Raw genomic sequence first — 72,089 nt, forward strand, 5'->3', positions numbered from 1 at the left:
ATAAATCCAAAGGATTTTCCTGTTAAGCTTGCTAGATAGTTTATGTCCATTCTTGATGCAATCGACCCAGCCTCGATATCATCAAAATTTGAATATTGATTCTATCGAGTGACTCTTAATCCCATATATAAACCACCTGAAAATATTACTGGTTAACTATGTGTCCAAGACCGATATCATCGAAGGCCTTCCGATATCATCGGTATTTGAATTCTGAGGATCTCAAGGAAAACTTAGATATATTGAAGATTTTATGATTTTCCATAGAAAAATAAGGACACAATATCTCTGCTGTCAATTTTATCGAGTCAACTTTGATAGACTCGAGATATAAATTTCGATGATATCGATACAGCTATCGATATATCGATAATTCCGTCCAGAAGTATATGCGGTTGCTGGACAACTTATGTCCTCATTCGATACTATCAAGTGAGCTTCAAGGACATCCATAGCACTTGTCGATTACATTGATCAGTTTATCGATAAATTGATAGAGGTAGAAAACTTATAGATTTTCTAAAGTTTTGAAAAAGTTTTCTAACCAACAAACCCTATGATATTCTAATCAATTTTAAGAGTTTTAATTACTTGGTCTTTTGGGACATGGGATGTGAGGGTAAGATTTACCTATGGCGATTTCGGGCCCACATCCGATTGAGGCAAATAGTTGATTGATCTTCCTATTGAGCTTCTTTATCTAGCCAACTCAATACTCACGCTAATTGACAAACCAAGGCACTTTCAAGCCGTTTGTCCATTCTTCCAACTGAAATTTGGGTGGTTCCTCCAGCTGGAGTTGTATGTATCTGAGGTGAGCCCTCTAAAAGGTCTTTGGTAATTATTTACGGCATTTGATTACTCATTCAATATCTCTTAAAAAGTAGGAATTGTTGGGCAATTCTCAGTTGTATATATGTTACAAGCACAAATACCACAAACAACCTCCACAGCTTTTTTGGGTTCCACCTTCTTAAGTTCCATGGCCTCAACTTTTCTTATGAGTTTGGCCATTCTTACATTTATATCATCTTCCTCTTTTAAAACATAAATTCCTCCCATTTCATTTGATCGAGTAGGCTTAGAAGTGGTAGTTCTTGAGGAGGTATCCCATGATTACGTGTTTTCAGCAAGTTTATCAAAATAATCCCATGCCTTATCGGCTTCCTTGTTCATGAATTCCCCATTACACATCATCTCCACAAATTGGCGCATAGGTGAGGTCAATCCCTCATAGAAAAAGCTTGTTATAAGTCATGTTTCGTAGCCATGTTGTGGACATGAATTTACGGGATCCTTAAATCTCTTCCAACATTGGAAGAAGGTCTCATCCCCTTTTTTCACAAAATTTATTATTGGTTTCCTTAAGGTATTTGTTTTATGATTGGGGAAAATTTTTTTAAGGAACTCCCTGGTCATCTCAGCCCATGTGCTAATGGACCTTGGTCTTAAGGAATGTAACCATGACTTAGCCTTTTCTTTCAAAGAGAAAGGAAACAATTTCAGTCTAACTGTGTCCTCAGACACATTTAGGAAGTGTAATGTAAATATTATCTCATTGAAATCTTTCATATGCAAGTATGGACTTTCAATATCTAGTCCATGAAACTTAGGGAGGAGTTGAATTGCCCCTGGTTTAATATCCATAGTTCCTGCATTCAATGGAAATATCATGCAGGAAGGTGTACTCACCCTCCCCCCCCCCCGGTTGTAAATAATCTCGTAGAGTACGAGGCGGGTGTACATAATGCACCTCGTTTTCATCTAGAACTTCCTCAACTGGTGGTTGAGGTTGAGGTTGATTTGCAACCATCACTTCAATTAACTAAGAGGATCTCAAGTGGTGTCTAATCCTGTGATGGATAGGTAACCCTTCTACTAATCCTCCTTCACTCAAAAGATGGAGGGTGTAATAACGAACCCACTTGGGAATGAAACACTCTCAGCCCTCAAGTAACTAAACAATTAAACCTATAAAAAAAAACTAAAAAAAGCTTCTTTTTTTTTTAAAAGAGATCTAAAAAAATTTAAGAGAGAGGGTTAGAACAAAATTACTAAATAAGAGTTGCTATGTTAGGATCCTACAAAACAAAAAACAATGTTAGTTTCTAAAAATAATTTCAGAAAAAATCCTAACCTAAAAACATAGCAGAAAAATAAATCATAATATTAACTTAATTCTAAAACCAATTAATTCCAGAAAAATGTAGCCGTAGTCCCCGGCAACAGCGCCAAAAACTTGTTCACAACCCCAAGTGTAGGGTCGTGATGAAGTAATAACTCGATAAGACCGAGGCCGAATCCATAATAACTAAACTTGTACGTATTTTGAAAATAACTAGAACTAGAACTAGAACAAGAAAAAGATCTAAATTGAAATCTAAATAATTGAGAGTAATGGTGAATAATGTTGATTAAAACTTATGAATCTAAAGATAGAAACTAGGGTGCCAAGGATCCACTTGTAGTTATCAAGATGCTATCTTACTTAATTCAAGGAACGCAATTGGAATTGGAGTCCTATCCTATCTAAATAGAAGATAATGCAATTTAAATCAAATTTAAACTTTTCATTGACCTAATTCTCAATGGAGGAGAATTGTGATGATTGGAAGGGATTCCATCACCCTACCATGCCTAAGAGATGATGGTGAACAATAAGATTTACTAATCTCATTATCTCAAAACAGGAAAAGAAAATATCCAAAGTTATCACAACATCTATTGTAATTTGAGTCATAATAAATCATAGAAAACTAAAAATATTCCTTTAATATCAAACTATAAATTAACGAGGTTCAATAAGAATAAGAATCAAAGCAAGATAATCATCTAAACAAGCTACAAGCTTCACCTCTTAGCCCTAGCTAAGAGGTTTAGCCAACCATAGACATGATTGAAACTAAATCTCTTAAACGAAGCATGAAAAATAAACTAGGGAAGAAGAAAAACTCTTTGGCGGCTACTCCACCCTTGTGTTATACTCCTTGAGACCTTTCTAAACCCTAGAAGATGCTTTGGAGCATCTTATGGAGTCATATTTATAGTTATGAAACTCCAACTTTCACACCAAGTTGGAAAAATCTAGAAACCACCTCAAATTTATCCACTCTGTACAGTTTCCCAATATAGACTTCCATAACTTTCATTCTTTAAACTCAAAGTTTCAAAATATGTTTTTTCAGGACAATTTTCAGGAATATGTTTTTTAGGATAATTTTCAGGATTCCTTTTCTTCTTCTTAACTTCAATTCTTTTCATTCCTCACTTGGTTTCCTTTAATCTTTGGCATATGAATTCTTCATTAATGACGTTCAAATCTCCAAATCTTCATTTACTAATCTTTTGAGCATAAATCTTCCTTTTGACATCAATTTGACCTTAAGCTCTCGAAATCACCTCGCAAATGAAAACGTGCATAATTATATCGATTAAGCACTATCATGTTTATAAAACCAAGGTATAAATAGGGGGAAATATGCAATATTTCACACTTTTTTGAAAGAAGATCGATGTCATCGAGATTTGAACTCCGATGTCATCGAAATATAGTTCGATTCCTCGATATTATATGTGATATTACACAAGAGCATGCTGGACACTTTTAAGCCTGTCTTCGAGGTCATCGAGAATGATTCAATGTCATCAAAGTTTGAATTTTGATGTCATCGAATCCCAGTTCGATTTATCGATCATTTCAAAAAATATTCCTTGAAGGCTCACTGAACACTTCTTTGTCCAATTTCGATGTCATCGAGGTTTCTTCGATGTCATCAAAGTTTGAATTTCGATGTCATCGAGGCTAGCTCGATCCTCGAACATCTCAGTTGATTTTCCTTTGAAGCTGGCTGGACACAGACTTGTCCAGATTCGATGTCATCAAACATTCCTCGATGTCATCGAATTTTGAATTTCGATGACATTGAAGTTCGTTTGATTCCCCGAGCAAAGTCAGAATACTTTTCAAGAAGTTTTGCTGGACAATGCTCTAAGTTTTTCGATGTCATTGACCTGCATTCGATGTCATTGATTACTAATGTTTGATGTCATCGAACGTATGTTTGATTCATCAAATATTTTATCCTAATATTATGTGGTTGTTGGACATAAAAGGTCTCATTTCGATGTCATTGAATCTTGTTTGATGTCATCGAACATGAGTGTTCGATGTCATCGATGTAGGCTCGATGTCATCGAACTAAGCAAAAAACTTAGAAAATTTTCCTGTTAAAAACAAATTTTTAGACTTTTAACTCTTATGTTGTTCTAAGGCTTTTAAGGATTTATTTACCTAGGTGTTTTGAGACATGGGATGTGAGGCTTAATTTACCTATGACGATCTCAAAACACACATCCATTTGAGGCAATAGCTTGTATGATCTTCATATGAGGCTCACTTGACTCATCGACTCAACCTTCACGCGAATTGACAAACTAGGGCACTTTCAAAATTCTCCCGCCCGCAATATACAAATGGACAACGTCCGTTTGGGACACGTTGTGGCCCACCATGATCATCCATCATGTGCGCAATGTGGGGATGACCAAAACCATGTCACTCATGCGAGTTTATGCACACGTGCATGCACACGATCGCTAGCACAAGAAGGGTTGTGCGTGCGAAAATTTCCAAAAATGAAAACTTGTTGCTTGTTGTGCTGGCAATCCAAGTCAGGATTCCTGCCATCATCTCAACCATTGGAATGGGTCCATCCCAACCATCCATTCTCTTCGTGCAGTTTAGGGATTTTGGGCAAAACCACGGCCGGTTTTGTTGCACCAGTTGTTTTCATCTGCCTCCCTACCGTAGAATAAATTTAGGCCATCCATCCTTCATCTAGTGGCTCTGAAGAGCTAGGAAGATCCTTAAAAGAGGGAGGATCCAGCATCACTCCATTGCCTCCTCCATTCCTTTTGAAAACCCTAAAAAAGAACCATTTACCTCCTTCGTTCGAACCCATCGAGCAAACCTCAATGGAGCTATGATTGCTCACTTCCTCAAGCTTCATCACATCAATCTGAGTCATCCAATGCTCTCGTTTCAAAGAAACAGACATAGATCATATATCCGCCATTATCATCCTCATTGAAGAGAAGCTACACCACGTCGAGATGGCGCAAGTTCGAGCGTGTCCGGATGAATCCATCTGAGTCCAGAAGTCGCTGGACTTCTAACTAAAGGAAGAAAGAAACAGGAGAGACAGAGGTGCCTCTACTGCTGCCGCACCAAGTCGGGCTGGGGGGAGTTTCTTCCTAGTTTGAGTCAAGCTCAGTCTCTACTAGAAACGACAGAGGAAGAGGAAGGAGAAGGAAGAAGGGAAAGAGAGGAAAAGAAAATGAGAGGGAGAGAGGGATAGTGAGAGGTTGTTGTTGTTGCTACTGTTGCTGACTCAGTGTCTGAGTTCTGGCCTGGACTAAGTCTAGACCGAGTTAGGTGCAGTCTGGTCGAGCCCAGACACTGTCTAGTCTAGCAGGAAAAGAAAACGAGAAAAAAAGGGAGAGAGAGGATGCTGTCCTCTTTTTTTTTCTTGCCGCCACTGCTGCTGGTGCACCGAGTTGGGCTAACTCAGCAACTGAGTTCTAGGTTGTATGTGTCTCAGTTCAGCTCATCTGAGATTGTTGCCTAGTCGTGGAATTCTGCTACCCAGAGAATGATAGCTGATCTCAATGGACGAATTCATTCTAGCTTGGATACAAGGTTTGGACCGAGTTGTGTTCAAGTTGAGGCCGAATTGGGACTGAGTTGAGTCAAGTGGGTCACATCAAAAAATATGGAATTCAAAGCCTCTAAGTTAGATCTTCCTTGTTCAAATTGATTTAAAATCAAGATGAGTTCAAGTTGGAGCCAAAGTGAGTCAAATTGATCGTACAAGGCGAGTTGATCTCTTCATTATTTTGCTGGAATGTTATTTAGAGCTTGATTTAGGTTAATTAACATTATTTTCTTATTTTAATTTAGGGAATTGGAGCTCCCCAATTTCCACCATTGAGTTGCATTTGAGTGAGTGGTATTGATTCGAATTGAGTTCGAGCAAATTCTAGTTGATAGGACTTAATCTTAAGATTTGTTTTGGCGTTGCTAACAACTTGTGTAGTGAACCCCCACTCTAAGGTGAGGACTCACCCTTTGAGCTTCCCACTTAAATTCATCAATCTAGACATAGATGATGCCTTGATTTCTCTCATTGAGTTACTTACCTCACTATTGAATATGCTAATTTGTAAATTCCTGGATTTTCACTGTTTTGGATTTCCAAAAAACCCATGAAAACCTTCGATGTGACTAGCTTACGTTGTCGATTATAGACCCTTAATGCTCGAAGTGAGCCTATACATAGGTGATACTGGTAAAGAACCGTAAAATTTAATTAATCCATCGTAGAAAGCCAACGAATCCGTCCAATCACTTATGCACCAAGTATAACCTCCTGATTTGTTCACATAGGGCCCAAATCTAGCCGACCTATCACTAACTAATCAAAACGACCACAACTAAATTAAAGATTTATCCAAAGCTGAGACAACTTGGGGTCGGATCGTAATTAACAAATCAAAGTGACTCAATTATCCATATAACTTACGAACCAACAGTTCAGAGTGATTATGACTAAATCTCCATTTTCACTAATTGCGAATAGGCCACACTATGAACATAGTTAATCTAAACCATAATCATTGCGCACAAGAAATCTTGCTACCTAATTCATTCCAGAAATGCCTTGATTTTTCAAACGAACTCTAAACCACTCATTAGTGGGCCACTAGTTCCAAAATTATAGAATAATGTCTGTCTTACTGGGCTTGATGTCCATCGTGAGACATCCAGTCAAGATCATGACTTAAATTGCTCAACTTGGACTTACAAGGTCGGTGCATGAGTTGTGTGAATATTCTTAAAATTAACCAAGAACTTAAGTCACTTATATGCATTCGGTCTCTGCCCAAGTTGTAGTTTTCAGACCGTTAGATCACGACTAAATTTGGGGCAACAACCTAGATTAATGTCCTACACAAATCCGTATAGTTGCGGGCCCGATCGATAGTCGGTAACCGTTGAACTGAATTCTGATCTTACCCATCGATCAATGTATACAAATGTCAAGCCGATTGTGTCTATGCATAGATCATCACTAGGGCCAACTATCCTATGGTGACTGTCGACCCCTACGCCTCGTAATGGCCCCCAAAGGGTAAAAACACACTCCCCTAGGGCTAGTATAGTGAAAACCCAACCCTTAAGGCCATTTGCACCAAATCTAATGCTATAAATAGGTCATTTGGGGGCCTCATTTGCTCCCATACGAATTGGCAAGCCTTAAGAGAGAAAGAAGAAGAAAGTGAGAGGGAGAGGGAGGGAAGGATCTTGGTGCTTGGGGATTTGTATCTCATCAATCAAACCCCGGAACTTATCGAATCTTTCACCAAATCCACCGTCACTTGCAACCAGAGGTAAGACTTGCATTCAACCCTTCGATTTCGTAACTTATACCTATTTTATATGCAATTAACGATACTCCCTTCCTTTACATTAGGAATTGGTGATTTTTTCCAAAATCCCAACCCTATGAGCTAAATATTGGAAATCCCCTCTTAAGGTGCAGAACATAAATGTTTAGGTTGTCGTTTATTAATTTCACTGTTCAGTGAATGATTTATGATTGCCAACTTAGAATTTGCATGATAACCTATGTGTATTTCGATTTCAGTCCATGATTTACAAATCTTAAGATAGTGACACCTACATGTTCGATGAAATGCCTAAACGAGTAGATTATTTATTTTAATAATTGAATGTGAATCCAATCATCTTTAATGTTTGTTAACTTGATTAAATTAAGAAGTAGGACTACAAGATAGTCTGGCTAGTTAGTAAATTCCCAGATATGAGTTGACCAAATTAGTTTGACCACCCTGGGCATGTTCGATCATTTCAAGTCGAACACGAACAATCGACAGCGGCTTGGTCACGCGGAGTGCTTACACACTCCATGCCGGTTACGCCGATGTTCGCACGTATCAACCGAAACTATCTAAACAACTAGCTAACCCTTTACATGTTCACCATGTATGATCACAACTATTTGAATCTGAGAGACCCCCCTTGCCAATTGCAAAGGTTTACTATTAACCATTACTATCGAGATCCTCAAGACTTGTGATCTGGGCATGGTGGTATGGGACACCGTGTCCATGCTGTCGGCCTACGCTGTGGTGACGAGCCTCCCTGTAGTGACCGCGAGTATTACTTTTACAACTGGCCTTTCATATGTATTCAGCTGAGAGTGATAAACCCAAACAGATTAGGGATTACAAGCGTAAGACCGTTGTGGTTGTCCCGCGTCTAGTAATTCAGTTGAGACCAATGACTAAACGGGAGGTATCCTGGCTTCCACAAACTACTGAATGAATAGGTATAATTAATCACTCACTAACATAATCATTCACCGCATTGCATTAGCTTAGAATGTGGTGAAATAGGCGTGGTTGTTGAGTGATGAGGAAGTGTTGTCATTTGCGAAACAAGTGGTCGGAGCCGCGTGTTAAGGGAGTCTTGTATGGTGAGGGCATGCATCATTTCATAAACTCCATTATTTGCATTAAGAATAGTAATTAGAAAATGTTTGTTTTACGTTGTTTTATCATTCTTGTACTGATAGACTTGATAACATGTGTAACCCATGCTTTATAGAACCACTGAATTGATCACTCACTCCCACTTTGGGATGGTGTTTTAAAATACCAACTAGACGCTGATATAGATGCAGGGACCACTGAGGCTGATGCATTGGACTAGGCGGGCATGGATGAGGAGGAGTTCTCTTACTTTCAGCTTTCTGATGGGTCGATGTAAGCTGCGCACTTCTCGACAGGGAAAGTCAAGCAATCGGGCTTAGTTAGATGCCACGTTTTTACATTTTTTTTATTTTAGAATTGTATATTGGACTCAGCTGGACCCATACTTTGGATTGTCATACTGCATGTGTTTAAATTTAATCTTCTGCTTTAATCGTGTTTATTCTGGAGTATGCTACACTGTTTAGTATAATCGTATACATGCTTAATTGTATAATGTAGAAGTAATCGAGAAACTAGCTCTACAAAGCATAAGTGATGTTTAGAATCTCAGGAGTCGAGCTTTGTTTGACCCTCAAAATTCGGGGCGTTACATAATTTGTTGTGCAATTATTTCCTATATTAAATGATAGACATATCTATTTAATTATAGAAAGCATAAATGATTTTATAATAACATGTTATCTTTAGTTGTACAATTGTTAATTAACTGTATGTTTGCCACTGTACTTAAGTGATGAAATGAATGGAACCTATCTTGGATTTACCATCTTGTGGAGTTCATATGATTTTTGAATGACGTCGGAGTTCCTATGTTGATTCTCTCTTCATCTTGTGGTGTTCAATCATATGGTGATTTCCGGGTGGAGCTGAAGTTCGCTTGTTGATTTTCTGGCCATTTTATGGTGTTCACATACGATATGATTTTCGGGTAAAGTAGAGTTTTGTATGTTGGTTTTCTAGCCATCTTGCGGTGTTCAGTCATACTATGATTTTCGGGTAAAGCAGGAGTTCACTTATCGATTTTCTAGCCATCTTACAGTTTCACATATGATATGATTTTTAGGTGGTCTAGAGTTTGTATGTTATTCTCTCTTCATCTTATGGTGTTCAGTCGTACTATGATTTTCAGATGGAGCGGGAGTTCGCTTATCGATTTTCTAATCATCTTGTGGTGTTCACGTATAATATGATTTTCAGGTAAAGTAAATGTTTGTATGTTAATTCTCTCTTCATCTTGCGGTGTTTAGCCATATTGTGATTTTCCGGTGGAGCTGAAGTTCGCTTATCAATTTTCTAACCATCTTGTGGTGTTCGCATACAATATGATTTTCAGATGAAGTAGAGATTTAACGCTTGATTTTCTATTCATTTTGCATAGTTCGTGTACAATGTGATTTTTGAGTGAAATAGAAAGTTGTTTGATTGATTATTTGACTATCTAGACACGTTCACTTGCATTACGATTGCTATTACATTTCCTTAATGTTGAAATTATATTGACTGACTTATTTTTTGAATATATGATCATGATTTTAAATTGTGTTGTTTAATATGTCCCTTCTCATATCTTGTGATTTATGCTGGATTATGAATGATGAGTGTGTAGCCTAATATAGTACTCCACTACGATAACCACTGACGTTATCAAACCATATCAGTTGATGTAGGTGTAGAGCGAGCCGATGTTGTTCACTGGGTTGCTAGAGCAGATCGGGTGGCTGAGGAGCTAGACGGGGTCCCTGCGGCCCATATTGAGCTCCACCATTAGATGATAGATTTTTATTTTTATTTAATGAACTTAACTATTTGGGGATTGTATAAGTCTTATATGGGCGCTACATTTAGAATTTTGTAATGATTAGCGTTATGGCAGAATTTGAGCTAACCCTAATTAAAGTAAGCACAACTTAGCCAGTTGAGCGACTGCATTAGGGAAAAGGGATGGCCGAGCAAGACAAGTCAACTCGTAATCTGGAACGAGCCAATTACTCTGTCTAAGCTCTTTTGTAAAGCTTTCACGTCAGCCTGAATCCCAGAAGAAGTCATTACACACCTCATCCACCGACCCCGAATAGGTGCTCATCAACAGTTTGGTTAAACCGTCACAAGGACTCAGATAATAAGGTCGGCTTGGATGGAGATATGCCCGACAATCACGCTCGAGGCTCAACTGCAGTAACGCATGTATGGAGCAATACACGGCGCACGAGCTCAGGGTAATTGCCAACTTCAACACATGCGTCGTTCCCGCTAAATGGCATAAGTTGTGCCAAGAATGACGGGCACGGTCACTCGATCCGAAAGTTATAAATAGGGGACTCATTTGCATAGATAGGTATGCAAAATCTCTCACCCAAAACCCCTGTCGACCCAGATTCCTGGCTTGACTTTAGCATCGGAGGGTCCCCTGCTCTAGCCAGGGTCTCCTTTGTCTTCCTCCTATGCAGGCATACAGCGTTCAACGAGAGTGCTCAGAGTTTGGAGGGGGTGAGCCAGATTTCTGCATCAACATTTTGGCGTTGTCTAAGGGAAATTGAACAAAAAATCGCTTTTACTACACTAAGAAAGAATGGCATGAGGAAAGAAGAAAATGTATACGCCAATTGTCCCTGTTGATCCCGAGCCATCCAGGGCGCGAAACTCAACTTCTGGACTACAGATAGAATCTGCACCAACGGATCCTACTTAGCGATCCACGAACCGAGGAGGCAAATACCAAGTATTACAGAACCAGGTGAAGAGGCTAGTTAATGAGGTCAGCCAAATAAGGCAGCAGATGAACAGGCAACATCCACCTCTAGACTATGAGGTAAATGCTCCGACAATTCCAGAGCATCAGGCCCCTGTAGTGTCTCGAGATGCCTCGCGAGGAGCGTCTACTTGGGTCCCGATGCGGCTGTGAGAGCCATTAAATCGCGCCCCAACACATGTCTCAGAGACATCAACACTGGCTCCGACTAACCTTCGCCACAAATTGGAACGAAGAATACGAGAAAGAACTCCCGTGCCTGACCAAGTTCAAGAAGCAGTGGCTAAGAACAAAGATCCTTGGGAGACTCAGCTCGAAGAACTACGGGGATAGATCGACACGATGCATCGGACATATCAAACTCAAGTTCTGACCGCCGTAGACACAATGATGGAGGAAACAGAACCCCCATTCACTAGTGAGATAATGAACGCAGTGATGCCTCCAAGGTTACGAATGCCTCCTATCACGCCCTACTCGGGCTCCGGGGATCCTACTGAGCACATGGAATCCTACCGTTTGTGAATGGAGCTCCAGTCAGCCTACGGACCAATTACGTGCCAAGCATTCTCAATAATGCTTACTAGAGCCATGTGAGGCTGGTATCGACAATTGAATCCGAGGTCTATCGGCTCATTTGCTAAGCTAAGTAAAGCATTCCTCACTCAGTTCATCATAGGCAAACAACGCAGGAAACCCTCCGCACACCTGCTCACCATCAAGCAGAAAGATGGGGAGGCTCTGAAGGACTATATTCTCCAATTCAATGGAGAAGTGATGCAAGTTAAAGATTACTCAGACAAGATAGCTCTGGCTGTGATAATCACTGGACTCAAAGAAGGAAAGTTCATATTCTCAATAGGGAAAAACCCTCTGATTACGATGGGAGAGTTTATAAACCGAGCAGAAAAATACTCAAATGTCAAGTACTTCTTCAGCCCCCGAAAAGGAACCCATCATGCAGGAACCTCCTCTGGAGACATAAAGTGCAAGGATGCTCCTTTTCAACTAAGTGCGAGCAAAAAGAGGTCAGATGAGGATGGATCCCGTAGCTAAAGACCGAGTAGGAAACCTGAGAGTCGATTGAGCTCGTACACTCCTCTCAACACATCTCCAAAGTAGATCCTCTTGGATATCTAAGACAAGAGGCTATTGCATTGGCCGAGTTGTATGAAGATAGAAGTGAGCCAATGAGATAAGTGCAGATATTATCGCTTTCATTGTGATCATGGGCATAATACCAGTGATTGCATCGACTTGAAGGAGGAGATCGAGACCCTTATTTGCAAGGGCCACTTACGTCAGTACATAAAAGAAGAGAAACAGGCTCAGAAGGATGAGCAACCGAGCAGAGCAACAGATGATGGTACCGAGATCCAGACGATATACAGAAGTCCGTTCAGAGGAGGAGACTCAAACCAAGCCTGAAAAGCTCATGCTCGGAGCACTGACCCCGAGCACTACATCCACTTGGCAGATAGGCCAAGAAAAGAACTCCGAGTGAGCTCGTGCGGTCTTACGTTTACGGAAGATGATGCACACGGAATTCAACATCCTCATGATGATGCCCTGGTGGTCGCGATGACGGTAGCCAATCTAAAGGTGTACAACATCCTGGTCGATACTGGAAGCTCGGCCGACATCTTGTACTCCGAGGCGTTCGACAAGATGGACATTAACAGGTCACGCCTCCAACCTATTCAGACCTCGTTGCATAGCTTTGCAGGTAATAAGTTTATCTCAGAAGGGACAATCTCTCTCCCGGTCATGGCATGAGAAGGACAGAATCAAGTCACCCTGTTGGTGGACTTTCTGGTGGTGAACACACCGTCGACGTACAATGTCATCCTCGGACGACCATCCCTTAACGCCATGAGGGCGGTGGTATCCACATACCATTTAATGATGAAGTTTCATGCGAGCAGAGGGATCGACTACCTCCGAGGAGATCAAAGGGAGGCTCGACGCTGTTATGCCTTAGCAGGTAGAAAGGGCTCGGCAAAACAATCCCTCACAGTCAACATGCTCAACCCCAGAGAAGATTCTTTGGAGGTGAGTTCCCCCATGGAGGATCTCTTAACCGTCCCGCTCGATGATATCGACCAGACCTGAATGGTCCAGCTTGGATCGTCATTAACCGCTGATCAACAAAAATGAATGCCGGAGTTTCTACGGCAGCATCAAAACATTTTTGTCTAGTCTCATCATGACATGTCAGGAATCACCCCTGATGTAATGGTCCACAGGCTAAACGTGGACTTAGGACACAAGCTGGTGAAACAGAAGAGAAGAGCCTTCGAGCCCGAGAGGTATTCCGCAATCACCGACGAAGTTACTAAACTTCTCAACGCAGGGTTCATCGAAGAAGTTCATTACCTAGACTGGATTGTGAATGTTGTGCTCATAAAGAAGGCCAAAGGAAAATGGAGAGTCTGCGTAGACAACTCGGATCTGAACAAAGCTTGTCCTAAGGATAGCTTTCCCCTTCCCAGGATCGATCAACTGATCGACAACACTACCGGGCACGAGCTCCTCACTTTCATAGATGCGTACTCTGGTTTCAATCAGATCGTGATGCATCCTCTAGAAAAGCAGAAGACAACGTTCGTCATAGACAAGGGACTTTACAATTATCGAGTAATGCCCTTTAGTCTGAAGAATACAGGTGCTACATATCAGAGGTTAGTAAACAAGATGTTTGCCCAACAGATTAGTCGAACCATGGAGGTCTATGTCGACGACATGCTTGTAAAAAGTATCAGGGCAGCCAACCACATATCAGACCTCGGGGAAACCTTCTCTATCCCATGAAAGTACCGGATAAGATTAAATCGGACCAAGTGTGCATTTCGCGTGGGCTTTAGTAAATTCCTTTATTTTTAAGTTAGCCAGAGAGGCATCGAAGCAAATCCAGACAAGATCAAAGCCCTCCTTAACATGAGCTCACCTCGGACAATGAAGGAAATCCAGTGCCTCACCAGTGAGCCGATTCATCTCCAGGGCCATGAATAAATGCTTCCCCTTCTTTCAGCAGTTGAAGGGTCATAAGAAGGCGGAATGGACTTTGGACTGTGAGCAGGCTTTCTAGCAATTGAAACAATATTTAGGGTCACCACCGTTGCTATCTAAGCCAAAAAAAAAAAGGGAAACCTCTATTTCTCTACTTGGCGATTTCAACATCAGCCATCAGCTCGGCTCTCATTAGAGAATCTGAAGGGAAGCAGTACCCGGTGTATTAAATCAAAAAAGCACCGATCCCGACAAAGATAAGATATTCGAGCATGGAGAGGCTTGCCCCAGCTCTGGCCGTATTAGCACAACGGCTACACCCGTACTTCCAAGAACATTCAATAATCGTCCTCACTGACCAACCTCTTCGGCAAGTGCTTTAGAAGCCCGAAGTATCTGAGTGTCTGACCAAGTGGGCCATAGAGCTCGGCGAATTCGACTTCGAATATCGATCGATAACAGCCATCAAGAGCCAAGCAGTGGCCGACTTCATAGCGGAGTTCATCGTTCAAAATAGTGAAGCCGAGGCATTTGACTCGGATGGACTACCCCATGCAGTATCAAACCTCATGACCCTTTAGATATCTCCACCCGCCGAGGATATCAAAATGGAATCAGAAGCCACGAACAGATGGACCTTGTTTGTGGATGGGTCATCGAATTCGAAGCGAGGCAGACCAGGAGTTGTCCTAGTCGCGCCCGATTCGACAACGGTCCAATATGCTATAAGGCTCGACTTCCAAGCATCAAATAACGAAGCAGAGTACGAGGCATTGCTAGATGAGCTTAGATTAGCAGTCTTCTTGGGAGTCCGGTTTCTCGACATTCGATGTGATTCCCAACTCATCGTAAACCAGGTATCGGAGGAGTATGATGCCAAGGAGACCAGGATGACAGCCTACTTGGGCGAGGTACGAAAGCTCATGGATAAATTGTAGAAATGCATCATCAATCAAATGGCAAGGGCTGAAAATTTTTAGGCCGACACCCTCGCAAAGTTAGCCTCAGCAACTGAAGGGAGTATCCCGAGAATCGTCCCGGTGGAATTCCTAGATAAGCCGAGCATCGATCGCACCGAACAGGGGTCCGTCCATCCTATACAGCTATCTACAAGTTGGATGGATCCTATAGTCGGATACCTAATGGACGACAAGGTTCCTGAGGATAAACTGGAAGCTCGGTGCCAGAGAGTTAGAGCGGCACGGTACATGATCATAGAAGATACTTTGTATAAGAAAGGGTACTCTCATCTGTATCTGAGATGTCTACGGCCCAATGAAGTAGAGTATGTGGTCCATGAAATACATGAAGGAATTTACGGGATCACTCCGGCAGCCTAGCACTGGCACAGAAGATTATCTATCAAGGATACTTTTGGCCGATAATCCAAGAGGACCCCAGAAATTTCATCCGAAGATGTGATAAATGTTAGGGGTTTGCCATTGCCCGAGGCAGCTAGCGGAAGAGCTGACCCCCATGAGCGGACCTTAGTCGTTTGCTCAGTGGGGAATCGACATCATTCAGCCTTTACGCCAATTCAAGGGACAAACCAAGTATGTTATTGTAGCGGTTGATTATTTCACCAAATGAACGGATTTCGTTTGGAAGAACATTATCTGCCGGTTCGGCATCCCACACACCATTGTGTCAGATAATGGGATGTAGTTCGACAATGATAGGTTCAGGACCATGTGTTAAAGGTTCAACATCATCAATGCTTACTCGTCACCTCGGCACCCCCAATCCAACGGTCAAGTGGAGGTTGTGAAAAAAATCATTAAGAATCACCTCAAAACTAAGTTAGAGAAGGCCAAGGGTAATTGGGCCGAGGAACTCCCGTTCATTTTGTGGGCGTACAAAACTACGTCTCGATCAGCTATAGGAGAGACCTCGTTCTCCCTCTCTTACGGTGCAAAGGTCGTCGTCCCCGTTGAGATAGGACTTCCCACAGCCTGGGTGCGGACCTACCAAGACGAGCAGAACATTGAGCATATTACGACAGGACTCGACCTGCTTGAAGAGTTAAGGGTCACCGCAAGACTGCGGATCACAGCTCGGCATCAACAAGTCGCTCGCTTCTACAATTCCAGAGTCAAAATGAGATGTTTTTGACGGGGAGACCTAGTCCTTCGCCGTGTGTTCTAGAACACAATGGAACCCAGAGTAGGGTCCTTGGGCCCTAACTGGAGGGACCCTATCGAGTAGTCAGCTCAGCTAAACCCAGATCCTATCGCCTTGAGGACCTAGACGGATGAACTCCACCACATCCCTAGAATGCCAAGTATCTGAAAATTTACTATTCTTAGGGAAATCAATATAAGAGCCTAGACTACTTGTTATAATGGCATTTTGAATAAAAGATGCAATCTTCTACATAATGCTGAGTTGGTCTACATGGGACTTCCCCTGCAAGGGAGAAGATACCGATGATGGGCAACCACTTACAAAAGTGATCATCCCGTCAACTGAGCAACCTACAAAGGACCATTTCTCATGTGCAGAGATGGAACCCTTCGACAAGCTGACTCTTAAAGAAGAGGTCAGCTCATCACTCGACAATTCACATAAGTATAATCCACACAATCAATGACAACCATGACCACAAAAAAATCTACAAGTATAACATCCAAAATAGCACTGAGCCGCAATAATATTCAATTACAAAAAGATTAAAAGAAACAGAATTAAAGGCGGCTTAGCCGGCCTATGCAGGATCGGCACTGGGGGGCTAGTCATCTGGAGGAGGATCTTCGGTGCTTAGGTCCTCAAGGTTGAGGTCTAGGTAGAATCCCATAACATCCTCTACCTAGGCATTATAGCCATAATAGTAGACCTTCTCAGCCTTGGCCTCCCTTTTTCTGAAGTATTCAAGGCCTCGACAGCAGCAGCAACCATCGAAGCAGCCGAGGCCTCAAGCTCGGCACGCTGAACTGTAAGAGCTTCTCAACGACTGCCTCTGCATTAGCGATAGCATCGTCCACCGTACCTAAGAAGGCTCTCACCTTCGTCAACTCGACATCAGTAGAGTCCAGACGAGACTAGAGCTGTTGACTTCCCTGTGGAACACCAGTTTCTTCACCTAACCCTCGGCAATAAGGCCCCTGAGCTCCTCTCGCTCCTCGGCTGCCGCCTTTAGGAGCGAATTCGCCTCGACCTTCTCTCCTCAGAGGCCCTCTATCTCCCCTCGAAGAACCTCGATCTCCTCATCTTTCCTGCTTATCTCCTGCAGCCTTTCACGGGTCAACAGGAACATGGGCAGCGCAGAAAAAATGATAGATATGTTAAAAAACAGAGAAAGATAAATGTGACTAAGGGGGGAAGGTTACCTTATAGCAGACCAAGGCGATGTCGTTGACGAAGGATTCATGGTGTTGTGTGAGAAGCTCAGCTATCTCCACCTCGGGAGGATGCTTCACCGCCCAACTGACTAGCTAAGACATGTGAAAGCTAGGGGGAAACGGCCCAACCTCAAGGAGAGGCGCAGACCCCACAGCCTTGCCGATGCCGCTGGCAGCCAAAGCTTGATGCTCCGTCATAGGCTCGCCCCCATCTCTGGGCGGAGAATGAGCTCCCCCGACCGAATGTTCAACCTCGGCGGGAACAAGGACGTTGTCCTCGTCACCCGTCGGAGCCCCACTTCTGGGCTTAGAAGAGGAGGGGATGGCGATGGCATCTTCCCCGATTGCCTCCCTCTCCACTTCGAGTTGGACCGGGGGGGGGTCGGGGGCAATTCAAGGGCGGGGGTAAGGGCGACTGCTATCCTAACCTCGGTAGTAACGGCTGGATCAACTTTGACCCGAGGAGTCTCCTTCCTCCGGACAGTGACCTTCACTTGAGGCTTGGAGCGCAACATCTCCTGGATACGAGAAGGTTTCCTCTTCGTTGACCACGACGCCTCACCCATACATGCACAAAACATCTCAGTTAAAGGAGGTGGCTTCCGTGAAAACTCACGAACCATGCATTAATACTGACCTAAAGCGAATAGGGTGGGTTTGAATCTGAAAAATCTGAACTGAAAGAGATCGTCCAGATCGATGACGTGGTGCCAGACGCGTTGCTCGGTGAACTATTTATGGCACTGGATTATCACAATATAATAACATAAAATCCTGTTTAATTCCATAATCACTTAGCATACGTTTCATCCAAACAAGTTGTGTACACGCATTACCAGCTACGATATATTCAGCTTCAGCTGTTAAAAGTGATATAGAACTTTATTTCTTGCTAAACCAAGAAACTAAACAGTTTCCAATATAAAAGCAACCACCACTGGTTGATTTTCTATCATCAAGATTACCAGCCCAGTCAGCATCCGAGTACCCAGCTAATTGAACACTAGTCTCATGTGGATACCAGAGACCGAGATTAACAGTACTTGCGACATATCGCATAATCCGCTTGACAGCAGTCAAGTGCGACTCTTTAGGATCAGACTGATATCTAGTGCAAATACCAACACTTAGAGCGATATCGGGTCTACTAGCAGTTAAATACAGTAAACTACCAATCATATTCCGATATAATTTCAGATCCACATTTTTACCTGTAGAATATTTTGAGAGTTTCAAAGTTGTACTCATAGGAATATCAAAATTCTTACCATTCTCAAATGCAAATCTCTTAATCAAATTCATAGCATATTTAGATTGAGAAATGAACATTCCATCAGGTTTTTGTTTTACTTGCAACCCAAGGAAATAATTAAATTTCCCAACCATGCTCATTTCAAACTGAGATTTCATCAAATCTGCAAACTCAATAGTCATGTAAGTACAGGTAGATCTATAAATGATATTATCAACATTCCATCAGATTTTTGTTTTACTTGCAACCCAAGGAAATAATTCAATTCCCCAACCATGCTCATTTCAGACTGAGATTTCATCAAATCTGCAAACTCAATAGTCATGTAAGTACAGGTAGATCCATAAATGATATTATCAACATAAATTTGTACTATTAAAATGTGATCATTATGTTTTTTAATAAACAGAGTCTTATTAACACATCCCATTTGAAAATTATGGCTTAATAAAAACTTTGTTAGTTTCTCGTACCATGCCCTAGGAGCTTGTTTTAAACCGTAAAGTACATTTTTAAGGCGATGCACATTATCAGCATTTTTTGGAACGATCTCGTAAAATATAGCACTTGCTACCAAAAACTCAAAAGTATTTGACAGTGGACTTTTTATCGAACCACATTTCGTAAGCTGTTTTATTATTACCTTTATAGTGTAAACCCGGTTAATGATATAGCAAGCTATATTGACTGTTTTAGCCTAAAGATTCTTAGAGAGCTTCATACTATTCAACATGATATTAACCATTTCTTGAAGCACTCTATTTTTCCTTTCAACTATACCATTTTGTTGTGGAGTTTTGGGTGCTGAGAATTCATGTAATATTCCCTGGTTGCTACAGAACTTCTCAAAACCACTATTCTCAAATTTAGATCCATGATCACTACAAATCTTACTGACTTGAGAACCCTTTTCAATTTGAATCCTTTTGAGAACTTTTTTCACTTCTTCAAGGGTTTCTGATTTGTCCCTTAAGAAGACAACCCATGTATATCTGGTAAAGTCATCTACTATTATCAAGATATATCTTTTGCCACCTCGACTTTCCGTCCTGGTAGGTCCTACAAGATCCATATGGAGAAGCTCGAGTGGTCTTGATGTGGTATTGGAATTCACCTTTTTGTGTGAGTTCCTCGTTTGTTTGCCAATCTGGCATTCACCACATATTTTATCTAATTTTTGTAGTTTGGGTAGACCTCTTATAAGTTCTCGTTTACTTAATCTATATAGATTTCGGTAGTGTACATGTCCAAGACATTTTTGCCACAAATCAATCTCGTCTGTATGGACCATGTAACACGATTGATTAGATGAGCTGGATTCGCTAACAATGTAGCAGTTTTCAGATGTTCTACGTCCAGTTAGTATTACTGAACCCTTGTTGTTTAGAATCTCACAGCTTTGATTAGAAAACCGTACACTATGGTTATTATCAAAATTTTGAGATATGCTTAGAAGATTATGTTTCAGTCCTTCAAAATACAAAATATTTTTAAACAAAGGAAGGTTATAAAGTTGAACCATACCTTGGCCCATAATCTTGCAATTGTTGCCATCACCAAATGTGACTGAACCATTAGTCATGTCTTTGAAATCGGTGAATAAACCTTTATCACTAGTCATATGCCTTGAGCATCCGCTGTCTAAGTACCACTTAGAAAGGCTTGTTGCTTTAAAAGCAATGTGAGCAACCAAACAAGTGACCTTTGGAACCCATTTCATAACCATTTTGGATTTAGGTGGATAGTTGGTCTTGTTTTGTTTGTAAAAATTATAAGTATGACCTATTGAGTTAGACTTTAGAAGCTCCTTAAGTAAATCAACTATCTTTTCAGCTAAAAGATTTTGATTTTGCTTTTTATAGTTGATATGATTACTTTTAAGTTTTTGAAAAGATTTAGAGATTTTAGAAAACATTTGATCTTTCCCTATTGAGTTTAAGGTCTCTCCCTTTACAAACTTGGGAAGAGTATTCTTTGGTTTAGGAGAAACATTCTTATCATAACCCAGACCAGATCGATCGCCACATTTTCTCAATCCTGATAAGAGTTTTTCTAATTTAGGATCACCTTGAGCATATTTCCAAGTTTTCTTTAAACTCAAGAGAGAGGAGACTTCATGTTTTAGTTGTTCGTTTTCAGATTTAAGATTTTCAATCTGGGAGGTTTTAAAATTCAAATAGCATTTTGTCTTTTCAAAACAGTCTGAAATGTGGGACTTTTCTAAAACAAGATATTCATAAATTTCTTTGAGTTTAGAAAATTTCTCTTTTTGAAGTTTCAATTTCACAGCAATTTTACCACTTTCCTTGTATAGGGCATTGTATGTACCTTGAAGATCATCTTCATTTTCACATTCACTATTTAGATTTTCTTCTCTAGTCGAGTCATCATTATCTGAAAAAGTGAATTTGGCTAGAGTCATAAGGGTCTTAACATCACAACCTGACTCAGTTTCAGAATCTTCTTATTTAGACGAGGCTTTAGAATCAGAGGACTCATCCCAAGTAGCCATCATACTTTTCTTTTTTGATTTGCCCTTATTGGGACATTTGTTAGCCAAATGCCCATACTCATGGCAGTTGTAACATTGACTATCTTTTAATGATTTTCTTGATTTAGGTTTAGGTTTCTTTTTATCAAATGCCTTTTAAAGATCAATCCTCTTTTTACTTTTAAAAATTTTATAAAACCTTTTTGCCAAAAGAGTCATATCATCTTCAGAGTTTTCTAAATCAGAGTTTAAATCATTTTCTTCAAAACCATTTTTAGAAGTTTTTAAGGCAATAGGTTTACCTTTTGGAGCTTTAAAGGTTAACTCATAAGTCTGGAATGAGCCAACTAATTCCTCAACCTTCATATTGTCCGTATCACGAAGTTCCTAGATTACGGTTACTTTAGAATTGAACTGTTTAGGAAGTGAGCGTTGTATTTTATCACAAATCTTGCTTTCAAGGATTTTATCACCTAGACCCCACATAGAGTTTACAATGTCATTCAATCTGGTATAGAAGTCCATTAACATTTCATTTTCTTCCATACGTATTTCCTCAAATTTAGTTGTGAGGATTTGTATCTTAGATTTCTTGACAATTGAAGTACCCTCGTGTGTCATTTCCAATATATCCCAAGCTTGTTTTGCAGAATCACAGGATATAATTCTTTTGAATTCATCCGGTGATAGTGCACAAATAATTACATTTAGTGCTTTAGCATGTGCACTACTTTCATTTTTCTGAAGTGTGGTCCAAGAGAAATATGGTGTAACTTTCATAGATTTTAAACCATCAATCCCGGTTACTTCAGTGGTAGGGGGATCTATTCATTCACTGTGGATAGCCACACACTTTCATCCATGGATTTGAGAAAGATCCTCATCCTGGCTTTTCAATAGGCATAATTGGTGCCATCGAAAGGTGGAGGCCTAGTGACTGAAAAGCTATAAAAATTTGACATCTTATATAAAGCTTAGATCGTTAGCTCAGGAATTAAATCCAAATAAGAAAGAGAGCTATTAGGCTCTGATACCACTTGAAATGGCCAAGCTATATGTCCTAGAGAGGGGGGTGAATAGGACTATACCAAATTTAAAATAAATACAGCGGAAATAGAGAAAGAGATATAGCTAACTAAATAAATCAATACACAATGCTGAATGCAATTTCAAAATATTGATTATTCTAAGGACAATCATGCACCATTAAAAAAATGGCAGGTCAACCTTACTAGAACAAATAGAGAAACTGAAGCTCAATCTAATAAAGAGATAGCAAGAGATAAATTGCAGAAATCTAAATCTAAACTATTACAACATTCCCCACTGAGCTTGAAATAAAATGATTACAACATTCTCATCCACATATACATCCCACAAATGAATAATTAAAGATATGAAATATAAACCACACAACCACAAAACACAAGGGATTATAGTGATTTGCCTGTTTGTACACCAACTGTTAATAAACAGACACACAACTACTCCACTCCTAATATCCTCACACAGGGGATATCAGCGTTCACTATTAAAGATAGGTTTTCCAGGTTCACTCAAAACCTTCACAATTGTGTCTTTCTTTGTGGACTTACACAATTACAAAAAACCCCTCTTCTGAGTTTTCCTGGCTCTCCTCAGATAACCAATACAATGAGATTTTTCTGGCAAATTCCAAAAGAAAACTAAATGAACGTAAATTACATAAACGTAAAATACCTGAATTTCTCCTTCGTTGTAGCAGCCCAGAAGAACCAAGTCGGAATAGAGATTTGAATGTCAAAGTTCAATGTCCAATACTCACTTTATAATGGTTCTAGGTTCTAATAGATTTTAAATTAAACCAAATGGGGCTAGCTCTAATTGATTTTGATTACAGAAAAAGGAAAAATGAAACTTCCTCTTTTTCAGATCAGATTGGAATACAAGAAACAAAATCAATTTTAAAAGCTAAAGAAAGAGAATATTAAACACGCACACTTAGCTTAAATGGAGCACAAACTTATCTCTCAGAAGGCTGAATTAAATTAGCTTGAACTTCATCTTTTATTCTGAGATTCGTGCTCTATTTATAGGTGAGCAAATCACGTCTTCGACTGGTCTAAAGATCTCTACGACTGGTCGTAGAACCAACAGATATTTGAAATTTTAGGCCGATAAGATCTAGCGGTTTTACGACTGGTCGTAGGTGATCTACGACTGATCGTAGGTCTCCTTCGACTGGTCGTAGGTTGCTCACTACTAGTCGAAGCTAGCCGAATTTCAACACTATACTTTGAGTCGTAGGACTACAACTGGTCGAAGAAATAGTCGACACTATTCATACGACTAGTCGAACAGTCCATAAGACTAGTCGAAGCCTAACAAAAAATATTCAAATTTTATAACAAACTTACGGCTGATCTAGAAAATTCTTAGATAGGTCGAAGCAGTGCTAGGACTAGTCTTAGAACAGACTAAACTTACTTATATAAAACATATAAATTATGTATCTAAAATAGCCTACTCTAAAGGTCAACCTAAGGTCAGTCATACCTCAATAGTGAAGTAAGGACATTGAAACTTAGAGACGAGTGACCTTTGAAAGTAATGAAGCTTGAAGTCTTGATGTAGCTCAACCTTGAAAGCTTCTTGAGATCTTGAGGTTGAACTTGAAAGCTTCTTGAGATCTTGGATTATCCTTGTCTTGAATTAAGTCAAACAATCTCACTTTCTCGAGTCTTAACTTGTGAACAATGCTTGTCAATCAAAGCTGATCTTGAGTAAAGCTCTACTCTTCACATATGCAAGCTTCATAACAGTGTCTTTGGCACCACAAATTTGACAACAAAAAGGGGCTACAAACTATAGCACTTACACATCTCCCCATGCAATTACTCCCTGAGTCCGAGCTCGAACTTAGAGAGTAGGGGGCTTCTGTTATAGGAAAATTTGAGCCGAACTTAATTGGGGTAAGCACAACTCAGCTAGTTGAGCGACCGTGTCAGGGAAAAGGGATGGTCGAGCAAGACAAGCCAACCCGTAATCTGGAACGAGCCATATTACTCTATCCAAGCTCTTTTGTAGAACTTTCACGTCAGCCTGGAACCCAGAAGAAGTCATTACACACCTTGTCCGCCAACCTCGAATAGGTACTCATCAACAGCGCGGCAAAACCGTCACAAGAAGGACTCGGATAATAAGGTCGGCTCGGATGAAGATATTCCCTACAATCACGCTCAAGGTTTAACTGCAGTAACGCACGTATGGAGCAATACCCGGCGCACGATCTCAAGGTAACTGCTAACTTCAACACATGCGTCGTTCCCGCTAAATGGCATAAGTTGTGTCAAGAATGACGGGCACGGTCACTCTAACCAAAAGGTTTAAATAGGGGACTCATTTGCATAGATAGGTACGTAAAATCTCTCACCCAAAACCCCCGTCTACACTACTTAAACCTAGATTTATGGCCTGACTTTGGCATCGAAGGGTCCCCTGCTTTAGCCAGGGTCTCCCTTGTCTTCTTCCTGTGCAGGCATACAACGCTCGGCAAGAGTGCTCGGAGTTCGGAGGGGGTGAGCCAGATTTCTGTATCAACAATCAGAATATTTTTATACAATGTATGGTTTATTCCGCCAACATTTGTTGCTAACTCTGATTAATGATAAACAGTTCAAATTTAGATTGAATTTTAAAGGCTAACACTCGGGTTTTTGAAAAACGAGTCATATACTCGGGTTTCCAAAATCGGGGCGTTACAAGAACTGAATCTAGTATATGAGCCTAGACTCAAATTATAGCTAAGATCATTAGTCACTTGATTACACTATGGAATGTAACCAACAAACGAAAAAGTAAAGGATTACACTAGGAAATGTAATTGACTTGTAGAAAAAGGTAAAGTGATTACACTAGGAAATGTAATTGACTTGTAGAAAAAGGTAAAGTGATTACATTAAGGAATGTAAATGACAAAAAATTTAAAGGAAAATTGAAAGATATTTTTTAGTTTAATTAGGTTGGTATGAGATAAATTTTCCTGCTAATTCCTTTACAATTTATAGCTTAATTTAGCCATCTCGATACTTCTTATGTTCTGACGGTTGCTATTGGTATTTTTGATACTTCCCACGTTCTAATAATTGTGGTAACCATTTCAGTACTACATGACCTTCAGAATTTATTTTTTCTAAACTTACTACCTGTCCTAATAATGGCTTCAGGACTCCTTGCTGATTCGACCGCATTTTAATCGGTCGCCCGATCAATATCTTGAATAACACTTGGCTGCTTGATCGACCTCATAAATGACACTCGGCTGCTTAATTTGACTCATGTATGATTATCGACTGCTTGTTCAACTTCTTAAATGATTATTGGCGGCTTAGTCTGCCTTCGAATTTATCTGAATCGCTCCCAGTCTTATTAATCTGTCAGCTATGATTTGATAAGATTTTTGGCACACAGTGTCTTTTTCTTATCATAAAACGTGTACTTTTCATATCAATTTCTCAGACGGTACAACACAATGGCATCAACAACCCGTGATGCGCCATACAAATATACAATCGGGATGTGGTTGAGATCCGCTGAGATCTACCACACACGTGCAACGATAGCGCCGTGTTCCCATGGGTCCACATCAAACGTGTACCGCTAATCACCCATTCAATCCCGCATTACTTTGGCAAACGTGTGCAACGACGGCACGTCTGTGATATCTTTGGGTTTTTCCTCGATATTTACAGCCGTCCTTGTGAAGGCATATGATTCCGTAGCGGTGGAACGGAAAATTAGACGGACAAAGCTAACATGCTTAAAATCATTAATGATCCAAGGTGGGGTCTACTGTTATGAGTATCTAGGTGGGCCGGACATCTAGATAGTTGCCTTGATTAGGCCGCGGCTAGGTCCAGACCACCCGGACCATTCATTAATAGGTGCATCTAGAAAAAATGCACTGGCCTAAATTCCATCGGAAACGGATTGGCTACTCCCCCCTGCCACCAGCCCTGTCGCTGATGGTCGGTGCTCTGTGGGCCCTACCATGATGTATGTGTTTCATCCGTTCCATTCATCCATTTTTAAAGATCATTTTTGAGCTCTATCCCAAAAATTAGAGGTATATAAATCTCAGTTAGTCCACACCACATGAAAACAATAGTGATTGGATATCCACCATTAAAATCCTCCTAAGGTCCACTGTACTGTTTATTTGACATCCAATCTGTTGATTTGGTCACACAGGCCCAGATGAAGGGAAAAAAAACAAAAATCAGCTTGATCCAAAACTTTTATGGCCACCAAATTTTTTTTAATGATTGACGCTCATTCAACACTCTTTCCTGTAATGTGGTACACTTGAGATTGGGATATATCTCATTTTTGGTCTCATGCAGTAAAATATTCTGTAAAAATAGAAGGACGGCATGGATGAAACACATACATCATGGTGGGGCCCACAGAGCACCGACCACCTACCATTGGCTGTTGTCAGGGGGAGTAGCCAATCCTTTCCCAATTCCATCTGCCCTGTCATCAGATGGCCCGTGAATAATAAAATGGACGACTTCGTGTCCACCCGGACCATCGACGTGGGGGCATTATGAAAATGCCCTGGCCTAATTTCAAGGCATGTCTCGTCGTCAGGTGGCCAGTGCAGGACCTATGAGATTTTTGGGACGTGGCATGTTCCGATTGGTCGCAACCTGACGAGGGTAAGGATGTCGTGACTCAGATTTGGTAGTGGACCCTTCATTACCAAGTTCGGTACTGATCCAGGGTATGGGCCGTTTACGTTGAATGCATGCTGTACATCATTTTTACCGGCTGTTTTTTTTAGGGATTAATCTAAAAATAAGGCAGCTCCGATTCGAAGGTGAATCACACCACATGAAATGGTGCTGATTGAACGGTCACTGTTAAAAACTTATCATGAGCAACAAAAGTCTTGGATTAAAATGATGATCGTTTTTTTATTTTTTTATTTTTTCCTTTTATCCATATGTGTGATCTAATCGAGAGGTTGGATGGTTGGTAAGCATTATAGGACCTTAGAAAGTTTTATTTTATTTTATGGTGGGTATTCAATCACCACTGTTCATGCAGTGTTGTCAACCTGAGATTTCTATCAGCCGGTCCATAACTTAAAAAATGAAGTTCAATAAATGGATCGATAACACGGATAAAACACACGGATCACAGATCCGACCAGTATCGGAAGGTACCGTGCAAGGTCACGGCGGAATCTCTAGCTGAGAACGGACCGCCGCTTTGAGTGGCCACCCCAATGTATGGGTCTTATCAAGATTGTCCATCCATTTTCTCGTAGCATTTTACTGGATAAACCAAAAAATAAGGCAGTTGAAATTTTCGTAAGGCCCACTGAGATATTTATTCGCCATCTAACATATCCATAAAGTTAAATATATCTGTACGGAAAGAAAACACAGATATCGGCTCCAGCTAAAACTTGTCCCCTCAAGAAATTTTCAACGGTAACAGTTTAATCACTATTGCGTAGTTCACTTCAGCCTTGAATATGCTTCGTTTTTGGTTTTATATCTTAAAATGATTTTTAAAAATAGACGGTATGGATGGTACCCATACATCACGGAGGCCACTCAAAGCTGCTGTCCGTTCCAGCAGGAGACGGGCGGAGGTAGGACACAATCCGCGTCCGGTCGAAGCCGTGTCCGGCTTTTCAATCTCACACTTGTCGCTTCAGCTTTTATGTTCCCAATATACCGTCGCAGATAAATCATAACGTGAACTGATGTGCCACGTTGAAATCTGGGACACATAGTTTTTGATCCAGACCGTTGCATGGGTTTGCCAATAAACGCTTAGGGGTGTTTGGAGCATGGATTTAATTGGGATCCGGTGGGAATGGGTTTTAAGATCCTGTGTATATCATTGAAACGACCGCTACTCACATAAGATAAGATATGGCTTGTGAAGCCCCTTCTTATGATAAGAGTTGACATCAGGATTTTTCCTATCTTACTTTGGGCTGTGTAGCTAGTGGATCCTACCACGAGGTAATTCATACTGTCTATATATTTTGAAATATAATTTTAGAGTTTGATCCCATAAATGAGGTAGATATAAATCTCAAGCAGACCACATCATGGGAAAGTAATAGTGATTGAATTATACTATTAAAAAGCTTCTAGGGCCAACTTTACGGTCCACCTGAGATTTGGATCAAACTCATTTTTGGGCTCATACCATAAAATGGCATGAAAGAATGGGTAGACGGCATGAATGAAACAAATAAATAACAGTAAGGCTCATAGAGCACAGGTGAGTATAGCCAATCCTATTCCTAGACATGAAGTGTGGGATGGCCTCCAAGCCATGGGATTAGACGACAATCCTATGTAATCATTACATTTTGGTAATTTCATTCCACTTAAACCCATCTAATCCCATGCTTTAAACACCCCCTTACAACTTAGAGGATCTTGTCCATCAAATATTCCACCATTTTGCTGTTTTTTTTTTTTTTGGTTAAGTACACTGAGCAACGGACAGGGAACTGTAATTGGAATGGTAAGGACAATAAGATCAATGGTTTGGATGAGCGAACCACGTCCCCATCTCCTTCACTTAAAAAAACGAGTCATCACATCAATGACTTGTCCCTGAGCCGACTCAGCACGTGCATCTCTAAAACGGGCGAGGAGGCGCAAGCGCAATTTCCGCCGACGAAGGGGTAATTCGGGTAGATAAAAACTCATAATTAGTGCGATGCCTTTCCTAACCGGCGGAGAAAAGGAGCCTCTGGACCCCACACGTTAAACGACAAGCGCGGGAGACGAAATTTGCATTTCTACCGTCGATCCCGGAATGACCCTCCTGCACTAAGGGAGAATCTCAACCGTTCGTTTGGACGGTGTGACCGAGTTTTTTACCTAGCAACCGTCGGTTACCAATGCTCTCTAACCCTGGTTAGACATACCCCTCCTCAGAGAGAGAGAGGGAGAGAGGAGGGGAGAGAGGGGGAGAGGATAAATGATTCCTCACACGGCTGAAGCTCTGGAAATCTCGGGGTTTTAAAGCAGAGAGACATGCTCTGAAATCCTCTGAGCTCTTTGCCTCTCTCTCTCTCTCTCTCTTTCTCTCTCTCTGTAAAAAAGAGCTATTGGAAGAAAGATAAAAAGGGTAGGAAGGGAGGTTGCTCGTGTTTTTATTGTCGAGGAGCGAGTTTTCTGTGGCAGCGGAATTGCAGGACGATGATGTGACGAAAGAGCGAGCATATGAAGGAAAAGGAAAGGAGAGAGTAGGTGGTCGAAGGGCGTTTTGGAGCTTTACGTCAGAGAAACGGAGGAAGGAAACAGGAGGCTTTTGGGCCTTCCCGATCTTGATAACGCTTGGAGACGGATTTGAAGCTAAAATCTGCTGGAGTTCGTCAAGGAATCGAAATTTGAAGGAAGATCTGCTCGAATTTCAACCGAATCTGCTGAAATCGCAGAAGAAAGAGGAATTCGGAGCTCAAATCTGTTGAAATTCGAAGGGTGAGGTTTTGAAGTTTTTTTTTTTAATATAATCTACCAGAAGCATATGAAGGAGAGAGCAGATCGAGTAAGAGCTCTGTTCTAAAAAGCTATTGGAAATGGCGTGTAATCCGTCTGAGATGCAAGAGCCGAGCATCGATACGGACAAGCTCAGCTACGAGATCTTCTCAATCCTCGAAAGCAAGTTCCTCTTCGGTTACGACGATCAGAAGCTCTGGATCCCCAAACAGATCGCCACCGCCGCTGGTAACGAAGCACTGCCGCCGGCAGCCGCACCAGCTGCAGCTGCTGAAACTGGCAGCGTCGCCTCGATCAAGAACCAGAGGGGAAAGGTCTGCATCCTCAGCATCGACGGAGGGGGAATGCGAGGGATTGTCGCTGGAAAAGCCCTAGCCTACCTCGAGCAAGCTCTCAAGACGAAATCCGGGGATCCGGAGGCGAGAATCGCCGATTACTTCGACGTCGCGGCCGGGACCGGCGTTGGAGGGATTTTCACGGCGATGCTGTTCTCGACGAAAGGCGGAGGTAGCCGACCGATTTTCCGCGCGGAGGACACCTGGAAGTTCTTGGCGGAGCAGGGGAAGCGGTTCTACCGGTCGCCGTCCGGGAGCAGCGGCGGTCGCTTTCTCCGGCGATTCCACAAGGGCAGTGGCGGTGGAGGAACTGCAGGAATGGAGCGTGCGATGAAAGAGGCGTTTACGGACAACGACCGGAATCTGACGCTGAAAGACACGTTGAAGCCGGTTCTGATACCATGCTATGATCTTTCGAGCGCAGCACCGTTCCTGTTCTCGAGAGCGGACGCTCTGGAGACGGACAGCTTCGATTTCAGGCTGTGGGAGGTGTGCCGGGCGACGTCGGCCGAACCGGGGATGTTCGAACCGGTGGCGATGCGGTCGGTAGACGGGTCGACTCGGTGCGTTGCGGTGGACGGCGGGCTGGCCATGAGCAACCCGGCTGCGGCGGCCATCACGCACGTGCTGCACAACAAGCAGGAGTTCCCGTTCGTGCGAGGGGTGGAGGATTTGATGGTGCTGTCGCTTGGCAGCGGTGGGGGGATGATGGAGGGTAGCTATGAGTTCGACCAGGTGAAGGGATGGAAGGCGAAGGACTGGGCCAAACCAATGGCTAGGATTGCTGGAGATGGGGCCGCTGACTTGGTCGACCATTCCGTGGCCATGGCGTTCGGTCAGAGCCGGAGCAGCAATTACGTCCGTATCCAGGTATGCGTTTCCTACCGCTGCCGTTTTTTTTTTTTTCGTTCGGGTGGAATCTAACTTGCGCACTGGCGATTCACGCTGTTAACCTACGCCTTCACTGCTCATTACCTGGCTTGCTTCGGTGGCGTTTACCATGGAAGGGGGTCCAGGTACTGGCGTACGCTGGCATTGTCAGTTGGTCTTCAGTGACAGGGTACGGTATGAGTTAACCACCATTTTGTTAAGTTGTGGTGCATAATCCATCATACACGTGGCGGCATTTACGTCAATTCCTATCCGTCTAAATTGTAGGTACAATCGTTGGATAGAGCACAACCTGAAAATACCACCTTTGTACTATCGTATCCATCCAATTAGTGTCTAATGGAATTTAAAATAGTTGGTGGTCCAAATTCGTGAGCCCATCTGACAACTATCATCGTTTAATTGCCGTGAGTTCCACGATTTGGACGGTCTTGGTTGCGGTAAAGTCAGCGACGCGCAGGATCAGCACTAATTAGGCGTCGAGGTTTCTTACGATGGTTCCGTTTTAGAACTGCTCGTGCAAACGTACACGTAACTCTCAGGTGCGCCGTCTTGTTTAACGGCATCAACCCTCCTCACCCATTTGGCAGGCCGTTCCAACGAGGCGCGGGAACGGTAATCCATGTGTCGTTTCCAACGGCATTCCCAAGATTTTTGCCCTCGTTTCGCGGAAACGGATTGGCTACTCCCCCTGCCACCAGCCCCGTGGCTGGTGGTCGGTTTTCTGTGAGCCCCACCATGATGTATGTGTTTCATCTATTCCGTTCATCCATTTTTACATATCATTTGAGGGCTTTAGCCCAAAATTTAGAGGGATATAAATCTCAGGTGGACTACACCACAGGAAAACAATAGTGATTGGATATGCACCCTTAAAATCCTCCTAAGGCCCACTGTACTGTTTATTTGACATCCAATCTGTTGATTAGGTCATACAGACCCAGATGAAGGGAAAAAACAAAAATCAGCTTGATCCAAAACTTTTATGGCCACCAAAATGTTTTTAATGGTCAACGTTCATTCAACACTGTTCCTGTAATGTGGTCCACTTGAGATTGCGATATATCTCATTTTTTGTCTCATACCGTAAAAGGATCCATAGAAATAGATGGACGTCATGGATCAAACACATACATCATGGTGGGGCCCACAGAACACCGACCACCAGCCATTGGCTGGGGGCAGGGGGAGTAGCCAATCCCTTTGGCTGCGCATGGTGACGAGGTCCGCGGTCTCCTTTACGCGTGAAAGTCAAAAAGCTAGAGAAAAGAGGTTAAGAACACCAGATGAGGCGTGATATAGTAGGCCCGCAGATTGCCATAAGTACCCGGTCAGTCATTAATCGGGCCATATGTACGGGTGATTTGGAGCCGTTCAAGAGGAATTGACTCCAGTTAATGGGCTTCACGGGATAAGTAGGTTCTTTCGAAAACTCTAAGCGATAACTACAGGATTATTTTCGAAAGTTACTGTTTTATTCTAAGGACGGCTGTTTATTTGCAGAAGTGGCGTGGTAAATAAAGGCCGGGTGTTATTTTTGTTTTTGGGGAAACGCAGTTTTTGTTTCAGCCTCTGGTGTGAAATGAAAATGCTCGGTCAGTGAACCAGACGGGTCAGGTTTGCTATTCTTGCTAGTATTTGAGTAAAACAATTGGGGGCAGAGTCTTCGCCTCCGTCTCCTGAAAATAACAGGAGGGGTAATTGGATACCTGGCAGACATTAACTCTACTTAAATAGACCAGGTTGTGGAACCCACTGTCGCTGAGTTACATTCCTAATATGAAATTAGTTGAACAATCCTAAGCTTTGATTCGTGGACACTAGTTTGTGGAAATAGGTCAGTTGGATATTTTTAATTTTAACCACCAAGTAAATTTCCACCTATCCTTTAAGATAAGAGGATAAGTGTAGTTTTTGGTTTGCATCTAAATTGGGCTCCATGACTTGGGGGTTTTAATTTGAATTGCTCGTGTACTAGGTTTGGAATTTCTAAGTGCCTGTGAATCATCCAACACAGCCTCTTTTTTTTAAAAAATAATAATAATAATGAAGAAGCGATTTGCATGGGGGTAGATTGAAGAGGCGAAATGCAGCATGTGCCAAACATGGAAGACGTGTCCCAAATCCAGATCATTTACACGTCTGAGATGCCAGGCCGCTCCACTTATGAGGATGATCAGTGATCACCAGCATTTACTTTTGATATATAGGCTACGGGGGGTCTTGTTTCTGAAAATTTCACTTTCCATTCATGTTATGGCCCACCTGATAAGTGGATTGGCCTGATTTGTGGGCAATGGATGATTCATGGCCATCCCATGTAATGACTGGTCGAGATCTGGCACACGTGTGTGCCCAAGTTCGGCTCCACAATTTCTCACTGTGGATCTAAAGTAACAGTGCTCACTTTTTTCTTTTTTCCTTTTTTTTTTTTTTTTTTTTTTTTTTTTGCCTTTCTCTCTGAGGGGGTTGCTATGATGTGGTTTGGCCAGTGTTTATAATTACTCATTTGTCATTCCAGCTATCACACGACCCACATACACCAATTCAGACTCTCTATCTGTGGACTGAACACAGCCTTTAAATCACACTGTAGAATGATCTTAATAATCTTGTTTTGCCGGTTAAGTTTGGAATGCAGTCCTTTTAACAACCACGATTGAACGGTCACGATTAGACAATGAATGGCCTGCTGTGATTTAATTTACGGCACACACTATGGTGAAGACAGTTGTATAGCATTTCTAGGGAGATCGGAAAAAGCAGTTCTTTGTTCTCAACGGCAGATTGGGTGAAAAAGAAAAGAAGGTAAAGGAAAACAAACATCATGACAGAAGCCAAGGTAAAACTGACGTCAGCTCAGTTAAAAGGAAATACCTTTCACTTGTTAGTTTTGTAGCAACAACCCTACTGGAAACAGGGGCGCTTTAGTTGTTTGGATTCCACAAGTGAGTGGGTGGAATATGTTAATAAGTGTAAAAACAGGGGTAAACAACACTCATAAAGTTCACAAATAGGGTAAACAGTTTTCATGGGGGTAAACATCAGACCCGAGGTGCAAGAAGGAATGGAAAACAGATTTCATTCCCTTTCACGCATTTGAAAACAGGGGTAAACTTCTAATAAGGGAAAAACAATTCATTTTCCTTCTTTTTTTTCAACTTTTAATTCAGTCCAAACATGCCTAAGCAATTTCAGTCAAAACTCAAAAAGGAATTTCAAAATAAAAAGAGAAGTAGGGTATGCATTCATTGGGGAAAGCTGGGTTTATGTTACCGCGTTGAACAAAATTTTACTATGTTCGGTATGCATAAAATGCTTTTTATTGCAGTTCTGTATGCCTTAATCAGATCCGTTCAAAATTTAAAATACATATAGCATTTGAACAGAGATGAAGACATTTTTATTTATTTATTTTGGTTCAAGGGTATGATGAAATTTAAGACTTGTTGAACGAATCCCTTGTTACATTTTATTGGTTTTTCTTAGAGGCATGTTTGGCTGCACCAAATGTGATTGATTAAGCATTAAATTTCATCATATTTGGTGCAGCCAAGTGCATACATTTAACATTTCCCTCTTCATATGTTGTGTTTGCTATAATCATCATTATCATCTAAGCCTTATCCCAACTAATTGGGGTTGGCTACATGAATCCTTTTCTGCCATTCAGGTTTATGTTGGAAGTTATGGCACATCTTTGACACCGGCTACCAACCTGACTCAACCCCTCCCTTATCATGGTTGGGGACCGGCAATGAGAGCATAAAACTCCCGTAGGTGCAAACGCAGTGTAATAGACTATAAAGTTGATTGCAATCAAGTGCTATCAAATAGTTTATTACATAGGCTGATTACAATTTCCATTAAAAGCTGACCAGTTTGATCAATCTGTTGAAAAATCTTTGTTGCTCTGTTTGTCATTTGTTACAGTTTCCATTCTCTAACATCCCTTGTTGCATTTACCCAACAACATAAACCACATCCACGCATGCCCAATGAGGATAGTGCTTGGTTAGAATTATATTTTTGGATTTCCACATCAAAGACTTCTGTCTACATTACAGGTGAATGGTTCCAATATTGGCCGTTGTTCAGCCAACACAGATTCCGACCCGAGCCCGGGCAACGTGAAGATGCTGATAGGTGTGGCAGAGGAGATGCTGAAACAGAAGAACGTGGAGTCAGTGCTCTTCGGGGGAAAGAGGATCGGGGAGCAGACGAACTACGAGAAGCTGGATTGGTTTGCAGGAGAACTTGTGCTGGAGCACCAGAGAAGGAGCTGCAGAATAGCCCCCACCGTTGCATTCAAGCAAGCAACTCAGAGGGCCACCTAGATTTTACTCCCGATTTGTGGAAAAGTGAGTAGTTTTTTTCTCCCAACCCATTGAAAATCTTTCTTTTCAATCTATAATGATTTCTTGTGAGTATTGGGCCCGAACTTGTTCTTTGATTTGATTGTGCTTACTGTCCTGTTCGACCCAATTACCTATCAAAGTGAAAAAAAGAAAAAAAAAAAAATCATTCTAGTTTCATTTTTTATTGCTTTGCATAGTGCTGTGTCATAGTTAAGACTCGGTGACGCGGACTGACTCATCCAGTCTTGAATTGAGTTGTGACTCACCCGAGTAGGGAGTGGACTTGTTGCATTGAATTAGATCAGATCTTGGAGTTCAAACCAACTGTGGTCTGTGTAGACCTGCCCCAAAACTTCAAACCAACTGTATATCTCCAATTCATTTAAACCGCCAAAAGCTCATGGCTTGAGTTCAATATCAAGATGAGCTTATCCTTCAAAATAAAAATAAACCAAGCTGAATTTGGAGAGTTGGAACACACATGAGATCTCCCTCTCCCTTGAAAAGATGGTTCGTTGGAATCTAGCAAGCACTTTATAATCTGAAATTGCAGATGCCCATTTTGAAATTCACGTTATGATTCCTGCCCGCTGAAGCGGATGCGCACGCTATGTGCTCAAACCATCTTTTCCTAGAACTTGTTAGGGAAGAACCTGCATCACATGGCTGAGTCCAAGTTGAGTGGACTCTGACAGCAGCGCTCACCCTGATGGGTGGTCTGCTCAAGCTGCAATGGAGACCCAGTTCGAATCTACGGCTAACTCTGGCAGATGCCAACGATCACTGCTGAGCCCCTTCCAGTTGAAAGGGGGTTGTCATGAGCTTCTAAAACAAACTCGGATGATGACTCGGTTAACTCGGTCTAGCCTCGAGTCACTCGGGACGTTTTTTTTTTTTTGGTCGTTTTCCGAGACTAAGAGAATTTTTGTCCCTTTCCTGAGCGCTCAACAACCAGTCGCTGTAGAAGTTAGAGAGGAGACAGAAGTCCGGGTGGTGGTGTTGTCGGTCTGCCGACAGCGGGCCTGATCTTTCCGAGGGCATCTGGGTTGTTTGGAAAAAAATCACCAAAGGGCAGGGGTGTTTTCGTCATCGCGTAGCTTTTTGCAGGACATGCCCGTAGTCCGTAAAAGGTTTTACGCACTGTGCGGTCCCTATTTTGACTGTTGACGAAATTCCTTCCCCGCGCTTTTGTACGAGACGACCAGGTTGCTTTTCTGGGTGAGGCGTCCAAACCGCCACTCTAACTCTCAAAAATTACGATTCTGCTTCTAAACCTTTTTTGTCTGGAAGTTTTGCTGAGACCCCGTGGCTTTATCGTTGGCTTCAACGTCGGGGATGGTCCTCCACGGTGGAATGTGCACGTGTCATACATCGCAGGGCCTGTTGTAAGTGTGTCATAGCTCCAAAAATCACATCGGCTGGACAGTACTAACCTTCGATATGCATGGACACTTGTTTTCTGAGTTAAGACCGTTGGCTGTGTTTCATTTCAAATGTTCACTAGATGTCAACTGATCAGTTAGCTAGGTGATCGATCTACATTGGATCCAAAATCTGTATGGTTTATTTTTTATTACTTAAATGTGTCATTTACATGTGGAGGCCGACTTACACCGAGAGTTTTGTTGGGCTGTGATGTAGTATCATTTCATTGGTCCGCCAAACACAGTAAAGATGCCCTTGACCAAACAACCTTTTGAAAATTGGTGGGCCCCTCTTAGATAGACGTCTGGTGTCACGTTTTAGCCTGACAGAACTTAGTGTTAACCCAGCCTATCAGAGGGGCCCAACAACCTTTCGAAAGTTGGTAGGTCTCTCTGTGACAAGCATTTGATAGGCCAGTGAAATAATGTCATGTCACAGCCTGACAGAACTAAATGCTACCTGCTCTGTCAGACACAATGTGTATCTATTAAGTGGGCCAATTCTCAAAACCTAAATACCCAAAACCTAAATATTTCCATGGCCATCTCTGGGTGGCTTAAAATACCATCTGGTAACTTTTCTTGACCATTATGCCCAAATAATATTGACTGTCCAATCTATCCTCGTTTTAGGCAATGGCCCATCCATGACTGCGACTGGGTTGATGCGCCTTCACCACGAGCTTTTGCCATAACATGTCACTAAGTAAATTCCCTATTCCAAGATTCAGGGTGCCAAGCTGGCACATGTAGGCTAATCAATCGAAGCGAATCCACCTTAATATACGTGTAGTATAATCACCTCTTATTCATTTTTCTACATCATTTTAAGACATGAGAGAGAAAAAAAAAAAAAAAAAAGAAGCAGATTCAAATCTCACGTGGACATCATCACTACAGGAAATAATAAGTGTCGAGTGAGGCTGGGGCTGCACTTAATCCTCTCCATTGGTGACGTGTACAAGTGATGGTTGGAAACAAATTTCTCAGCAATGATGCGGCTCGCCTTTGGGCATCCGGTAGCGTGATATATTTGGCCGCAAGATTTAAACTAAACAGTGTGTGCACCCGATGGAAAGGGACTACATGGTGACCCCACCACTACAGCTATTAGTGGAATGATTTTGAGGTCCACCGTAATGTATGTGTTTTATCCATTATTGGGGGCATGCGCTTAAGTAACCTGAGTTAGAATCAATTAATAAGAGACTAAACTAACCAAACACACAGAGAACAAAAGGTTTTACGTGAAAAAACTCGTGGAAAAAAATCACAACACAAAGCGACATCAAATCCATGATGATAATCAATGTTACAAGATATGGAAGAGCTTATCGATTTGAGAATACACCCCAAACACAACAAAAAACCTAGCTTTCAACTTCCTTTGCTCACCAAGAACCCTGAGCACATTTCCCTATAACCTAATCACGGTTTACAAAACCTTTAAAAAAGGATTAAAAATGAAATAGAAAAAAAAAAAAAAAAAACTATAATTCTGCAAAATTGTACAAGTCAGTTGATGGGAGCTTCGATCATAAGTGCTATCGACGTCCCATCGCTGGGATTGAAGCCACATTCGATCAGATCGATTCGGACAAAAAAAAAACTCTCAATTGAGCAAAAAAAAAAAGGGGGGATTTTATCGATGGGATCGAGTGGGTTGTCAATGGAATTGACAGCTACTCGATGGCATCAAGTAGTCTGTTGATGTCATCGATAGATCCAGTTATAGAAAAATTTAAGACACTTATAACAATCTTCAACGTGTCTTCAATTTATCACGAACCACAACTCCAAGCTCCATCTCTAATTGCTTCATCATGGCTCAACTATTGTCGTTGCTTCTCGTGCACATTTCGCCTTCGTTAAAACTTCGCCAAGCCTGAAGAAGTCGCACAATACTTAAACTTCTCTGTAGGAACTATCTTTATAAGTATGTTCGTCAGATTCACACTTATGTAGATCTTATTAAGAGTCACTTTACCTTCCTTAAGCACATGTCGAATAAAATGATGATAAACATTAATATGTTTAGTACGAGAATGGTAAACCAAGTTCTTCGCCAAATTTATTGTGTGTCTGTTGTCATAATTTACTAGTACGGTTTCCTGTTGAAGCTTAAGTTGATTTATCATCCCTATCAACTAAACACTTTCTTTGAATACTTTCATTACCACTATATATTATGCTTTGATTGTGGAAAGAGTTACTATACACTGAAGCTTCGACATCCAATTGATCGCTCCACCCACCAGTACAAACAAGTAACAGGAAGTTGATATCCTGTTATCCACATTACCTGCGTAATCAGCATCCACATAGCCTGCCAACTTGTTATTTGACTTTTCAAACGTCAAGACGTAGTCTACTGTACCTCGAATATACCGAAGTTACTATTTCACTGCCTCATAGTGTTACTTGTCAGGGTTAGCCATGTATCTTCTCACAACACCCATTGCATGTGAAATATTATATCTCATAGAAACCATGACATACATCAAACTGCCAACAATGCTCGAATAAGGCACATGAGACATCATTTGATTTTCTTCATTTGTAGTAGGATATTGTTTAGAAGAAAGTCTAAGGTGAGCAGTATGGGGTATGCTAATCGGTTTCACCTTGTCTATATTGTTCACAACCCTAAGTGTAGGGTCGCGATGTAGTAATAATCTCGGTGAGACCGAGGTCGAATCCACAGGGACTAATCTCGTGTGTCTTCTGAAAATACTAGAACTAGAACTAAAAGATGAAAACCTAACTCTGAATAAGTGAGATAATAATTGTGAAAAACTTAATGGAAAACTTGTGAAATTCAAAGGTGGGAAACTAGGGTTTCCAAGGATCCACTTGTAGAGATCAGGGAGATCTATGCTTGATTCATGAACACAACTAGAATCAGAGTCTCATCTTCATCCAATTGGAAGATAACTCATTAAAAATCAAATCTGAACTTCCTTTGATCTAGTTCTTAATGCTTGAATAAGCATACCTTTATAAACATGTTTTATATTTTTAAAAGTTAGCGTTGATTATTTACCATATATGCAATGCTCGTATATACTAAGTTCGATACTTTTTAAAATAGAAATTAAGCAACGACCAGAAAATACCTTCATGCCGCGGTCGGTCAGGTAGCTTAGGCGCGCATGCCACAATCGTGCCGATATGGATTCTACTATAGATGTTATAGCTCCACATATTTCAGTGTTTCCAATCAACTTATATAGATTATTGCTACATTGCACTTTTATCACAATAAGTGTCCCTTTTGAAACTTTAATAACATCGTCATAATTAGTGAACTTATAACCAAGTGCCTAAAAAGCCCCTAGAGACATCAAATTCTTCCTGAGGTCACCCCATCGAACATTTTGATGCGCATTGAACCTGTCTATCATTGTATTCATTGTATGTGGTGAACCAATTCCTGTGAGAAGTCATGTGGTATTAGGCCCCCGAATCCAAAATCCAGTCGTTACTAAGATAATTAGATTTAGATGCGGTCAAGACATTACCACCATCCACCTCCTCACAAGATTGTGCTGTGTTGACCTCTTCTAGCACATTATCTAATTTTTCTCCATTTTAAGCCTTAGGGTTTTTGCAGTTCTTCATACGTCTGTCATCCTACAATTCCAGCACTTCATATTGTCTTTCCTTTTTAATTTGGATTGCGATCGAGAATCGCAATTCTCCCTTTTAGTATTCCTTCCCCTAGCAACCAACGCATTCGTAGAGATAACTCCATTACTATCTCTGTCACGCCCCGAACTCGGAAACCGGGCTCACAAAATTCCCGATCGCCGAATCCGGCGCCGACAGCCTCCGTAGAACCCCATTTTCGGATCCCGGCACCCATTCACCAGGTTCCGATCCTGGGATACTACAAGGAGGATTTCAAATCATCAGTCTGATTCATAATGAGCATAACACAAGCATAACCCACAACTAATAACCACAAGAACACCACCACAAAATCCACTATGATCAAAAACTTTTTAGTACAATGCGACAAAAGGGAAAAATACAATGTAACAAAAGAAGCAAACTCCAGAAGCTCAGCTGCACGCTCCAACTACAGCGAGACTATGGCTGCGACTGCGTCCTGGCGTCACCTGCACGCATCAATCGTGCATAAGCTTATGGAAAGCTTAGAGGGTGGTGTAAGTGTGTGCGCAATATAAACGTACTCAAAATGCAAGGTCAGAGTGATGCGGAATCATGGTGATGAGCACATGAATGCAATCAACCGTACAAGGCTATGCGGTGCAAGATATGAATGCTATCGGCCATAACACGGCCATGCGATGCAAGATGCAACTCAAGCATGCCAATCCTCAACATGTATCAGTACAGTTCTCATTCTGGATAATCACCGGGGTTCAATACACTCCAAATGGCACTGTCGCTCTCCTAGCCGCACAGTCCAAATGAGCGTAAGAAACCTCACTATCCGCCTGACCAATAGTCTGCCAATACCTATCCGGCACGTCGATAGCGGACCCATTCGCGAGCTGGTCAAACTCAGCCTAGTATTGCCCCCTACCCTCGGGCGAGTAAGGCCACACTCCTTTCCAACCGACCACGACACAGTGGGAGACGCGGCCTCCTGGTATTCGGCCCTCATGCGCTCGTATATCCACTCGGTCTCGACGTTGGAGTCATCCTCTGGTACCATCGGGTTTAGGGATTTTCACCCAGGGACATCTATGGTGCCCGTATGCTAGAACCAAATATTTCCGGTCTCCAATCCTGCCATCCACGATGTATCTGTGGAGGCTATGGCCCTGATGTCGCTAGGGCATACAGTAACTACAATCACACAATGCAAGTGCATGAATCATACTATCAGTCATGCAACAGCCCTGTAGATACCATGCACTTATATGAGGCAACTCCGCCTATCAGGGAGCCCATAAACAGTCTATCCAAAGGTTTATGCTATGATCGGTCATTCCTCACATCAGGCATACATATGGTGCGAATGATCATGAATCATGCATCTATACTAAACATGTAATAAGAGATGGGTCCTGGGTATAATGGAGATGGGCCTAGACGACCTACTTACCACAAGTTTGGGCCTATTAGTGGGCCTTAGGGAGAGCTATAATGCGGACATTTAACCAACATTATCAATGTGGACGTCAAACCAACATCGCTCCCAACGAATGGCCTTCCATGAAGTACACATTGTAATGGGCCTTTTATACATCTAATTGGGCCTTGACCCAAGGACCCAAATACATCAAATGGGCATCATGAGCCTCATACATATCAAGGTGGGCCTCAATGGGTCTCAATATGGGCCAATACAAATCAGCCATAGTTAAAAATATCATACAAGTATGGGCCTATAATGGGCCTTAAACCACCCATAATGGATGGCTTGGAGAAACAGAACAGTTATTCTCCCTGAGGAAGACGATGCTCGACCTAACGTCCTTTGTTGCTCAATTTGCCTCATTTCTAGGCACAACCCAAAAATGGGCTGGAAAAATGGAAGGACAGTGTAGTTATACAGTAAGGTGGGCCCTTGTAAATTTCAATGGCTATTTATTATGATCGGCCCCACTGGCATTTTACCCAAAGCCAAATATGTTTATTTTAAATAATAAACATTTTATTTTTAAAACATTTTATAAATACGGGGGCCAGGGAGGGGCCCAAATAATATTATTTGTCCCCCAACGGCCAAGTTTTATTACTTTGGGGTAGGCCCCACCAACAATTTTATATGTTTGGGATCAGTTTTATTTTTTTTTATTTATTAATATATATATTTTAACCATAATCAAAGGGGCCCCAAACCGGGTTGGTCCCAAACACATCATGGGGCCCACAAATGGTTCAATGAAAACATTTCAGCCCCACACATTTTTTTTTTTTTTTATTTTTTTTTTTTTTTTTTGGGGCCCACCGAGATGTGATTCCCAAGTCCACCCATTATGGGGCCCATTAAAATGCGTTGAGCCAAAAACTGAAGCTAAACCGAGATCACCAAGATTTTTTTTTTAAATGTTTCACAGATTTCAAAATTCCCACCAGTTCCATATTGGTGACTTTTCTGAAATAAACGTGGGGCCCACCAAATTTTATGTAAATTCTCATGGGGCCCAAAAGGGGAGCCGTGAGGCCCCGGTCCGCCCACTCGGAGCCCCTTTTTTTGTTATTTTTATTTTTTTTTTTGTTTTGGGGCCCACAGAGATGTGATTCACAATCCAGCCCGCCCATTATGTGTATCCCACTGTTCTACCCGTCCAGAACCAGTTTCACCTGCATCCAAACTTCAGGTGAGTCCCACCGAGTACCTTTTTATGATCTGGCATGTCTTCACATGGTTTTAGATGGTATGACCCACGAGTGGCCCACCACTTCCTCCTCTATGCTAACTCGTTGGTACAGCCCATGCCAGTTTACACATCACTGTTCGCCAACGTCCAGCGTCCTGGGACGCTGGACGGCTTGCTTAGACACATTGTTGTGGTGGGTCCCACGTAGATGTGGCCCACCAATACTTATACATAATATATATATATATATATTATATTATATTATATATATAATACATATTATATTATATATATTATATATATTATATAAAATATAACATATATTTACATATATAAAGCATTTGACCCACCTAAACGGTGGATGGTGTGGATCATCACCTACAATAAGATGGGCCGCACCGTCTAATGTAGATGGACGGGTAGATGTAACACATATTGGTGGGATCCACACCATCACAAAGGAAGAGAGAGAGAGAGAGAGATAGAAAGAGAGATATAAGGTGAGATAGAGGAACCCCGCCACTATGGGCCCTCTTGAATACATCACATACATCCAAATGGGTCCCACCAACAAGTGGGCCCTAAAATTTAAAATAATGGCAATTCACCCACCTTATCTTCCTTCTTCTTGGTCCCTTAGACTCCAATGCCCCTCAGCTTCAACTTTGATGGAGGATGATGAACTCTTGATGGTGGGGATGAGAGATGGGAGGGTGTAGATGGATGATGGAAGGTGGACCACACTTGTGGTTTGGGAGAGAAGGCTTGGACGTTTGGGGCTTGGGGTTGCTTGGAGAGATATGAGAAAATGAGAGAGAAAATGAGAGGATGGGAGTGATATGAGGTGATGGAGTGATGGGTGTAATTAATGGGGCATGGGTTTGTTTGAAAAGTGAGTAAAGGAGGGATGGGTGAAGAGAGAGAGAGTTGACTTTGTGAAGAAAGAGGTATGGGTTGTTGTACTTGAGATAAGGTTGCATTTAATGATGATTGATGGGACTTATTGTGTAGAGATTCCCTCGAAATCCGTAACGCGCGGTGTTTCTTCGGAATAAACGCTGATCGGCATCTTCTTACCTGGGTATCGGTTCGGTGCGCAAGTCACGGCGTTGGAACCGCGGCGCAGCGATCGTCAAGACATAAGTTTCAGATCGAGCCGCGTGCGGCGGGACCCGGCTTAGATCGGCGCAAACACCAAATGGGCGAAGGTTGCCAATTTGCCAAGGACCGCAAGCTAAGTTGTACGGATTAGACACGGGTCTTAACCTCTCCCACCACATAAAAATTTCGTCCTCGAAATTTAAACAATCAACACAAGAAAACATAAATCATAATAGAAGAGGAAGCAAGGCATCGCCATATAAATACCAGAGACAACCTATGACATACAACATACAATCAATCATCAAAGAGATGAGGATAGCGCTCTCGAATCTCCCTCGCGCTCCCAAGATGCCTCATCCAAAATGGTGACCCCACCGAACCTTCACCAAGGGAATGACCTTGGTTGGAGGACTGCTCCTTCCGTCAAGGATCTGGCCGCCGATGTAAGAAGCGCCTCACGAACCTCCAACGCCAATCGATAAAGAACTATGTCCACCCACACTTCCTCAACATGAGACGTGAAAACGTTGTGGGCCGAAACCGAGATGGTAAGGCCCCCGCCCAATGCGCCTGATCTCGAAAGGTCCTATGAATCTCGGGGCAAGCTTCCCTTCGCTCCAAATCTAACTACGCCCTTCAAGGCGAGACCTTGAGATACACATGGTCCCCACATCAAACTCTAAGGGACGACGCGGGATCGAACACTCTTCCAGGCCCGTGCGCATCCTCTCCCCGATGGTATCAATAACCTCGATGTCTCCCGCACGCTCGGGACCTAGGAGACGCCGCTCTCCAACCTCGGTCCAACAACTTGGAGATCCGCACGTCGTATAATGCCTCAAAAGGAGCCATGCCTATGGTCGCTTATGCGAACTCACCCAATCGCAGATGCTCATCCCCTACCACCGAAGTCAATCACGCAGCAAGCATATCCTCAAGGATCCGGGGACCCCTTTCGGTGGCCATCGGTCTGGATGATCGCGATGAGGCAAATCGGCCCATAGTCTCAAAGCTCCTCCGAACGAGCGTGAACCTCGGGTCTTGAAACGATCGAGCCGGTACGCCGTGCGCCTCACAATCTCCTCAATGAACAACCTCACAGCAGGGGCCAAGTCGCACGAATCGCAAGAAAATGTGCCGATTTCGACGGTCCACGACAACCCAGATGGCGTCATGCCTACGCTAAGTCCTCGGCCCATGATAAAATCGACGGATACGTGCTCCCACTTCCACACGGGATGCTCAACGGCTGCGGGTCTCGATGATCGGCCTTGACACGCCGGCATGTGTCACACTCGCCACAAACCGGCAATCCGGCGCTTCATTCCGAAAACCCTTCCCTCATATCACGACATCTTCGCGAGCCGGTGGATAGAAAATCGCGATCGATGTGCCTCGGCCATAAGATCTCTCGCAACTCGGGAATATCCGGGACACACAATCGGCCTCTAAAGCGAAGTCCACCATCGACTACCTCTGAAGTTGAATCTGATGCTGCCTCTGCTTGGTAATCCCGTAACGACTCATCTGTGCCGAGCCTCGATCACCCTTGCGAAAGAGAGGGTTAATCGACAAGCTCGATAACGAACGATAAGAGGCAACCAAAATCAAAGTCGATCGCATATCCTCGAGCATCTTCCACTCCCGAATCATCATATGTGCCACTGGGCCTCGTGGCTGACGGCTAAGGGCATCCGCCACCACATTCGCCTTGCCCGGGTGGTCCGGAGGTCAAAATCATAATCCTTGAAGCTCCATCCGGGCTCTGCCTCATGTTCCTTTCGTGAGAAAATAGATACTTCAAGCTCTTGTGGTGAGAAGAGCTCGAACCTAACCCCATAGAGATAGTGTCTCCACACCTTGGCGAAACCGCGCCAACTCCAAATCGTGCGTGGGGTAGTTCCCATGAACCTTGAGGACGAGACGAAAGTCTTACCGGGCCGCATCAGACGACCCAATCCAATACGCGAAGCATCGGAAATACCACGAATCCATCACTCCCGAGGGAAGAGTGAGGACGAGAGCGCGTCAGACGGTCCTTTAGCTCCATAAATGCTCGCCACGGGCATCACTCCAAATAAACTCGGCGCCCTTCCGAGTCAACCGGGTCAACGGGCGCAATACGGGAGAAGCCCTCAATGAAGCGCCGATAATATCCCGCTAAACCAAGGAAACTACGGATCTGGGACGCAGTCGTGGCCCCACTGACTCACCGCATCAACCTTCGAGGGGTCCATCGACACCCTCCCCTCGTCACCACGTGCCAGGAATCTCACCTCCTCCCGCCAAAACTCACACTTCTCCGGCTTCGCATATTGGTGGGCACGGGGGGTCTGCAAGGCGATCTCCAGATATTGCATATGGTCCTCACGGGTTCGAATATATCAGAATGTCGTCAATGAAGACCACAACAAACCGATCGAGATATGGACAGAAGACCTCATTCATCAATCGCATGAAGACCGCGGGTGCATTGGTACAAAGGACATGACCCGAAACTCAAAATGACCATAACGCCTCCTAGCCTTTGGGATGTCCTCCTCTCGAACACGAATCTGATGATCTGGAACGCAGTCAATCTTCGAAAAGAACGGCACCTCGATCAAATAAATCGTCTATCCTTGGGAGCGGGTATTTGTTCTTAATCGTGACCGGTTGAGCTCGCGGTAATCTACGCGAGCCTCAACGAGCCATCTTCTTCCTAACGAAGAGTACCCGCGCTCCCCATGAACTGCCTGGACGAATAAATCCCAACTCCCGCAACGCAGCTCTCGCAACTCCACGGTGCCATACGGTACGGGGCCTTAGATAGGCGGTACCAGGCACAAGATCGATCCGGAACTCGATATGACGGCGAGGAGGCAATCCGAGAATTCTTGGAACACGTCGGGAAGTCGCAGACCCGGCCACCGATCAATACAAATGGCCATAGGCTCCTCAGCACAGACATCAAGCAAACAACGGCTCTCCTCGGCTCGGCGATGAAGTGGCGCCTGGTATGCGAATGTGCCGCCTCGCGAACAGCCCAAGATAGCGTGATACTCGAAGCCAATCCATGCCCAAGATAACGCCAAAATCTGACATCGGCAGCACAGTCAGCGGGCAAAAAGATATCACCGAAAAGAACCGGGCAAGATGGACCGAAATCAGTCTTCCCCAAGGGTGTCTATGCGATCAATCCCTCACTAGTAGACGCCGGCAATCCATGATCGGCAAATCCCTGGACATGAATGAGTGAGAAGCGCAAGAATCAAATAATACTCGAGCGATGCATGAAGAGACGGGAAGTATACCTCGCGACTCCTCCGGATGGCGGGTCTGCCGAGCCGCGTAGAACCCTGGGGGGGGAGGTGCCTGTCTCTCGAGGTCCCCGGTGCGCCCGCCCTGCGGCGGCCTATCCTTGCCTCTGCCCGAGGTCTCGGCCCGGGAGGTGGCGGGTCCCCGGATGGGGTTCCGCGAGGGGCCCCCGAGGTCCCCTTTGCGGTCTTTGTGGTGCTCTCGGCGGATGTGGGTGAGGCTGCTGTGATCTCGGCGGCTGGAGATGAGGGCGAGGGCACTCGACAGGCAGCCCTGACCCACCACATCCAAAACAAGTCCCCCAAAGGCCCGGGGTGGCGCGGACGTCTGGGCCGGTGCTCTAGCGGGTGGCTCCTACCTCGTGGTCGCCCCCGGGCTGGGAGCGTGGAAGGGGTTGCCTCTTGACCCTTCCCTCGATCTCTTCGGCTGCGCCCGCCCACTCCGTCTCGTAGATCCGAGCCCTCCCACTCCGAAGGTCGGGCTCGTGCCCAATCACACCCTCGAAGCCAAACGTGGCCGCCTCGAAACGGCGGGCCTTCCCCTCATCATCAATCATATATGGCGCAAACCTCGGCGCCACGAAACAGCCGCGTCGTGCCACGGCCATGTCTCCCCGCACCAAAGTCTCGAACTCTAGTGCTCTCGATGTCAAATGTGGTTGGGATACTGCTCCTCGAATCGGTCTACAAAATCATCCCATGTCCAGACGTAGTGGGTCCTGCGACGCGGGTAATCGAGGTCCACCAGTGCTCGCCTGAAAAAGGAACACCGCCAACCGAACTCGCTGCTCGGCCGTACATGACATGGTATCAAAATCTTCTCCACATCGGACCGCCACCTCTCAGCTGGATCTGGCTCGCCCTGGAATCGTGGAGGATCAAACTGCGAAACTCACGAAGGGCACTCGCGCGCCCGCTCCGGGCCGGTGAAACAACCAGTGTCTGCTTCCGCCTAGTGCGGCCCCTGCGATCGCCGCAACGAGAAGCACTCAGATACGGCGGATCCCACCGGTATCGGTGGAGGGGGATCCTCGGGATGGGCGTATAAACCTCGTAAGGAGCGACATCCTCGGAGCGGTAGGAATCTCTGGTGGGGAGCGGGGGTCGTAGGTGGTAATGCGGGACAGGTGGTGGAGCTGAAGTCTCAAGTGGTGCGGGAGTCGATCGGGTCACTCTCCCGTGCGACATGTCCTACGGGAAAGAGCGAAGGTGCCTATCAACTTAAAGGCTCGCAAGGCACGCACGTTAAGGGTTTGTAATAAAAGATCGCTAGGTTATCCGAACTTAGGACTTAATCATTCATAGCGACATGTAATGTTGTTCTTGGTTATTCCCGAGTTATGCTCGATACCAACTTCTGTCACAACTCGGAAACCGGCTCACAAAATTCCCGATCGGCGAATCGACAGCTCCGTAGAACCCCATTTTCGGATCCGGGCACCCATCCAGGTTCCGATCCGGGATACTACAAGGAGGATTTCAAATCACCCGATTCATAATGAGCATAACACAAGCATAACCCACAACTAATAACCACAAGAACACCACCACAAAATCCCTATGATCAAAAACTTTTTAGTACAATGCGAAAAAGGGAAAAATACAATGTAACAAAAGAAAAACCGAAGCTCAGCACGCTCCAACTACGAGACTATGGCCGCGTCGTCTGGCGCACCGCCGCATCAATCGTGCATAAGCTTATGGAAAGCTTAGAGGGTGGTGTAAGTGTGTGCGCAATATAAACGTCCTCAAAATGCAAGGTCCGAGTGATGCGGAATCATGGTGATGAGCACATGAATGCAATCAGCCCGTACAAAGGCTATGCGGTGCAAGATATGAATGCTATCGGCCATAACACGGCCATGCGATGCAAGATGCAACTCAAGCATGCCAATCCTCAACATGTATCGGTACAGTTCTCATTCTGAAAATCAGGGGTTAATACACTCCAAATGGCACTGCCGCTTTCCTAGCGCACAGCCCAAATGAGCGTAAGAAACCTCACTATCCCCCGACCAATAGTCCGCCAATACCTATCCAGACGGCGATAGCGGACCCATTCACGGGCAAGCAGCCTAGTATTGCCCCTACCCTGGGCAGTAAGGCCACACTCCTTTCCAAACCGACCACGACAGACGCGGCCTCCCGGTATTCGGCCCTCATGCGCTCGTATATCCACTCGGTCTCGACGTTGGAGTCATCCTACCATCGGGTTTAGGGATTTTCACCGGGGACATCTATGGTGCCCGTATGCTGGAACCAAATATTTTCGGTATCCAATCCCGCCATCCACGATGTGTCTGTGAGGTATGGCCCGTGTCGCTAGGGCATACAGAAACTACAATCACACAAATGCAAGTGCATGAATCAACTACCAGACATCCTGTATGTACCATGCACTTATATGAGGCAACTCCCCCTATCAGGGACCATAAACAGTCTATCCAAAGGTTTATGCTATGATCGGTCATTCCTCACATCGGGCATACATATGGTGCGAATGATCATGAATCATGCATCTATACTAAACATGTAATAAGAGATGGGTCCTAGGTATAATGGAGATGGGCCTAGACGGCCTACTTACCACAAGTTTGGGCCTATCAGTGGGCCTTAGGGAGAGCTATAATGCGGACATTTAACCAACATTATCAATGTGGACGTCAAACCAACATCGCTCCCAACGAATGGCCTTCCATGAAGTACACATTGTAATGGGCCTTTTATACATCTAATTGGGCCTTGACCCAAGGACCCAAATACATCAAATGGGCTACCTAACATGAGCCCCATATCTATATCAAGGTGGGCCTCAATGGGCCTCATAATATGGGCCTAATACAAATCAAGGTGGGCCTCAACACTAATGCATGAAGATGGGCCTCCATAATGGGCCTTAAATTATCTCCACAATAGTTGGGCCGTTGGATGAAACACATACATTATGATGGAGCCCACACTAATAGAGGGTGCGGTTGACAATACTTACCTAAGTGGGGCCCACCAAAATGCTCATTTTCCACCCAGCTTAAGACCCAACATAATGTTTATTTTCCACCCAACTAAGGTCCAACACAATGTTTATTTTCTACCCCAATTGTTCATAAAATTACGTGGACCAAGGTAGGGCCCATTGTAATATTTATTTGTCACCCACCCGTTCAAAGGGTCTTATGGTACTGGGGTAGGGCCCACTGGACTGGGGAGCTGTGTACACAGCCAGGGAAGCCCATGGTAATGCATGTTTATAAATGTATATATATATATATATATATATATATATATTATTATAATAACTATTATTATATTCACATGGACAGGGGGTCCACTGGGAGGTGGTCCCCAAATCCAGTCCACTCATTATGTGTGTCCCACTTGGCAGAGGGTTCAGACCAAGTTTTAAAATTTCAGGTAGGCCCCACCAACAATTTTATATGTTTTAGGCATATATTCACGATTTTATTTTTATTTTTGGATGGTGTGGCCCACTTGAGATCTATGTCTACTTGGGACAGACCATAATCAAAGGGGACCCATCAAATGCTCGGTGTTGATGTCAAACACATCACGTGGGGCCCCAGGGGCCGTGAGGCCCCGCCCCGCCTTCCGCAGGCCCAGCTGCTTTTTTTTTTTTTTTTTTTTTTTATTATTTTTTTTTTGTTTTGGGGCCCACCGAGATGTGATTCACAATCCACCACCCATTATGTGGGTCCCAACTTTGATGTGGACCATGTATTATGTGATCAAACTCGTAGGCCCCACCAACGATTTTATATGTTTTAGACATGTCTTCACATGATTTAAATGATGTGGCCCACCGAGTTCCAAATTTATTTTGGCGTGAAATGAAGTGGGGACCCACCAAATGCCGGGGTTGATGATCCAAATTCATCACCGTGGGGGCCGCATGCTAATGTTTTACACAAACTATGCGGGGCGGCCGCTTTTTTTTTTATTTTTATTTTTTTTTTGTTTTGGGGCCCCGAGATGTGATTTCCACGCCCATTATTGTTATTTCCCGTCGAAGCACCATCCAAACTTAGTGAGTCCCCCAGTACCTTTTTATGATCCGGCATGTCTTCACATGGTTTTAGATGGTATGACCCACCGGATCAGATCGCCTTAAAATTTTGGCTCAACGCCTAAAGAATCGGAGAATAGATTGGACGGTGTGGATCCAACATACATCATGGTGGGCCACCATTAGTTGGGCCCACCCTTTCCTTCCCTTGCTTTTCCCACTTCAAATGTGGTGGGTCCCACGTAGATGTGGCCCACCAATATTATACATAATATATATATATATATATTTATTATTATATATATAATACATATTATATTATATATATTATATATATTATATAAAATATAACATATATTTACATATATAAAGCATTTGACCCACCTAAACGGTGGATGGTGTGGATCATCACCTACAATAAGATGGGCCGCACCGTCTAATGTAGATGGACGGGTAGATGTAACACATATTGGTGGGATCCACACCATCACAAAGGAAGAGAGAGAGAGAGATAGAAAGAGAGATATAAGGTGAGATAGAGGAACCCCGCCACTATGGGCCCTCTTGAATACATCACATACATCCAAATGGGTCCCACCAACAAGTGGGCCCTAAAATTTAAAATAATGGCAATTCACCCACCTTATCTTCCTTCTTCTTGGTCCCTTAGACTCCAATGCCCCTCAGCTTCAACTTTGATGGAGGATGATGAACTCTTGATGGTGGGGATGAGAGATGGGAGGGTGTAGATGGATGATGGAAGGTGGACCACACTTGTGGTTTGGGAGAGAAGGCTTGGACGTTTGGGGCTTGGGGTTGCTTGGAGAGATATGAGAAAATGAGAGAGAAAATGAGAGGATGGGAGTGATATGAGGTGATGGAGTGATGGGTGTAATTAATGGGGCATGGGTTTGTTTGAAAAGTGAGTAAAGGAGGGATGGGTGAAGAGAGAGAGAGTTGACTTTGTGAAGAAAGAGGTATGGGTTGTTGTACTTGAGATAAGGTTGCATTTAATGATGATTGATGGGACTTATTGTGTAGAGATTCCCTCGAAATCCGTAACGCGCGGTGTTTCTTCGGAATAAACGCTGATCGGCATCTTCTTACCTGGGTATCGGTTCGGTGCGCAAGTCACGGCGTTGGAACCGCGGCGACGACGCGATCGTCAAGACATAAGTTTCAGATCGAGCCGACGTCGGTGCGCGGGACCTGGCTTAGGATCGTGCGCAAACACCGAATTCGGTGCGAAGGTTGCCGGAATTTGACCGGAAGGACCGCGGAAGCTAACAGAATTGTACGGATTAGGACACGGGTCTTACAATCTCTCTTTCTCAACTGCTTCTTATGAAGAGCTGAGATGACAATCTCCAAATTGATGGTATTCCTACCATGGATCAGTACCATGGATCAGTGTGTCTACCAGATTCTCGAAAGATGGTGGAAGCAAATTCAAGAGAATCAAAGCTTGATCTTCCTCTTTGATATTAATCGCCGCATTCGTCAGTTTATATAATAACTTGCTGAAAGTGCTCATGTGCTTATTAATGTGAGACTTTCATGTTATCTTAAGATCATAGAATTGCTTTTTAAGATATAGACAACTACTCAAGGATTTCTTCATATACAACCATCTAGTTTCGTCTATACCCCTACGATGGTCTTTTGATCCAGGACATTATATATGACATTGTCCATTAGGTACAATTTTATCGAGTTTGTAGCCCTTTTGTCTAGTTCATCTCACTCTTCATCAGTTATAGATGCAGAACGCTTCGCATTGCCAGTGAGAGCGTGTCGCAATCATTGCTGAACTAAGAGACATCTCATTTTAACCTTTCATAGTTTAAAATTATTTCTCCTAGTGAATTTCTCTGTTTCATACTTAATATTAGAGTATTTATAAGACATGTTTTCATATTATTATTATTTAAAAAAAAAAAACCATCAAAATTCCAATGTTATCTCTAATACCACTTGTTGGGGAGATGCCCGGAAGCAACCCCGATTTAGAATCAAACAATAAGCTATCAAACAAACCCAGCACACGGAGAACATAAGATTTTACGTGGAAAAACCCTTGTGGGAAAAAACTATGGCACAAAGCAATAGCGTATTTACTATGATAATCAATATACAAGAGATGAAAGATCTTACTGATTCGAGAATACACCCTAAACACCACAAAAGCTTAGCTTTGAACTTCCTATTGCTTATAAAAAAAACCCTAAGCATGTTTAATCACAGATCACAAACCCTTCAAAAAGATTAAAATTGAAACAAGAAACAAAAGCCGCAATTCTGTAAAACTGCACAAGGGGGTTGATGGATGCTTCAATCATATCGAGTGCCATCGATGAGGGATTGGAGTCACTTTCGATCAGATTGATTTGGATCAAAAAACTGTCGAACGAGCAAAGGACAAAAAAATGAAATTTTCTTGACGGGATCAAGTGGGCTGTCGATGGGATCGAAAGCTACCCGATGGGATTGGGTAGTCTGTCGATATCATAGACATACCCAGTTACAGACAAATTTAAGACATTTGATAACATCCACGAAGTCCATCTAATTTTCCCGCTCATTTTAAGGCATGAGCCTCAACATATCTAAAGCACAATTGGACCATACCACAGGAAAAGGTGGGAATAATAAAGTCACAGTTGAAACCTTCCTAGGGCCTATTATAATGTTTATTTGTCACCAACCTATTCAAGATAGTGATGTTTATTTGTCACCCAACCTATTCACGAGTTCGCATGTGGACCATACGGCGGGAAAAGTGGGAATAATGATGTCTGCCATGGAAACCTTCCTAAGGCTTACAGTAATGTTTATTCATCGTCTAACCTATTCATCAGTTCAATATCCACGGATTCCTCGTCCACTTGGGTTTTGATATGTAACAATTTCAAACTCATGCCCTAAAATTAAGTGGCAAAATGGATAAAAACATGCGTCAGGATGGCCCCACAGAGTCCTTACACCATGTACCTTCCTCGTGTTGGGTTTACCACGCACTCCGCGTCCACCCAGCATGTGCGTTGAATGCTGAGTGACGGAAAGCTTTTTCTTGAACTCACTGTTGGTTAGGCGTGGCCCACTTGATGATTGGACCAGCTTATTTTCAGGCGAGGTCCCTACAAGGTGGGGGCTGCTTAAGCATGGTTATGATGTCATAAAGTCTCTTAGTTGGCACTCGGTACGATGTTCGTTCGCGTGCATAGGTGCCACTCTCTCGTGGACATAACCATAAGAAAATCTACAGTCTAAAGAGAGAAGGCCCCGCCCTAATGCTGCTTTTCTTGGTGCGCAATTTACGTAAATCTCCCCCTCCTATGACTAACTGAAGGTAGAACTCGGGGTCATTCTTGTCATTTGCCCTCTTCTCTTCCTTTTTAACTTGCGAGATGCAAGTGGTGGAAATGCAGGAGGGAAAAGAAGAGATGAAAACAGCAGCTTTTACTTTTTATGAAGAGAAAGAGAGAGAAGGGAAGCAATCTTCCAAAAGAAAAGCTCGTAAAGAGATTTCATTGCGATTCTGTGGTTGGTGGACAACCGGCAAGGTCATGTCCCCTTTCCACCCTCGAGAGGAAAGACTCTTTCAGGTCAAAACTATTTGAGGTTTCCCTCCATGTGGAAAATCTGGCCCTTCAACTCTCTTTGCCTCGTACTGGGATAACTGTAAACACCTTCCCTCTCCAACCAAGATTCACCAAATGACCCAAAATATACTTTTTGCTCACATGTGGCTCCCACCTCCATTTATATAAATGCTATCCAACCCGTCAAACAAGTTCCTACCACCTTAAATATAGAACACCCAAAAAATATTCTAACCCCATCAATGAGTGGGTCACACCAAATCAATAAAATTAGAATTTACAAGGTGAGCTTTGTTTTTTTTTTTTCTTTTCCTTGAAATTTTTACCCACACCCACACCACATGGGTACTCATCCTATGATCTCAGTGTTGAAACAGCATCTATCTACCACTGAGCCACCTGATGGTTGAATCAGCCTGATTTTCAGTCTGATGACACATATGCACAATGGTAGGACCACACATCTGCAACTTGTTACTTATGAGATAGGTGCAAAACGTTCAATTTCTCAAAGAAGGTAAGGGTGTCAATCTTCAACGAATCTGTAATCAGAGCCAGGTATATGTAATAATCCAAGTATAAGGAGGTGTTGAGATTTGTTGGAAACATGAGGGGAAGTGTTAACAATTATCCCTTCTCATTCATCCTTTCTAACACCTACCCCAGTGGCAGGAAGTCTTAAACTTTTCGTAGGGCACCCTACAAAAAGGACAGTCCCCACAAGCCTCCCTCTCCGGGAGCGGATTAGGTGCGGCCGGGCCTCACTCAATACCGTGCAGCGCTGATTGTGGGGCCCACCTTGATGTATTTATTATATATTCATGCCGTCTATCCGTTTTTCCAGCTCATTTTAGGGCATGAAGCAAAAAATGAGGCAGATCAAAATCTCAGGTGGACCATACCACAGGAAACAGTGGTTATTGGCCATTAAAAACTTCCTGTGAGCCATGGAAGTTTTGGATCAAGCTGATATTTGTATTTTTTATTTTTTACTTTTTTGTTTTTCCTTTCATCGAAGTCTGTGTGACTTCATCAACGGGTTGGATGACAGATAAGCATTATGGTGGGCCCTAGGGTGTTTTTAATGGTGGGCGTCCAATCACCATTGATTTCTATGGTGTGGTCCACCTGAGAATTGAATCTGCTTCATTTTTTGGGTCATGCCTAAAAAATAAGCTGGAAAAACGGATGCCCGGCGGGGATATATAATACATACATCGATGTGGGCCCTATGGTCAGTGCCACACCGTGTTGGGTAAAGCCGAGCCGCACCTAACCCTTGAACAAAAACATCATGGTTAGTGTTTTTCTTTCTTCATCTTCATGTTCTTTCAGTGGTAGATGAGAGAGATGCAGTGGTGGGATCTTTAGCAAAACCCACCATATCTAATTGAGGGGACTAGTGGGGTCTTTGGTATGTTTGGAGTCTTGTGTGGGTGGTGGTTGTGGTGGCCAGGTTGGAGAAGGGGACCCTTGGATCCTTTTTTGTTTTTCCTCCCTCTTTCAAGGGCCCATACGCATTTTCATATGATTGTGTTACCATGTAATATACGGTGGTGGTGATGCTTTTCAGTGTTTGAATTTGAGGAGTTGGTAGTTGCAAGCTTCATCACTCTTCAACTGTTTGAGCTTTGGCTGAGTGTGAGCATGCTTTTACTTTTCTTTTTTTCCGTACGTAGGTGGGTTCCACACTACGGAACGAGAGAGCAAAAAAAAAAGTCTGTCGGTATGTGCGGACCTACAATTTTTCCAAGTTGGAAGCTGTGTGGGGCCCACAGAGATGCTCATCACAAATCCACTCCGTTCATGATCAATTTTTCAAGACCATAATATGACATGAATCTAAAAATCAGGAAGATCCGAAACTCATGTGGGCCACACCACACGAAAAAAGTGGGAATGGAAACGCACACCAATGAACATATTCCCGGAGCTGACCATGATCTACATATGCTATCCAAGCTCTTCACAAGATTATTACCACTCAGATCAACTGTAGGCACAAATATCATCCCGATATGCAAAACTTCTGTGATTCCCACAGTTTCCATTCTGTTTCATGTGGTGTGGCTAATTTAGTTTTGGATCTGCCTGATTTTTAGATTCCAATCTTATTGTTGTCTACTAAAAATGATGGACGACCACCATATCTGTGGGCCCCACCACGGCTTCCCACTACAGGAACTTGCACGTTTCACAGGCAAACCGTGTCCGTACGTGCCACTTTAAATGAGATGCGGATTGTGTATTACCTCCGCCTGTCCCGAGCTTGCCTTATGCAAGGGCTATGATGGGCCCACCGTAATGTATGGGCTTTATCTACACCTTTCATCCATTATGCCATATCGTTTTAGGATATAAGACCAAAATTGAAGCGGATCCAATGCTCAAGTGGACCACACCGGATAAAGCAACAATGATAATGATTCCACAGTTGAAAGCTTCCTAGCGCCCACCATGATATGTTTATTTGCCATCCAACTTGTGCATTAATGTCATATAAACCTTGATGAAGAGAAAATACAAATATACGTTTGAAACAAAACGGCCGGTCTCCCAAAGTAAGTCACATTGCCTCTGACAGCTTCTTATAAAACTTTTAGCCCCAAAAGTTTTCAACATTAAGAATTCAATCCCCACTGTAGGGTCCACTTGAGCATCCGAATCTGCTTCATTTTCAGCTCGTATCCTAAAATGATATGGAAAAATGAATGAATACTGTGGATAAAACCCATAAATCACAGGGGCTCTAGTGGCCCCTGGGAGACCGTCTGTGCCGAGCTTGAGGCAGGGGTACTACCCAATCTGCTAAGCCGGTTGGCTTAAATGTACTGTGTAAGCTCTGTGGGGCCATCATGAAAATATGAGTCTTATCCACGCCATGCCGTCCATTTTTGTTTTCAGATCATTTCATGTCATGAGCCGAAAATTAGAAGTATATTCAAAGCTCAAGTGGACCACACTACTAGAAATAGTAGGAATAATTATGTTGGCATTGAAATGCTTTCAGGACCTTCAGTGATACTTGTTGATGTAAAAATCCGATCGTCCCTCGAAATACTTTCGAGTACCTGCACAGGAAGAAGATAAAGGAGACCCTGGCTAAAGCAGGGGACCCTCCGATGCCAAAGTCAGACTAGGAATCTGGGTCTTATTGTATTGAGGGAGTTCGGGAGAGGGTTTTTTACGTACCTTTCATCCTTGGAGTCTCTCTTATTTATAAGAGAAAGAGGATCCCGCTGTATGGAGATTCTTTCCCGATATTTTGGAGATTTGATTTAGATGGTATTTTGTTTATGGGTACTTCCCGATCCCGAGATTTCCAGGATCGGGGATCCTTCTACAAAATTCTCGGGACGGTGTTTAAGATTATACCGTCTCTCCTTTACTTGACTCGGCCTCAATAAATCCCTAATCTCGGCTGGCTTACATATGAGAGTTTTTACCTACTATCGGACAAAACTGAGTCGGCTCAGGGCCGATGTTTTCCTTCTATCCAATAGCTGATACTATAACCAACCATACATGGATTGTTTTTATAATCGGTCAAGTGGCTTTCTGATTTGAGATCTTTAACAGGTCTCCTTAGGCATTGCTGCCTCGTTAACCGAGTCAACTTGATGTGTCCTATACTTGCCTTAGGCTCTCGACTCTCTACTTCGGTCGGGATTCATTTCCTACAAATCCAAACAAGTCTCTCTTTTGACTTTATCTTGTTCGATCCAAATTATTGGCTCGGATCCTTCGGACGGTTTTAGTAGAGTTGGTTCATTCCATAACCAAGTCTCCGGACTTGTCATATTTTTTCCCCAACAGTAAGCCCCCTACTCCTTGTGTCAGTTATATCGGCACTAAGGAGTACTATATTACAGACCAAGGTTATGATGGGGTATTTATTGCTTCTTGTGTTGTTCTTAATGTGCGACGGATCGTTACTCAAGGTCGTACGAGCGGACAGTCGTCGAGTCATTTCATCCGCTTATGAGCGCCAGACACATGGCGAAAACGTTACTTGCGTCAGTCGGCGTGCGCCACGCGTCAGGCGAGGGAGTCGAAATAAGCGTCAATTTGACTCCTCCTTAAATGTTGCTGCCACATGGCTTGGCTATAAAAGGAAGAGCGAGATCGACTTTCACAATTTCGCCTGCCCCATCCATTTTCCTATCCCATTCTCCCTTCTCTCTTCTCAGCTGTGTTTGTGGTTTGCTATTCTTCTCCATCTTTGCCTTCTTCTCTCCTCAACTGTGTGCTTATCGTCCTTCCGGTGAGTCTTATCTTTCCCCATTTTCTTTTCGACGTTTAGTGAATATACATCCTTTAAATCCCTGGGGGAAATTTCTGGTGATGAGGGCGAAATGGAGCATTTTTGAAATGTTTCGGAATCACCTTCCTTATTGGCATAGATGGCGATAAGTGCCAATAAGGCTTTCCAGCTCTCCGCCAGGATATCCAGTAGGACCTCAGCGGAACGCCCTGCCCCAGAGGACCCCTCTGTCTTGAGACATGCCCCGGGCAGGCCCACCCCCTTTTTCCCAGGGGATGACTTAGAGGAAGAGGAGGAAGAATTAAGAACCTCTGAATCGGCTCTTCCTAGGAGACCGATGAGGGCCAAGTTTGGGGGAACCACTGAGTCGGTCCCCCTATGGAGATCGGTTCGATTCGCTGAGTCGGCGGCCGAAGAAGGAGAGGCTGCCGAGAGTGAGGAGGTCGGAGACGAACAAAAGGGGCCGGTTCCCTCAGTTTTGACTGAGATAGACTTAAATAGGATCCGAATAGGGTATCATGTCCCTGACTCAGTAATTCTTCAACTTCCGCTTCCAAATGAATTGCCCGACCATCCCCCTCCTGGAATGATCGCAATTTTTCAAGTTGCCTTGCAATGTGGCTTGCGTCTACCCCTACAACCTATTGTTCAGAATTTTCTTTTCCGAATCAGAATTGCTCCTGGGCAGATAGTCTCAAATGGGTGGAAGAACTTGTTTGGATGTGCAGTATTGTGGGCTGAGACTGAGCAGCCCCCACTGAATGTGGATGAGTTCCTCTATCTATACCAAGTTCGGTCGAATACTTCGCAACCCGGCTGGTATTTTTTAAGTGCTTGGCGGAACAAGGGTGGTTCTTTGATAACCGACCCTCCTACCTCTAACAAGCACTAGAGAGAGAGGTGGTTCTGGGCATGCGGTCGCTGAAAAACTGCCGAGCCTGGGCTGTTCAAATTCCTCGTTCCCCCGGTGTTCTCTAAAGCAGGTGACTTGGCATGCCTTTTTCCTTGTCTTGTTTTGCTAACCTCCTCTTGAGTCTAACTGAACGTCTTCTGCAGATATCTCCAAGAGAAAGCCGAAGCTAGTAGCCAACGCTTTAGCTTAGATCAGAGACTTGTGGACGTTGAGTCCAGAAGACAGGTCTTGGAAGTCCCTTTTACAGCTGGAGCGTCTTCTTTTCTCGAGCCTAGACTCGTCCGTGACAGGTAACTTTGAATTACTCAGGCACATCCTTCTTGAGTTTTTCTGATTCTGTGTTTTATCTGACACAGAAATGGCTGAAGCTCGACCCCTCTTGAGGCCGTCAAAATTAAAGGCTCCCCCTAGGTCAGTCCTTCTGTCAGAGCCTCGGCCCCCGAAGAAGGCTAAGATTGCTCCCTCTGTCGCTGAGCCTTCTGCCCCAGTTGCCACTACCTCGGCCGTCTCGCCCATCGTCGATCTTTCTGACCCCGAAGAGAGGGCAGAGGACGTTCCTATAAAGTCCTGAGCGACTCTCGAGCCAACACCAGTCGCCGAACGAGTCTCAGGGCGTAGAGAGGAGCAGAGAGGGGAGAGTTCAAGGGAGGAGTCGGCTCCGCAGGAGCAATCCTCCTTCTGTCGGGCCGTGGCAGATATGGTGCTTGGGTTGTTTCTGTAGGGAGCGAAAGGGAATTCGCTTCCATCTTCGAAGCTCCTGGGAGTCGGATACTCTCCCATGCTGCAAAGGTCTTGCTCTAGGTGGGGTTTTAAATTTTATTCTCTAGCTCTTTGTCTCTTTCAGCTTTAATCGGACTTAGTAAATTTTTTTTTTGTGCAGCTCACTCCTTGCTCATAGACGGGCAGCAAAGGCAGAAGCCTAATTTGAGATCGCCTCGATTAGGGTCGGCCGCTTAACTGGCGAGTTGAGCTTGGCTCGGAAGATGATTGAAGACGCTAAAACTGAATGTGCTTGGATGGCTCAGCTGATGAAAGGGGCTGCTGATGAGAGTCAGCAACTTCGCGTGGCTCATGAAGCCTCCGAGGATAAGCTAAACTGACTGAATGTGAATACAAAAACGTCGCTCGAGGTGGCCAAGAAAGAAGCGGAAGAGAAGGCCGTAAAAGACTTCCTTGAGTCTCTGGAGTTCGAGGACGAGAGAGATCGCCTATATGTGAGCGGATACCAAGCTTGCATCCAAGTGGTGAAGCAATTTTTTCCCAACCTTGACCTCTCGAAATTTGAGGATGGGCCTCCCGAGGATCCGACGACTGAAGCGGCTGAGCCTGACGATGTTGTGGGTGGTATCGGGGTCAAGCCTGAAGTGACTTAGGCTCCAGAGGTCATTCTGAATGATCCTTGAGAGCTCCGGAGCTCGGTTTTTTATACCATCATTGGCTTTTGGTACTATTATCGGCTTCATTTTTGGCACTAACACCAGCTCCGCTAGGAACTTGGTTTTTGGTACCATCATCACCTCCATTTGTGGCACTAACACCGGCTCCGGGCAAGCTCGAGAATAGCGTTAACTGAAGAAGACCTTCACACGTTGTAGCCGATCTTTCTTTTGCCTCTGTCTGGTCTAACAATGTATTGCCGAAGCAAGATGTAACACACCGATAAATGAATATGATCAGTTTCATTTTATTCATTTTTGACTCAGTTTACATGCCTATTTTTTCCGAGTCTCTTTCATTACTTTAGGGGTATTAGGTTTTCATATGCTCAGCGTTCCACGGGTGAGATAGTAGTCGTCTGGTTAGGTCTTCCAACTATTATGTCCCTAGTCGAATGGTGACTGAGACGATATAGGGCCCTTCCCAGTTCGGTCCCAGTGTTCCTGAGCCGACTTCCTTAGTATTGAGGGACGTCTTTTGAAGAACCAAGTCTCCCACTCGAAAATGTCTGATCTTGACTCGAGCGTTATAGAACCGAGTAACCTGCTGTTGCCGAGCTCTCATAAGTTGCCGAGCTCTTTCTCTTCGTTCGTCCACAAGATCGAGTCCGAGTGCTAGGAGTTGTTCATTATCCTCTTCGTTAAATGAACTGACTCGGGCTGAAGGCAACCCGATCTCGACCGGGGTGACGGCTTCCGAGCCATAAGTAAAGGAGAAAGGAGTTTCACCCGTAGTAGTTTGTGCTGTAGTTCGATATGCCCACAATATTTTCGGGAGTTCTTCAGCCCAGTTCCCTTAGCTCGGTCGAGCTTGGTCCGGAGGTGGTGTTTGATGATCTTGTTGACTGCCTCCACTTGCTCGTTCGTCTGAGGATGGTGGGGTGATGAGTACACGTTTCTGATCCCAAGGTTGCCACACATTTCGCGAAAGCTATTATTGTTGAACTGCTTTCCGTTGTTGGTAACAATGGTCCGGGGTATTCCGAACCGACAGACAATGTTCTTCCACATGAAATCAATGATCTTTTGTTTGGTTATTTTCGCCAATGGCTCAGCCTCAGCCCATTTCGTGAAGTAATCCACGGCCACGATAGTGAACTTGGTTTGGCCTCTTCCCACTAGGAGTGGCCTATGATGTCGATTCCCCACTACGAGAAGGGCTAAGGACCGGTCATAGGTGTCAGTGCTTCTAGAGGTCTCTCGAAAAAACTACGAATCTCTGACATCTATCGCATTTTTGAAAGAGCTTACGAGTGTCGTGTTGGATAGTCGGCCAACAGTATCCCTGATGCAATACCTTATGCGTGAGTGACTGTCCTCCTAAATAGTTTCTGCAGATCCCTTCGTAGATTTTTCGTAGTATATAATCTGCTTTGCTGGGGTTCAGACATCGCAGCAGTGGAGTATAATAACGTTTCTTGTATAACGTTTCGTTAAGTATGGTATAACGGGAGGCTCGGATCTTTAATTGTCGGGCCTTAGCGCGGTCTTCAGGCAACTCTCCCTTATTGAGTTATCAGACGATCGGGTCAATCCAAGAAGGATCCGAGTCGATTGAATGTACGATAGAGCTAACTGGTTCATCGATACTCGGCTTAGCGACGTACTAAACTAGAACAGACCCGGGTATATCGTCTTCGTCGGTGGAGGCGAGTTTTGCTAATAGGTCGACTTTAGCATTCTCTGTACGAGGGATCCGAGCAATGATACAACATTGAAAGCCTTTGATCAGTTCTTTGACTTTCTCCATATACGCTTTTAATTGTTCTTTCCGTGTTTGATATGCACCAGTAACTTGGTTAACAACCAGTTGAGAATCACTGAAAACATTTAGATGCCTAACACCCAAGCTGGTCGCGAGCTAAAGGCCGAGCAACAATGCTTCATATTCTGTTACGTTGTTTGACACTTGAAACCCAAGTCTTAAGGCATATTGCATGTAGGTTTGATCTGAAGTTTTCAGAACTACTCCTGTCCCGCTTGCCTTAGAGTTGGAAGAACTGTCGACATACAACTTCCAGGGTATCGGGTTGGGCGATGATATGGGAGAAGTAGTAGTTAATTCTTTAACGTGCTCGGTAGTATGCTCAGTCATCGGACTGTCTTGTGGTGTTACTTCAGCGATGAAGTCGGCCACAGCTTGCCTTTTGATTACTACCCTTGGCTTATAATGAATGTCGAATTCACTGAGTTTGATCGCCCATTTCGTGAGTCGGCCAGATGCGTCCAGTTTCTGTAGAATCTAACGCAGTGGGAGATCGGTCATTACGACGATGGTGTGGGCTTGGAAGTATGGTCGAAGTCGGCGCGGGGAGACTATTAAAACTAAGGCCACCTTTTTCAAGAGTGGGTATCTCATCTCCGCCGGTAATAGTGCTTTGTTGACGTAGTAAACCGGCAGCTGCTTTCCTTCGTGCTCACGTATCAAGGTCGAGCTAATTGCCGCCTTGGACACCGCTAGGTACAGCAGCAGAGCTTCTCCTGATTCGGGTTTCGATAAGATTGGGGGAGATCCGAGATAAGACTTTAATGCTGAAATGCTGCTTCGCATTCTTCCGTCCAATTCCACGTTTACCGTCCCTTCAATTGTCTGAAGAACGGGAGACATTTATTCGTGGCTCTGGATATGAAGCAATTAAGTGCTGTTACCCGTCCAGTCAGTCTTTATATATCTTTAATTGTTTTCGGAGACTCCATGTCAAGCAGTGCTTTTATCTTCTCTGGGTTAGCTTCTATCCCTCGCTGACTGACTTAGAAACCGATGAACTTTCTCGAGCTTACGCCAAAGGAGCACTTACTCGGGTTCAGTTTCGTTCGGAACTTACGTAAGATGAGGAACATTTCTTCTAGGTCGGCTATGTGGTCGGTCGCACGTACACTTTTGACTAGCATGTTGTCAATGTACACTTCTATCATTCAACCGATCAGCCGAGCAAAGGTTTTGTTTACCAATCTCTGATAAGTCGCACTAGCATTTTTCAAACCAAACGGCATCACACGGTAACAATAAAGACCGTTTTCAGTGACAAAGGTTGTTTTAGATTTATCGGACTGATGCATTACAATTTGATTATATCCTGAATCCGCATCCATAAAACTAAGAAGTTCATGCCCCGCGGTACTATCCACCAACTGATCTATCCTTGGAAGAGGAAAGTTATCCTTGGGGTAGGCTTTATTTAGGTCGGTATAGTCGATACAGACTCGCCACTTCCCGTTACCTTTCTTCCCAAAAGGTATAGTATATATCTTCTATGAATTTTGCCTTGAAGAGGTTGCTAACCTCTTCTTTTATGACAGCGTACCTTTCGGGGCCGAGAGGTCGTCGTTTCTGTCGGATCGGTCGGTAGGTCGGATCGACATTGAGTCGGTGGGTGATTACTGACGGGTCGATTCCTTTCATATCTTCATGGCTCCAAGCAAATACGTCAGCATATCGTCTGAGCAGGGCTATCAAATTATCTCTCAAGAGTGGTCGCAGAGACGAGCCAACCTGTACTGTTTTGGACCCGTCTGTTTCGACTAAGGGCACCGAGACAAGATCTTCAACTGGCTGCCCTCGTTCGTGCGTCTTGACCCGGGGGTCTAGCGATTCGATCATTGATACTTCGACTGGAGATTTCTCGGTGGGTCTCTTTACAGCTGTCATGTAACAATGCCTCACGTCTTGCTGATCTCCTTTGACGACTCCTATTCCTGACTCAGTTGGAAATTTCATGGAGAGGTGGTACGTAGATACGACGGCCTAAAGGATACTCAGAGAGGGTCGACTGAGTATAGCGTTGTACACGGACGATTGGTCGACTACCAGGAAATCAATCATTGTTGTCGCTTGGTGCGGATGATTTTCGGCCATGAGCGGCAGCGAAATGATCCCTTCCGGGAGTATTTGTCCCCTCGAGAATCCGACCAACGGGGTACAAACCGGTCGTAACGCCAATCGTTCAACACCCATCCTGTCGAATGCCTGAGTGAACAACACGTTAGCCGATGACCCTGTGTCGACGAGAATGCGGAACACCCTTCGGTTTGTAATGGTCAGAGTAACGACCAATGCATCGTTATGTGGATGATGGATCCATCGGGCATCTTCATCAGTGAACGAGATACAGTATTTTTCCTTCTTCTTTTCTTTTGAAGGCCGAGCTATGATCAGAATATTGGACTCAGGTCAGCTGAGGCTTTTGGTGTGATTTTTCCGGGTGTTATTTGAGTCGCCCTCGCACAGGGGTCCTCCGACTATCGTCCAGATTTCTTCCGTAGATCGGTTGTCGCTTGGTCGTTCTTCCGTCGTTCTTATTTTCTCGACTGTTCTTTAAGCCGACCTTTTCGGATAAGCCTTTCGATTTCTTCCTTCAAATGATAGCAATCACTTGTACTATGACCGTGATCGCGATGATAGTGACAGTACTTGTCCTTATTCCGCCGATTTGGATTACTTCGAAGCTTATTCAGCCAACTCATGAACCCTTCACTTTTGATTTCCATTAGCATCTGTTCTCGAGGTTTGTTAAGCGGGGTGTAAGTAGAAAACATTTGGTCAGGTCGCTTGCCTGACTTCGTTCATCGCGCGCTCAGTCGTCCTTGCGCTTTTTCCCTCCGGCCGAGTCAACCTTAGTTTTGGCTGAGCTTTTGGTTGTGGTTTTTGTGTTCTGGATGCCCTCGGGCAAGTTTCGTGTTTCTTCAGCGTCTCCGTATTTGTCTGACCGAGTCATGAACTCTGCCAAAGTTTCGGGTGGATTCTTGTCTAAGGACGCCAAAAACAGCTTGTCCCTTACACCCTGCATGATGGAGTTGAGTGTTGTCTCCTCTGAATGTTTCCGAACTTAGAGCGATTCGAAGTTGAATCGTTTGATATAATCTTTCAACAATTCTCCCTTCTTCTAGACTATGTTGTTTAGGTGCGCTGGAGGTTTTAGCTTCTTCTTCACGCTAATAAAATTGATAAAGAAGACGTCACTAAGTTCTGTAAAGGTTCGGATGGACTTTGGTTTCAGCTGTTTGAACTAAAGTTGGGCTACGTCGGCTAAGGTGAGGGAGATGGCTCGGTACATCACGGCATCCGAGGCATCATGTAGCTCCATGTACGTTCGGAAGCATTCAATGTGCTTAGTTGGGTCGGTTTTACCCGTGAAAGGTGTAATTTGCGGAAGACGGAAACGTTCCGGTAGTTGGGTCTGCATCACTTCCTCCACAAATGGGGACGCTTTTGTCTCGGGCATATTCTGACACAAATCTCGACCTTGCTTCACGTCTTCGATCTCCTCCCGTACCTCCCTCCTGAAATCTTGGAGGTCGGCTTTCCAAAGTTCATTACTTTCGGCCATTCCCTCGATCGGAGGCCAACTTCGCCTTTACTGATCGATTTCATGTCGGAGGTCAGTGGGGGGTAAAACGGGAGTAGTGGAATGAGTGGGGGCCGGCTCAAACGGACCTTGGGGCTGACTTTTCTGGGGGATTGCTGGTTGCGGGGCATAAGGCTCGGGATCAACAGCTTGTTGTGGGGAGTTAGTCATCTGAATACCCAGCGGAACTTGCTGCTAGTGTATTTGTTCCAACAGCTGTTTCATAACGTTGATGTCGGATCTGAGTTCCTGTACCTCTTTATCCAGTCGCCCATTACCTCGATTCGGCTGAATGTTCCTTGTCCCGGCAGAGGTCGCTGGTCGAGCAGTGGAATTCTGACCTTGAATCCCTCGAACAGCCCTTTGCATCCGACGGCTCAACGGCGGTAGTCTCATTCGGATTTTCTGGGACCGTCCTTCTAGTAACCACCATTAAAGTACGTTTTTCAACCTCTGGATAGAGCGTAGGAAACGACTTTTTGTATCGCTTCCCACAGACGGCGCCAAACTGTTGATGCAAAAATCCGGTCGTCCCTCGAGATACTTTTGAGTACCTGCACAGGAAGAAGACAAAAGAGACCCTGGCTAGAGCAGGGGACCCTTTGATGCCAAAGTCAGACTAGGAATCTAGGTGTTATTGTATTGAGGGAGTTCGGGAGAGGGTTTTTTACATACCTTTCATCCTTGGAATCTCTCCTATTTATAAGAGGAGGATGATCTCACCGTATGGGGATTCTTTTCCGATATTTTGGATATTTGATTTAGATAGTATTTTGTTCATGGGTACCTCCCAATCCCGAGATTTCCGGGATCAGGGATCCTTCTACAAAATTCTCGGGATAGTGTTTAAGATTACACCGTCTCTCCTTTGCTTGACTCGGCCTCAATAGATCCGTAATCTCGGCTGGCTCACATAGAAGACTTTTTGCCTACTATCGGACGAAACTGGGTCGGCTCAGGGCCGATGTTTTCCTTCTATCCAATAGCCGATACTACAACCAACCATACATGAGTTGTTTTTATAATCGGTCAGGTGGCTTTCTAATTTGGGATCTTTAACAGGTCTCCTTAGGCATTGCTGCCTCGTTGACTGAGTCAACTTGATGTGTCCTATACTTGTCTTAGGCTCTCGACTCTCCACTTCAGTTAGGATTCATTTCCTACAAATCTGAACAAGTCTCTCCTTTGGCTCTATCTTGTTCGATCCGAATTATTGACTCGGATCCTTCAGTCGGTTTTAGTAGAGTTGATCCATTCCATAACCAGGTCTCTGGACTTGTCATATTTTTTCCCCAACAATACCTATTTATCATCAACCTGTTCAAAAGATCGCAAAAACATGAATGAAAGGAAAACACAAATACTGGATGATAAAAAACTTCCATGACTCTCAAGAAATTTTCAACGGTAATTGTTCAATTCAAACTGTTTTATGTGGTGTGGGATATGCTTCAATTTTGGGTCACTGCCCTAAAATGGTAAAATTGATAGCCGGAGTAGATAAAATACACAACTCATGTTAGGCCCACAGTTTACTCGGCAGGCTAAGCGAAATGAGTTACTACGCAATCCGCTTCCCCAATCCGCCTCCCTTTAAATGGCATCTGAGACATTGAAACTTTGAAAGTCCAAATTAGCTAATTTTAGTGCATGGCCTGTCCGCATGGTGGCCCACCATTATAGTATTCCTGGCTTACCCTATCGATTTTCCACGTGTGCGGTGAAGAGGAAACAGCATGGAAACGTGGATGGGAAATGTCGTTGACGATTCTACCTGTTTTGTCCATGATCAGTTGAATTAAGCTGTTAACCCAAAGATTGTGACCTTCGTCTGCAATTCCTAACCCCACACAGTCACTCAGCCTACAGACGCGTTTGTATTCCCAATCAAACTGAATTGTGATTATTCGTCAGTGGGAGTAAGCAAATTGGTTTTTCCCAAATACAAGGTTGTGGCAACTCTAATGGGTAGGATGCCTGAGTGTTGTGATTTTGGCTTTGTGGCCCATGAAGACTGTTGGATTGCAAGATTCATGATGTCCCAAGAATCTACGATTCAAATACAACTGACTTAGAATCATAGTAGTTTGCAAACTAAGGACCCTGCCTCGGACTAGGTAGTAGGCTGCAACTTGGTTTCGGGTTCACCCAGCTGACGTAACCTGAGTTTGGGTTGGGTTGTCAAGGTCCTCAAGTTAGGTTGAAAAAACCAAATGCAGTTTGACTTTGGATTAGGTCTGGGTTGAGCAAATTCAAGTCAGGTTATGTTGAGTTAGGAACAAGCACGTGTATATAGCCCAGGTCGGGTAGGGTAGTATAGAGAGGACTTCAGATTAGGCACCTACGGTTGGAATTTCGGCTGGGCTGGGTTATGGATTAGGTCCTCTTAAGAGATTAGGCACCTACGGTTGGAATTTCGGCTGGGCTGGGTTATGGATTAGGTCCTCTTAAGGTTTGGGTTGACCATCAATCCTACCTAGCTTGTCCGAGTTGCACTTGTACTTTTGGTTCCAGAACGTGACATCTTTATTTATTTTTACTGTAAATAAATGAGGCTTGAGTTCTGTATTTGTTATTTTGTAGATGTGGGGCCATGATTGGACCATTCCCCTATCTCAAATTGGAAGAGGTTAAAACTTGTTTGTGTTGTACCCTAATTCTAGCCGAGTTGATTAGAAGAAATATGTCATTGCTTGGGAATGAAATATAATGTAAAAGATCTTCAAAGATATTTTGCATGCTTGTCACGGAAGTATAACTAGTACCGAGTTGTATGGTACATGTCATCTGATGACGAGCCACGCCTAAGAGATAAGATGCGGCTAAGAGAAGTTGAGGAGGCAGAAAGCGATTGAGTTAAAGTAATAATTAAAAGAACACGTGTCAAGAAGAAAAGAATAGATATAAAGATATAGAAGAGCAATGTGGCAATGATTCAATTGTCAAAACCGCGTAAATAACGAAGAGAAACGCCTACAGAGAAGTTGCAACAAATATGTATAAATAACATGAAGCTCTGCAAAGCAAGGCATTTTATACCAACCAAACAAACCAAATTAATTTATCTTTCCCTATCATAGTTTTATCTATCTTAGTAGTAATCTTTAACTATAATATGAGTCTGCATTGTCGCACTAAATTAGTTTTGTTTTCGATACAAACAATTCTTCATTCAGATAGGGCTCCTTGCATTCGATTGTGAACATTTTTTTTTCTGTGTGATTGCTTTGTGTGATTGTTTCATTTTTGGAGGAAGAACCTCACCCCTCTGACAATCACCTAATCATCTAACAAGCATATTTTGAGTTGTATACAATCACATTCGACATATCTATCTTGATGGCGCTTGGGGTCAGAGTTTTTCAGTTTAAATCGAACCACACAGTTGATCATGACATACCGGCACACATCACATGTGACCAAAACCAAGCCTGAGGGCAAACAGTTCGGATTTGCGGTTTATACAGTAATGCCGTGGAATGATGTAATGATTCCAGTGCCAGCTAGTATTATGTGGAATTAGGGTGTTCTGATGTTACGTGGAAACAGTGCTTGGATGGGTAGATAAAGGTCGTAATCTATAAAAGGTCGTAATCTATAAAATTCAACGCATTCAACAGCGTTTGGAAAAAACATAAAAAGAAGCACTGACCCGGCAATCAATTTCAACACTCATACAGTGCTCCCCCCACTCGATTTGTGGTCACATATTATCCCTGCGGATGATGTAGGACGTGGTTCGGGTGTAAACGCATGACGTGAGAAGCGTCTGTTCATGATGTTTGGTTGTTATTCACGCCCTCCGTCTATTTTGTCATCTCATCTTAGGGCATGAGCCGTATAAATGTGATTGCTCCAACTGTCAGAGTGGACCACATCACATGAAATGTAGGATTTGAATGCCTACCGTTGAAGACTCCCCGGGCGTCACAAATGTTTTGGATGATGCTGATATTTGGTATTTCCCTTCATCCAGGTGTGTATCACCGTATGAACAGGTTGGATGTAATATAAACATCACGGTGGGGCCAAGGAAGGTTTCGACCGTGGACATCTATCTCTCCATAATTTCCTGGGTGTTGGACCTCTTCAGCCTTGCATCTACCCCATTTCGTCATCATGGCCTAAAATGAAATGGAAAAATGGATGGAAAATAAACATTATGGAGGGCCCTAGGAATATTTTAACGGTGAAAATCATTATCTCCGTTGCTTATTTTGGTGTGGTCCATTTGATCTTTGAATATAATTCATTTTTTGGATAATTCTCTAAAATGATCTAAAAAAAATTAATAAAGGGTGTGGATATAATAAATACATTACTGTGGGGCTCATGTAACTTTGATCTCCTTTGAACCGCTAGTAGAACTTGGAGCTCGAGGATCGTCGGCGCTCGTCTCAGCACGACACGTATCTACATCAGCTATATAGCTGGTGTGTAGTACACCAGCCAATCAACTTCCCCATTGGGCATCGGAGCCTGTTAGGTGTGGAAAGACGGTGCGGTACTCATCGTCCGTCCCACCGTGATGTATGTATTTTATATCCACTCAGTTCATCGGTTCTTCCCTGTCCTCTTAGAGCATGATCCTAATAATAAATCAGAACCGTTTTCAGGTAAACTGTAGCTTCGGAAACGGTGGTGGTTAACCATTAATAGGCCACCAAAGTTTTAGATCAAACTGATATTGGTTTCATCCCTTCATTCAGATTTACGTCACCTAAACAAGAGCTTGGATGGAAAATAAAAATGACAGAAACCTTATGGTGGACATATGAAAATTTTAATGATAGAGCATTCAGTTACCACTATTTCCTGTAAGATGGTCCACCTAAGATTTGGATCTTCTTTGTTTTCCGGTTCGTG

General features: G+C 43.5%; 1 protein-coding gene across 1 annotated transcript; it reads left to right on the forward strand.

The window, feature by feature from the left end:
- Positions 1 to 29,275: 29,275 nt before the first annotated feature.
- Positions 29,276 to 35,701, forward strand: LOC131245984 (patatin-like protein 6). Its single transcript, XM_058245820.1, has 2 exons — positions 29,276 to 31,140; positions 35,229 to 35,701. Exons 1-2 carry the CDS (start codon positions 30,016 to 30,018, stop codon positions 35,496 to 35,498), a joined length of 1,395 nt encoding a protein of 464 aa, XP_058101803.1. The 5' UTR covers positions 29,276 to 30,015; the 3' UTR covers positions 35,499 to 35,701.
- Positions 35,702 to 72,089: the final 36,388 nt, after the last annotated feature.

Source organism: Magnolia sinica, chromosome 5, assembly GCF_029962835.1.
Source record: "Magnolia sinica isolate HGM2019 chromosome 5, MsV1, whole genome shotgun sequence".
In the NCBI taxonomy this organism is placed as follows: Eukaryota; Viridiplantae; Streptophyta; class Magnoliopsida; order Magnoliales; family Magnoliaceae; genus Magnolia; species Magnolia sinica.

Bases quoted from the DNA above. Each gene is read 5' to 3' on its own strand.
- LOC131245984 (XM_058245820.1), top strand. From the start codon at position 30,016: ATGGCGTGTAATCCGTCTGAGATGCAAGAGCCGAGCATCGATACGGAC. The intron at 31,141-35,228 runs GTATGCGTTTCC...TCTACATTACAG, and splicing joins GCAATTACGTCCGTATCCAG to GTGAATGGTTCCAATATTGG.